General features: G+C 35.1%; 1 protein-coding gene and 1 non-coding gene across 2 annotated transcripts; one reads left to right on the top strand and one right to left on the bottom strand.

Annotated features, from left to right (window-relative positions):
- Window positions 1–11,766: 11,766 nt before the first annotated feature.
- MACC1 (MET transcriptional regulator MACC1) lies at window positions 11,767–42,629 on the bottom strand. The gene is made up of 4 exons (XM_049785978.1): window positions 42,515–42,629; window positions 39,686–41,685; window positions 35,554–35,742; window positions 11,767–11,979 (listed from the first exon to the last, which is right to left on the bottom strand). Exons 1-4 carry the CDS (start codon window positions 42,627–42,629, stop codon window positions 11,767–11,769), a joined length of 2,517 nt encoding a protein of 838 aa, XP_049641935.1.
- LOC126026367 (small nucleolar RNA SNORA51) lies at window positions 22,393–22,524 on the top strand. Its single transcript, XR_007501659.1, has one exon. It is a non-coding gene; the product is annotated as a small nucleolar RNA SNORA51 (small nucleolar RNA).
- Window positions 42,630–72,089: the final 29,460 nt, after the last annotated feature.

A 72,089-nucleotide genomic window follows, 5' to 3' on the forward strand; every position in this document is an offset into this window, starting at 1 on the left:
CAGCCACACTATTTGATTTTGACAGTTTTCTCAGCCAGTCATCCTGGAAACTATTCCTCCATCCCTCTCTTCCAGTCATATAAATAGATGAGGAGTAACTACTAGAGAATTGCATCTGTTTGAATGAGAAAGAGCAAGAAGGACATACAGACCTCAACCTAGTTCCCCTCTGTTCACCTATGTCAACATATTGCTTTGACAAGATTTGAGTTGACCTGTAATATCAGCAATTTTATAATGGTATTAGTAATGGTATTAAGCATTAGTTTTAGGTGGAGAACTTCCATTTGCTTCTAGATTGATTTAATGCAAGTTTAGAAAAGCAGTCTCTCTCTCTCTCTCTCTCTCTCTCTCTCTCTCTCTCTCTCTCTCTCTCTGCCTAATCTTAGAAAAATTCAAAAGATAAACATCTTGAATTACATTTGAGGTAGAAAGGTTACCTGGCTGGGGGGCCGGGTAGGTGGCGCTGGAGGTAAGGTGTCTGCCTTGCAAGCGCTAGCCAAGGAAGGACCACGGTTCGATCCCCCGGCGTCCCATATGGTCCCCCCAAGCCAGGGGCGATTTCTGAGCACATAGCCAGGAGTAACCCCTGAGCATCAAACGGGTGTGGCCCAAAAACCAAAAAAAAAAAAAAAAAAAAAAAAAAGAAAGGTTACCTGGTACAGGAAATAGGCCTGAGGTTCATCTGACATTATATTGTTCATATTACAATAGCTGTGAGTCTCCCCATTATTCAGCTCCTATTTCTAGGGGGAAGACATTAGTTTTAGCTGGCAAACATTATGACCTGGATGGACTTTCAAGGAGATAACAAACCAGCAAAGTAATTGCCCAAAGGAGTACAGATAATGGGCATTGCTGATTGGGTCACTGATGAGCACAAAAACTAAATTGGCCCAATCAGAGGACATTTTCTTGTTCAGTTTTCAGAAAATACTCTGTATTATTAGTTATAGGTATCTTAGAAAAGTGCGACAAAGGTTTTGCACTGAGACCTGACCTGATGCATTTGTGAGAGGCAGGTAAAATCTTTGTCTAATTCATTTTTTTATTCTGTGTAGCCTGAAGTAATAAATAAATTAATAAATAAATAAATAAATGAAAATGTCAGACTGAGGACAATGAACATCTGTGTGTATCATGCTTTTGTATCTATTTGGTGGCCTCTCTTTCATTTCATTCATTCTACTTTGCTGATAATGATAAATTGGAGGAAAAGTTGAGGCAAAACTTTCTCAATGACAGCTGATTTGAAGATAGGAAGGAAGAGAATTTAGGATATAGGAGCTAGAGAGCAGCAACTGTCCCCAATCCCCAAGTTTGCTGGGTCTGTGATTGAAACAGGCCTGTGTCCACTTTCCAAGATTATAGTGCTTACTGTAAATTTTCAAATTGTCCACTGATTTGTGACCTAGTCTCCGTAGAACAGTTTGATTTAGCTATGGCACCTTATGAAATCATTGCATTCTGAAATTTAAACTCCGGTAAAACGTGAGGCTTCAGAATTTGGATGCCATAATAGCTTGGCTGCTCTTTGCAGTGCAAGCATGAAACTTTCACTGAATATAAGCTAAGGCAAAGTGAAGGGAGTAATGATTTGAACTTTTCAAGCCCTAAAACTTGGGCTATCTATAGAGTGTTCAGTTGTAAGATAATAGACTCTCCTTAAACAAATTTGAAAGAGGTTTTCTAATCCTCTCTGCAGAAAAAAAAAAAACCTAAATGACAGTCAGAGCAATCTACTGATGTGTTTGTCTAGCTCAGTGGTTCTCAAATAGTGGGGTGCACCCCCCAGGGGGGCTCGAGGCTCTGAAAAGGGGGGCGCATTTGACCTCAGCAAATACTGTTGTATTAAGCCCTGTGTTTATGTCTCTGTATGTCTCTGGAGCTGAGAGTTGTGTTCTACTTAAAACCCTGCTTCGAAAAACTATGCATTGCAAAACGTGCTCATGGCAGCCATTAATCCAGGCATCACCTCTGATTAAAAATCAGCTCAAATTATTTTATATAGTTTTGTTTTGCAGGTTAAAGTTTTTTTTTTAATAAAGATATATGTACAGTTGCACGGGAGCGGGAAAAAATGGTTTCTTCTTCCCAGGGTGCATGACAGAAAATAATTGAGAAGCACTGGTCTAGCTGAACATTCTTAGCAGTTTAAAAGATAGTCCTAAGTAGAAGGAATATGGGGGGCATTGGTGGTAGGAATGTTGCACTGGTGAAGGGGGGTGTTCTTTTTGTGACTGAAACCCAACTACAGCCAAGTTTGTAATCACAGTGCTTAAGTAAAGATATTATTTAATTTTTTTTAATTTTTTCTTGAGAAAACCGAAGAACAGTTGATTTGTGTGTTTTGACTGATATGATAAGGGAAATATAAAAAGATATTTTCCATTAAAAAAGGCTAGTATTGGGGCCAGAGTAGTAGCCAGCTGTAGGGCGTTTGACCTGCAAGAGGCTAATCTCGTGTGGACTTCTGTTCGATCCCTATGGTCACCCAAGCCAGGAGCCATTACTGACCAGTAGTAACCCCTGAGCACCGGGTATGGCCCCAAAACAAAACAAAACAAAACAAGGCTAGTATGAAAAGAAGAAACAAGGTTTTCACTGTGCCAAAGTAGTTTCAATTAATTAAACAACAATTTATCTCTTTCCTATTTCCTCTTCATGTTTGTCTTGCCTTTTTTTTTTTTTTTATACCATGAAATAAGTGGTAGAGATGCACATGGAAGATATAGTTTCTCTCAATAAAAGTAGGGATTTTTTACTCTAGGATGAAGTTTTCTACTATGCTTAGAAGCAGTTTGGTTTTACTATGATATTCTTTACCTAACATGTACAACATTAATGTTACACCAAATTTGCTAAGTTGAAATTATATTTTAAAAACAATCTGGTAGAACCTGACCAGATTTACTATTATCAGGTACTAATTTCTAAATACTCATGTGTATATTACATATTATGTAAAATATGTAATTTACAATATTTTATTTATTTTTTAACTTTATTTATTGATTGATTGGTTTTGGGGCCACACTGGATTGACTGGTTTTGGCTCTGCACCCAGAAATCACCTTTGGCAGGCTGGGAGACCATATGGGATGCCTGGAATTGAACCGTGTCCCTCTGGGGTCAGCAGCATGCAAGACAAAAGCCCTACAGCTGTGTTATCTCTCAAGCCCCTATTTTTTATAAAATTTTTCAAAAATAGGAAGAGTGGAAAAATCTCTAATAACAGAGAAGGGAAGTCCTGCATCCTCTTCAGAACAACATTTATAAAGGAAATATGCCTTATTACATTTATGTTCAGCCCAAATCTCTTCTTGAAGTTATTACTTTTTAGAAAGGTAGAACCATCCATTGAAGGAGAACCTCTGGCTCCTTGCCAATATATATCCCTATAAGCACTTTATAATTCTATAATCAAAATTAAAATTATGTATAAATGGATTAATTAGGAGAAGTTAAAATAGAGGACCAGAGAGATTGTAAAGGGCTTAAGGCAGTTGCAATCTTTGATTACTATCTGACTGGTTCCCTGAGTCCTCACCATCAGGTTTGGAACCAAAACTAAAACAAAATAATTATTTCTATGGGGAATAATAAACTTAATAAGAAGCTTAACCAATGAAGATCTAGTAAAAACACATTCTCTCTGTGTATATATATATAAATAGGGAAGTGTCTCAATGACTATATTCTAAAAAATCAATTTATTAGTTAATAAGGTTGCCTCCAATTAAAACACTTTATTCAAATATTTACAATTTAAATAAAATATATAAGCATAATTAGTTTAATTAGTTTCAACATTAAAATGATTATGTTAGGACTTTTGGAAAATTCATTATGAATTTCACCTTATATAAAAGCTATTACATAGTGCAATTTTCTTTTTCTTTTTTATTATTTTTATTTTATTTATTTATTATTATTTATTATTTTTATTATTACAACTACTCCTCTGATAAAATGGCATAACACGTTTGAAAGATATTTTAAATCTAAAAGTAAGTAGGTCTAGTTTAAAAAAGAATCTTTGGGCCCGGAGAGATAGCACAGCGGTGTTTGCCTTGCAAGCAGCCGATCCAGGACCAAAGGTGGTTGGTTCGAATCCCAGTGTCCCATATGGTCCCCCGTGCTTGCCAGGAGCTATTTCTGAGCAGACAGCCAGTAGTAACCCCTGAGCACTGCCAGGTGTGCCCTTCCCCCCAAAAAAAGAATCTTTTCTTTGTTGTTTGTTTGTTTGTTTGGGAACCACATCTGGCAAAGTTGAAGGGTTACTTCTGGCTCTGCACTGAGAAACCATTCTTGGCAGTGCTCAGGAAATTATAAGGGGTGTTGAGGACTTCATGTGGGTCAAATATATGCAAGGCAAGCACTCTAACCACCACACTATCTCTCTGGCTCCAGATCTTTTATTTCTGTAGAGATGAATGAGACTGTAATGGAATGTTTCTCAAAGTGGGGTTCTTAGAGTAATACCTTCTGTATCACCCAGATACAGAATGAAGATTCAAGTACCACCACAGAGTTGCTTGCAGACTTTGGAGTTCTCAAGTAGGGCCTTGTCTTTATATTCCAGAGCTCTAAAATGCTGCCCAGGCATCTAGGTGGTTTTTGCTCTCGGTAAGGTTAGAAATCTCTGAAGATTAGGGAACTAGTCTACGACTGCTTTCACTTTTTTCATCCATGATGCCTTTTACCTGAGAAATTTTTAAGTGATCCCAGATTTATAGGCATAAATAACAAGTATACAGATCAAATATTTACAGCCACAAAGTAATTTATTTTAAATTAGAAAACATTTGCATCTCCTACATGGAGTTATAGATTTCCCAATATGTGACCAAGACCCTATGTTTTAAGAAGTGAGGAGCCACTGAAGAGAGACTGGAGACCTGTGGGGATCCAACTATTTCCACAGCTTCTAAATTACTATTCACTGTGATGGTTTGAATTATTTTAGATAGTTTAGAGTTTCCCAATAGTCCAGAGTGCATATTGCTTAACCAATTTCATTAGATATAATGAATGAGATAATTTACACAAGTACTTAGCATGCCTGCTTTGCTTCTCACATAGGAGTTAAGGTAAGTGGAATTCAAATTATTGGTCTTACTTCATATTCTGTTCCCTCACAGCAAAATAAATAAATGTTTAGTTAGACACACACACATATATATAAGCATAAAATATCACATGCATCATATACCCATAGATACTTTTTATAGAAAGGTAAGTTTAGAGCTTATACAGTTAAAGACTTTTTTAAATAATGTCTTTATTTAAGCATCATGATTACAAACATTTTGTAGTGGGGTTTCAGTTATTGAAAAGAACACCCCCTTTCACCAGTGCAACATTCCCACCATCAATGGCCCCTTCTCCTTCCTCCCCCAACCCGGCCTGTATTCAAGACAGGCATTCTATTTCTCTCACTCACACAATTGTTATGATAGTTGTTAGTGTAGTTATTTCTCTAATTGCACTTACCACTCTTTGTGGTGAGCTTCATATTATGGGCCAGTCTTCCAGCCTTCATCTCTATTGTTTCTGGGTATTATTACAATAATGTATTTTAATTTTCTTAAATCCCACAGATTACTGACTTATTTTACTCAGCTTAATAGTTTCCGTGTCCATCCATGTATAAAAAAACTGTATGTTGGCTATTATGTGGTGCCTATCTTTATTGCTGTAGTGCTCACTGGATATTTTATTTGATACTTCTTTATATACTGTTGTGGTGTTTCACCTTCTTTTTCCCCTTCATCTCTCAAACTGAGGATGAGAGCCTCTAGAAGGACTCCGCCCATTTTCGGCATATTTTATTTTTACCCCATTTTATTACTTTTCTCTTCTTCAAACAAAACCACATAATTTGAACTATCTAGTCCTGCCTCCCAATTAGACCAAACAACTGTAAGAGCACTAAGTAATAAGCTAAGCACAGAGGATACCACTCATCCTAGCAGCCCCCTGGGTGAGGGTGGAGGATATGGGAAGCAGGATGGGAACAGAGGTGGAGTGAGGACAATTCGGTGATGGGAATTCCCCTGATTCAATGTTAATATGTACCTAACCTATTACTGTGAACGATATGTAAGCCACTATGATTAAAATAAAAATTATATTTAAAAAAACTTTATGACTACATTTTCTTGATGGCTGCATAGTATTCCATTGTGTATATGTACCACAGCTTTTTTAGCCATTTATCTTTTGAAGGGAATCTGGGTTGTTTCCAGATTCTGGCTATTGTAAAGAGCACTGAAATGAATATAGGTGTGTATAAGGCATATTTGTTTTGTGTTTTTGTGTTCCTAGAGTATATCTCTGTGTGATATTGCTGGACCATATGGTAGCTCAATTTCCAATGTTTTAAAAATCTCCATATTGTTTTTCATAAAGGCTAAACTAGATGATATTTTCACCAGCAGTGAATAAGATTTCCTACTATTGAACTGAAATATATTAGACCAACTAACAGGTCAAAAGTCTCTTAAGAAAAAATGACTAAAGGTTGTAAACCACAACTTTCAACTCCAAATTAATCTTGCAGATGATCTCATTTTATTTTTATTTTATTCATAATTATTACAACAGCAGTTCTGGAGTTCTGAAGTTTTCAGCAGTTAAACCATTCTGTAACTTTCTTTTTTGACATGACAAATTATATTCCAATGCTAATCTCTTCATCCTTACACCATTTATATATAGATTGAAACTACTATTCAGAATTGAAAAGCTATCAGGCTTATGACTTCCTGGATAATGCACACGTAGGTATATGTAAAAAATACCAGTGTACAATATACACACAAACCCCACATATTATTGTGATAATCAGCAAACACATTACAGTGAACAATGGATACATAAGAGAATCTGGACATGTACAAATCCAAATTTTTAGTGTGTGCATACTTTCTAATGAAGAAAAACTACATGTTGAAAAATCACAACCCTATAGAATAGCACTGGGGAGGAAACATATTAAAAAGGTGCCCTTATAAAGTATATGTGTGTGTATATATATATATATATATACATTGAAGATCAGATATATTTTAATTAGAAACACTTTCAATTTAAAACATATTTCTAGAAATATCTTTTCATTCTTTTTCCATTATATTGTCCCAAATAGTTCTGTCATTATAACAACAAGATAATTTACAGACTCAAAATATAAAAAAATTTTAGTTGTGAAAGAGCATTTTACAATGTTGAATGTACTTTTATATCATATTAATTTTTTTTATTAGAAGTGACATATATTAACCCAATGTCATCATTTCATGCAATGCATTTTGCTCCTCCTAGAACAGTAGGTCTCCCTAAATTTAAAACTTTATATGGAATTTTCTGTAGTTTAGGACATGAAAGTGTACTCTCTCCTTCATTTGTATGGACAGTTAATAACCACTATTGTATACACATCCTAACTTGGCTTCATTTAAAGTCTGAAAAAAACGAAGGAACCAGGGCTCACATAAAATATTGTTACATTATTTGAGCTAAGGAGGGCTGCCCTATCTCACCACCTAATGGTATGATACAATTGGGAAACATGTCATCCTGTGCCCTTAGATAAACCAAAATTACTATTTACAGAAGACTGACTTAGACAAACATGGTCTGGACAGAACCTATTGAGGGATCAACAAGGAAGTCCCATCCTAGACCTCGGCCTAGAATTTGTACAAAAATCAACATCACTAATTCCATAGAATTTTGACTTTGACAACCGCGACCATGCAGAAATTCTGGAATCATGCTGAAAGACTATACTCTAGGCTCTGTCCTAGGATCTGAACAAAAACCAAGACCACTAATTACATAAGATTGGTCACAACAAAGGTGATGGAACAGAACCCTTAGAATGATAAGGAAAAAAATCTCTCCTATCCTTCACCCTATATCCTATGCAAATAACAAGAGCTCCAGCTACCAAGGCCGGATGCCATCACCCACATCTGAGTGGAAAGTTTCCCAGCAGGACAAAATGACCTTGGGATGCGTAAATGAGTGAGTACAGAGCCTGTAGTTGTTCCTATGGCAGTATGCTTCAATGGTGGTGAAACCCTGCATCTCTTAGGCCAAGGGAATTCCCGTTCTCATTTCCCCAATATTTACTATGCCTATGCAAAACAAAAAACAAAAAAGGAAGAAACACAACCCTTTTTTTAAGAAGTTGCTGGTCTGTTTTCTTTATTTCATTATTTTCTTTCAGTTTAGTTTTTTTTGTTGTTGCTGTTTTTTTTTTACAGTAGCAGATGGTTTTTGGTTTTGTTTTATTCTTTTTTATGTTCTTTTTGTACTTTTGTTGTTACTCCATTATTGTTTTTTGTTTTTGAGCTGTTTGTTAACTTTTTCCCCATCCTTCTTCCAAATAGATACTTATAACATCTAGATCAACTCCTCCTAATTTTTCTCTGGTTTGTTTGCCCTTACACCCTCCATGGTACCAGAGCAAGACAGTCATATTTTCAGTAGGTGGAAATAAAATATGATCAGACTTGAATACCAAATCCAAAGTCAACAACAACAGGATCAATACCCAATCTACAACAAGCTGTACAAGTGGGAAACAGTTACTCTAGCATTAAGGGGAGCAACGGAAAAAGATGGGGGATGCATGATGGGAACAGGGACAGTGGGAGGACAACACTGGTGGTGGAAATGTCCCTCATTCATTGTCACTATTGCCTTAAATATTACTGCGAAAGATTTGAAATTCACTTTTACCACAATAAAAATGTAAAAAAATATTGTTACATTACAAAGTAAGCAATAAACTAAAATTTTATCCTAATCCATCATTACAGGAAAAAATGGGAACTTTAAAAAAATCATCCATGCTTTCCCACTTCTGAAATGCTTTAAAAAGGCTTTGATAAATGGGTTTTGTTGCTTTTAATGATGTCAAATAGAAATTTAAGGACCTTTCTAATTTTCTTTATTTGCTTTCCAAAATCATTATTTCAAAATTAAACGTTGCTAATTATGGAAACTCATTAAGCAAGATTAATCCAAAAGTCAGAATTAGTAACAATTTATAATAATATAAATCATGTATAAAAATGATCTTTGAAAATGAGTTTAAAATTTCTCTAGATAAATTTGCCCAAAATATTCAGAAAATACCGTTGTGCACATTAATATTTAAATCAATTGCTTTATCCTTAAGTTGTATTGATTGCTTCTCATTTAAAAAAAACTCTTATATTTTCAATTACATCAGTGTTAATCTAAACTGATTTATTTAATCTTAGCCTAATTACCTAACAAGACTTTTTAGTCTTCCTAGAACATGGATCCTGGAAAAACCCAGTTATTCATTTCTTTAGTATCCCTTCCCGAAAATTTTCTGGTTTGCTGACATGCTAATCGAGTTCCAAGAATGGCCTAGGGAAAGCAAAATCACCACTGAAAAAATAATTGTGTCTTGGATGTACAAATTGTTTATTTTTTTTCCTCTCCCTGAATATATTTTTCAACTAAAATAATTCTGTCCTTGAATGTGTGTACAGAACTCCGTAGGCAGGCTCTGTTCTCTTATCATCAAATATAAATATGGAAAGCCTTAAAGATTGTTCTGGAACCCTAATTCAAATTACCTTTGCCAACATCCAAATACCCCAAGGCGGATGTATTAAAAGCTCTAAGATGATTTTGCTTTTACTTTTTAGCCAAATGGACATGTTTTATTCAGGATCCCTTAACAAAATCCTTATTCAGCTCAACCCGATTACTTTCAAGGGTGTGTCTTCTTTTTTCCAATTTTTCATCCTGTCTTCTTACTGGCTCCCACCCATCTTGAATCTCTTCCTGAAATTTCTCCTTCCCACAACTTGCTCCAGTGCAGAAATCCCTCTTATTACCTTCCCCGGCAGACCTGAAGTTAATAACTGATTTACTGCCAAGTTCATTATTCCCTTGCAGGAAAAACTTTCTGTCCAATGCCCAACACATATTATACCATGTTGGATAGATGTTGTGGCCACCTTTGTAAGTTGTTTCTATAGATTATATTTATACTGAGCTGCGTAATTTTTAATTATTATTATTGCCTAGTTCTGTCTTTAGTTATTCACATCCTGATCAGGACCATGCTGCCTTTTTTTTAACCATTTATTAACAAAAATCACTTAATAGGTATGCAGTCTCTGAATTAACTAAGACAATAACTGAGTGTCCAAAACACAAAAACACTGGAAGCCATTAGAGGATTGACATTTTGGGTAATTGCAAGTCATCACTTTAAAACTCTGAGGTGTTTACATTTAATGTGAAACAAGTTTTTATATAATCTTTGTCTTCAAAAGCTTTCTAAGCACTCTTCTGTACACACAGAAATATATGCACTCATGAGAACACACCTGCCCACTCTCATGCGTGTCTAAAAACCCATATGCGAAAAACAAGGGCCGGAGAGTATAGCATGGAGGTAAAGCATTTGCCTTGCATGCAGAAGGGCAGTGGTTCGAATCCCGGCATCCCATATGGTCCCCTGAGCCTGCCAGGAGCGAAGCCAGATAACCCCTGAACACCGCTGGTTGTGACTCAAAAATTAAAAAAAAAAAGCACAAAACAGATGTGCCTTTGCATTAGAATTTGAGCACACACAGGTATCCATATGTTTGTGGTTAATAATGCAGTATAAAAAGTAATGAACCATGTAACTTAAAAAAATAATCCTTATTATTAACAATTTTGGATAATTAAAGAACATTTTGGTTTTATGCCCTTAAAGGAGAAGTCCAGGTTTAATAGTCTCACAAAATGCCAAAGAAAAGTGATGAATGAATACTGCAGTCCAGGGCCTGGAGAGATAGCACAGCGGCGTTTGCTTTGCAAGCAGCCGATCCAGGACCAAAGGTGGTTGGTTCGAATCCCGGTGTCCCATATGGCCCCCAGTGCCTGCCAGGAGCTATTTCTGAGCAGACAGCCAGGAGTAACCCCTGAGCACCGCCGGGTGTGACCCAAAAACCAAAAAAGAAAGAAAGAATACTGCAGTCCATATAGATAAATAGAGGACACCGATTCTGCTGTCAAATTATGTATTTATTTTGTCACTTTTTCAATAAATAGTGGAGTACAACAATGAGCTTCAGTCAAAATTTTAGAAAGAATCATCTTCCTACATGTTTATACACATATTTAAAATTTACTATTATGCTATAGAGAGTGTGTTTTTTTGTAATATAACCAGATCTTTCCAGCAGAACTCTTATTTTAAATTAGTATTGAGTTTTATTTCCTTACACACAAAACATAAATAATGCTGGTAAACACCAGTAAGGCAAAAAAATTGATATAAAAAATATAAAATCTGCTCAAACATGTGCATTGACTTCTCCAATGTCCCTACTTGTTTTTTTGGAAAAATTGAGGTTTTCACATTCCAATTCTCTATTTGATGTGTTTGATATATATCTTATATGATAAGTTAACCTAACAGCCCTTTTTCTTAAGTTAAGAAAATGAAAAGCCATAAGAGAGAGCATTGCTCTCAATAATATAGCAATCAAGTATTTCATATGAAATATTTCTGATTTCTGATTATAAAACCCATCTTTACATTTTAGATTAGTACATAGTTTCATGGGGAATTTTTTCAACCACACAAAATATAACATACTTTTCTGAGATTCTTTCACATACTTATATACATATCTACACACACACACACACACACACTCACTTTGTATTCCTCATATAATCTCAGTCCTTCCCAAAACACTTCCATCATTTTTTTTATTTTTCCTCAGAAAAGGAGAATGCACTTGCTCTCAAAACTTCGAAAGAATTGACAAGTATTAAGGCTCCAGTTAATTCTCGCCATTGTTTAGTCACAGGGTTTTTCATTCTGTCCAAAGTTGATTGAAGGTCTTGTAGCATCTCTCTGTAGCTATTTTCGTAATGAGTGCTCCAAGTATAGAGGAAATCATAGGCAGGTTTCCACATCATCTACCAAAAATGGATAAATAAATAAAAAGAAAATTAGATTTAAGTAGTGTAAAAGAGGGGATAGAGAGATAGCCCAGTGGTAGTGAGTTTGCCTTGCATGCAGCCTATCCAGGACGGACAGTAGTTTGAATCCTAACATCCTATATGGTCACTGGTGCCTGCCAGGAGCCATTTCTGAGTGCTGAACAAGGAGTAACCCCTGAGCACCATCAAGTGTAATACATAAACCAAAAACCAAAAAGAAAACAAACATAAAAAGTAGTGTAGAAGAGAAACAGAGAGAAAAATAGATGCTTCAATAAAAGGGTAGGAAACCATTATAAGTAAACAGAATATCAGTTATACATAAACTTTTACTGATATTCTAGATAATATGTTTTAATAATTATTATATCTCTGTTCTCCTAATCCTGAAGATTTTTGACAAGTGGGAGATTTCCTTTTCTAGAGCTGCCATCTATACATTGCCATACTATTAATGAAAAAAGTTTCTTGCACAATTTTTGTTAACAGGGTAAATTTTATTCTGAGAAACTGTTATGATCGAAGAGGTAACCTCTTTATAAGTATCCATGGTGAACATTATGACTTTATTTATGAGGAACCTATAGATTATATTTAGGACTTTAAGTTTTCTGAGCAATTAAGGAAACAGAAAAAGGCAGCTTTATGATCAAGTCAAAAAGAAAGCAAAGATATATTTCTCTAATTAATAAAATAACTTAATAACACATTTATGACCAAAATAAAGCTCAAAATTCAAATCTTCATTATACTTTTGCTATGCACCTAAATCATACCAGTGACATCATTGTTTCCATGGAAATAAATGTACGTCAATGAGGAACTTCACATTCAAGCCTGTATGTGATGGTAACCAAGGCAACAAGGCTCAGTGAGCACAGAGACAAAGCTGACAGACCAAATAAGATAAACTGTGGAATACACATAACTTAAAATGAATTTTCTCAGGAAAAATAAGAAAATAATCCTGCACCTATTATTGTAACATTAGAATATAAACTTTTTACTTGCTACTTGAGTTCACTAAACTAATTTATTCATGGCTCTATTTGCTTGCAAAATGCAGTAACACAGGCTGTGAGCTGAATATTATGCTAAGTTGTTCTCTTAAAATAGAGTGTACATTAACAGTAATATGATATAAAGTAGAGCCTTGGGATATAATATTTTCAGTCTCTTCTCATATTTCCATAGATAACTGAAATTAAAATAATTAAAGACCTAAAGGAGTTTCATTATGCTTCAATTCAATCTGCGTAGGTTAGATATCAGTATTAGAAAATAATTGGAGTATGGAATATAGCGGGTAAGGTGCTTGTCTTGTATGTGGCTGACCTTGGTTCGATTGTAGGTATCCCATGCAGTCCTCTGTGCCCCAACAGTAGTGATCTCTGAGCACAGAGCCAGGAATAAGTTCTAAGCATTTGTGCGGTTGATTCAAAAACAAAAATTTCTGGATTCAATGTTTCCAAACTGACATTCATGAGAACCCACAATATATACCATCTAGCTTTATTTTCCTGACATTATTAAATTTTGAAGGAAAAAGGAAGATGACAATAAATAGAATGACACTGTATAGAGGTATACATGATACTGCAATGGAAAACATCCCATGTCTCTCTAAGTTTTCTACTTAACAACCTGATTCTATGGACTATATCCGCAGTCACAATAGAACATGAATTAAGTGTCCTCTGTATTTGGGAAGATACTCTCAATGAGAACAAAGCTTTTAAAGTGTAGGTGAACACAAAAAAAGAAATGAAAGAAAAGAAAGGTAAGGATAGAAAGAAAGAAAGAAAGAAAGAAAGAAAGAAAGAAAGAAAGAAAGAAAGAAAGAAAGAAAGAAAGAAAGAAAGAAAGAAGAGAAAGAAAGAAAGAAAGAAAGAAAGAAGGAAAGAAAGAAAGAAAGAAAGAAAAAGAAAGAAAGAAAGAAAGAAAGAAAGAAAGAAAGAAGGAAAGAAAGAAGGAAAGAAAGAAGGAAAGAAAGAAAGAAAGAAAGAAAGAAAGAAAGAAAGAAAGAAAGAAAGAAAGAAAGAAAGAAAGAAAGAGAAAGAGAGAAAGAAAGAGAAGGAAAGAGAAGGAAAGAGAAGGAAAGGAAGAAAGAAAGAAAGCAAAGGAAGGAAGGAAGAAAGAAAGCGAAGGAAGGAAGAAAGAGAAGGAAAGGAAGAAAGAAAGCGAAGGAAAGGAAGAAAGAAAGCGAAGGAAGGAAGGAAGAAAGAAAGTGAAGGAAAGGAAGGAAGGAAGGAAGGAAGGAAGGAAGGAAGGAAGGAAGGAAGGAAGGAAGGAAGGGAAGGAAGGGAAGGAAGGAGATGCTAAAGCATATTAATGGACTCAATACAACCTGCCACTCTTCAGATATAGATTATCATGAAATAAATCAATGTATTGAGCTTATCTTAAATTTTGTAAAAAAAAAAAATGTTGTGATCTGTATTTTATTTGGCATCCACTTAAAATTTCTTGCTGGTCAACTAGCTGGTACATTATTTTTTCAATTTTTGATGTAATCAAAACAATGGTGTTTATAATTAAAAGCTCCTAATGGTGTCTCTTCATATCTTAACAGAAAATTCTTTTACACATATTTTTATAATAAATAACAATTAATAACATGCTAAAACTAAGGTGGCAACATGGTACAACAGAATACAGAACTCTTAAGAAACACACATAATTTTTGTTTGTTCACTGTTGTGCGATTCAAATTTCATGCATAGAGGCAACCACTAACGCCTCACTCACTTTCCTGAGTAGAAAATTTCTGCATCACAAATCTAACTGCAGCATTGTAAAACTCTATGTATAGAAAAGCCCTGAGGCACACTCAGTTATGAAGCAGCCTCTGTGCTGTTGAAGCAAAAAATATCACAGGGTGATGCAGGAACTGGCAACTCAAAATTCAGAAGTTCAACAATTCATGTCCTTAAACAATTATAGAGAGGGCCACAATCTGCTCCCATTGGCAACCTTTACTGACAGCATAGCCAGTTGCTGAAATTTGGAATGTTTTGGTAAGTTCTGTATCCTAATTAAGACTCTGAAAAGGATCCCCTTTCACCTCCACTTCTAAATAAACTTTTCTACCTTCTAAAAATAAAGACTCTGAAAGTGTATTTAAAAGAGAGAAAAGGAAGGAAGGAAGGAAGGAAGGAAGGAAGGAAGGAAGGAAGGAAGGAAGGAAGGAAGGAAGGAAGGAAGGAAGGAAGGAAGGAAGGAAGGAAGGAAGAAAGAAAGAAAGAAAGAAAGAAAGAAAGAAAGAAAGAAAGAAAGAAAGAAAGAAAGAAAGAAAGAAAGAAAGAAAGAAAGAAAGAAAGAAAGAAAGAAAGAAAGAAAGAAAGAAAGAAAGAAAGAAAGAAAGAAAGAGGAAGGAAGGAAGGAAGGGAAGGAAGGAGGAAGGAAGGAAGGAAGGAAGGAAGGAAGGAAGGAAGAAAAGAAAGAAAGAAAGACAAAAAGAAAGACAAAAAGAAGGAAAAAGACTGGAGTTATATAGCACAGCGGTAGGGTGTTTGCCTTGCATGTGGCCAACCCTGGATGGACCCTGATTTGATTTCCGGCATCCCTATTGTTTCTCAAGCCTGTCAGGTGCGATTTCTGAGCACAGAGTCAGAAGTAACCCTGAGCGCCGCCAGGTGTGACACAAAAACAAAAACAAAAACAAAAAGACCTCAGGAATATGATTAGATTTTGATTAGTTAGGAATGCAAGGGAAAAGATGGACCTGCCAGAATTCATCGAAGATACCTTAAATTCTAAACCCTAAGATGGCTAGAAATTGGTATTTGAGGTTTTTTGTTTGTTTGTTTTGTTTTTTTGTTTTTTGTTTTTCGGGCCACACCTGTTTGATGCTCAGGGGTTATATGGGACACCGGGGGATAGAACTGAGGTCCTTCCTTGGCTAGCGCTTGCAAGGCAGACACCTTATGTCTAGCGCCACCTCGCTGGCCCAGTATTTGAGTTTTTTTTTGTGTGTGTGTGTGTGTGTGTGTGTGTGTGTGTGTGTGTGAAAAGTGATAAGATAATTTTAACCATGGTAACTGATAGTAAAATTTGAGGGTGTTTAGTGTTCCATTTCCCATTGCAGCAAACTAAACTTAAATATTGCTTTTTTCTTTTTCTTTTTTTCTCTACTTTTTTTTTTGTTGTTGTTTTGTTTGTTTGGGGCCATACCCAGCAATGCTCAGGGGTTACTCCTGGCTCTGTGCTCAGAAATCATTCCTGGCAGGCTTGAGGAACCATATGGTATGCTGGGAACCTGTGTTGGCTACGTGAAAAGACTTTATCTGCTGTGCTATCACTCCAGCCCTAAACCTGAACATTTCTTCAACACAAAATTGGAGTTGCTATATTTACACTCCATTTTTGGTAGTATCAATATAGATAACAGAAAAACATTATTGTTACAAATATGAAGGTATTAGAATTACATTTTTGCTAATTAGTTCGCTTAATTAATATTTAATAGTGTAGTACCTGTAATTCTAAGGAAGTTTGTTTATAGAATGGAATGAAATGCTGAATATATCCAAGATTTTTACTTTTTAGAAGAGAAATACTTTCATAAGCAGTAACCCTTATAAAAATTGACAGAATCTGGTAATTAGTTTAAAAATGCCAAATAAGTTTTATATTTTAATCCAACAAGAGATAAAAACTGAAAGTTCTATTGCTTGAGAAGCACCATAACACACTGGTAAGAATAATGGATGTTGGTATCAGAATAACACATTCTGATTTCACATTTGAGTTCTAGATTCTGTTGGGTGGGTTAATTTGAGCAAATTAACTAAGTTCTATGAACTTAGGATTTTGAATGTATAAATAAGACTTATTTACAAATTTTAGTTCCAAAGTATTATGAAATATCTAGTATACAACTTGCAATTGACACATTTTAATAGGACATCAAGGAAAATGAGTATTTTTAGAGTGAGGTAAAAATTAAGTATTTAATAGTGAATTAATATATGAATTAATATATAGAGAAATTAATATATATAGTGAATTAATATATGAATTAATATATATAGAAATTAATATTTCTATATGTGAAATTACATATAGAAAACAGGAAAAGATTCAGCATCACTCGTGAAAACATGATGATGAAAAGCATGAGATTAGAAGAGAATAATGAATAAATATGTATTTTTCAAAAAAGTCTGTAGTTATGAGCTACAAATATTAAACAAGAGCAATAAATTGAATGGAGAAAAGCTGAATCCCAAGTGATGTAAAATGAAGCAAAAGCCAAGGATGAACAGAATCCAAGAGAGTATAACTATTGGGTTTGCTGTCCTAAGTTCTTACCAGTTCCCTTTAGGGCAATCATGCACATCGTTTCCAAAACCATGCTCAGAAACATTACATAAAGAAATTAAAGCCATTTATGATGTAAGGAGAACATTGAAATTGGCAGTTATAAATTAATGTTGTTACCCTGCAAAGAAGCAACTATTAGATATTTATAAGCATTCTACTTTTTATTTTCTCTGCCTTAACATCAGGATAGATAGAAACTTTTAAGAGTAAAGAGAGAACAGTCATAACTGGCCATTAATTTGCCTTGGTGAAGTCAGTTTTATGAAGCGTTGTGGAAGGTACAGTTAATGTATAAGAAGTGCCAAGCTCAAGGAAACAAGAGAATAAATGGGTCACACTTTTGAAATGTAAAAGTTAAAGGGAGAAAAATCTAGAAAGAGACGTGCACAATAAATGTATGTTACAAATAGAGGGGAAAAACCCTCAAAATGTAAGCAGTGATTTTTTTGAGGATAAAAGTAGAAACATTACACCAGGTACTCAAGAAGACAGGTTAACTTACTTAAGATAAAGAATATAATATTAAAATCATAATCAAATTAGTATAGATCAATAAAGGGACATTTATCCATAAAACTTGAAAAGCAATAGAATCAAATGCTCATGTACTTGAAGCACTAATTTAAAATAAAACACTAACGTTTAAGGACTTTGCTTTTCCGTATGATGCAAGTTTCTGCCAAGCATAATAGATATAACTTTCTCTTTTTGAAATTTGTCAAAAATAAAAACCAGGCAAAATATCAGCTTTTATCAATACACTAAAGAGTTTAATCAATTATTTCTTATCCTTTGTGATATACCAATATAACACTTGAGCTCATGCAAAATGATACTTAATTTCAAAATAATTTGGCATTACTGAATCATTCTAGTTCTTCACTAAGTGAATGAAAATATTTATAAAAGCAAGAGCAAAAAAAGGAAAAATGCATGAGTTGACCTTAGATCTTTAAAAATTTGATTCAATAATACATATTAAGATCCCAGAGGATTCTATATTGTATAATAGATGAAATAGATCAGCTAATTATCCCTGAAAATGTTCCAGTGAATAACATGAGCAGAATAAAAAACATAATCTCTGGATTGACCTAAATGATGTCCGCCAAATGCTGGAAATGAGTGACAAAATTAGGTTTCTGTTGTCTTATAACTATTTGGAGGTTTAAAAATAGTTCATCCATTCTTGCTCAGTGTTATGCTTGAAGGGAAGCTATGCAGATATTTTCACAAATGTTTGGACAAATCAAAAGAAAAGCATGGTTATGAGGGTTGGTTTTTTTTTTGTTGTTGTTGTTCAAGGATTCTTTAACCACAAAACAAATTTCTCTTCATCTTCTAATCTCTGTCACAAATATTTGACACGCAAACATCTTCCTTAACCCTCTAATTTGGGATCTTTCAGTGTTAGCTTCATTGTATTTTTCATTAATCTTTGACTAGGAAGCAAAGGACTCAGAAAGGCAGAGAATTGTTCACTTCTTGCTCATATGCTTTCATCTCTGACTATAAAGGGCAGCCACTCCAATAAGGATTTAATTTATCAATATTGAATAGTTTTCCAAACTTCCAGCACTAGTGTAGAAGAAATATGTCTTTTCTTTATCTTCTAGGTATTAGAGGAAAAGGCAAAGACAAAGGAACACAGTAAAAGTAACAAATGGGATGCCAAATAAATTGAAATTGGAATGAGTTTAAAAAAATACACGTCCAAATTTAGAGTGCTTTATTCCCAGAAGCCAATAAGACTCATTAGATAATGTACTAGATAATGAAATGCAATGCGAATAAAAGCAATTCACTTTTGAAAATAGCATTCCAATGTCTTATTGTAGCTAAAAAGTATGAAGAGCATGAAGAATGCCATTGGTTTAACTACCTTTGGATAATTACATTTTGCCACATTAAAGCATTAATAATCCACCTACTTTCTGCATAAAATTATAGGAGCTATTTTGTGACTTTCAATACAATTAACTGAAAAAGCAATAAAGCAAATTTGCCTTACTAATGATTAATACAAGTCTTCTATTGTTAGAAATTCATTTAAAATAAGCTTTATATCTTCTGTGATTGTTCAGAACATGAATATAGCTGAAATTGAGGTCACACTTGTCTGAAAACACAGTTGTCAGAAAACAATGTAATTTGAGTAAATTTTTTGGAAGGGGATTGTATATGGTGAAAAATCTTAAAATTCTATAAGAAATATCTCTTGGTGGTAAACCAGCCACTTATGACAGTCTAACATCATAGGAAAACATGCAAGCTGTGCATTTTTTACCAATCATTTTTAAGACAGCCTTTTCTGCTTCTTTGCCATTTACTCCTAGACAACTACAAAAACCACATATTGGTATACAAATAAAAATGTCAAGGTGAAAAGAAATTGTGTTTTCCAATTAAATGTTTCAGTGGTTTAATTAAAGAAAAATGAGAGAAAATAGAGTTATAGATGAAAGCCCTAGAATTATGGGCCAGAGTGATAGTACATTGCGCAGTGTACTTGTCCTGCATGTGGCCAACAGGGGTTTTATCCCCAGAATCCTATATCCAAAACATTACCGGAGTAATTTCTGAGTGTAGAATAATTCTTGATTCAGGAGTAATCCCTGAGTTACTTTGGGTCTAACTCCAAAACAAAACAAAACAAAATCACAAAACAAAAAGTGCTTCTGGAATTAGAAAAGCACATTGTGCATCTGACTTTATTCTAGTGGTTTATAGCTTAAAACCTTGAGTAAAACATAAATCTTTACTGGGTTCTTATTTTTTCCATTTGTAATTGTGGGTGGAGAGGTATACCATAAGTAATGCCATAAAGTATAGCCAACTGCATAATGTAACTAACATAAAAGACTTTGGCATATACTAGGTGCTTGGTCAATTCAACTGGAGCTTACTCTTGATATAGGGTTAAAAAAACCATGGTATTGCATATAAGAAAAATAATTCAGTTCACATTCCTAGCTACAAGGCCATTTAATTAAATTATTTTCACCAATTTATTTTATTTCTTTTTTATTTTTCTGAGGATTATTGCCATTTTACTTATGTTAGTCCTTCCAATCTATTGGCAAGGTATGTGTCTCCATGTTCTTGTGTTCTCTTTATTTCTTGAAACAGGGTTTTGTTATTTTTTTTTTCGTGTAGGTCCTTCCCCTCTTTAATTTATTTGACTCCATGATATTTGAGTTTGTGTGACACTAATGTGAATAGGATTGTTTTTTTTAATGTCCATTTCTTCTCTATCATTATTGGTGTACAGGAAGGCCACTGATTTTTGCATGTTAATTTTGTAGCCTTCTACATTCATATATGAACCTATTGTTTCTAGAAGCTTTTCGGTAGAGTCTTTAGGATTTTTTAAATATAGTATCATGTCATCTGCAAACAGTCAGAGCTTAACATCTTGCTTTCCTCTCTGGATGCCCTTGTTATCTTTTTCTTGCCTAACCACTATGAAAAGAACTTCCAGTACTATGTTGAATAGGGGTTGTGAGTGAAGGCAACCTTGTCTCTCACCAGATTTTAGAGGGAAAAAACTTTTAGCTTATCTCCATTGAGAAAAATAGTTTCTAATGGCTTGTGGTAGATAGCCTTGACTATCTTGAGAAAAGTTTCTTTCATTTCCATCATGATGAGGGTTTTTATCAAGAATGGGTGTTGGACATTATCGAATATTTTCTCTTTATCTATGGATATGATCATATAGTTTTTAATTTCTTTTTATTGATATGGTGTATTATGTTGATTGATTTACATATGTTAAATCATCCTTGCATCCCTGTAATGAAACCTACTTGGTAGTCCTGTATGACCTTCTTGATGAGGTGTTGGATCCTATTTGCCAAACTTTTGTTGAGGATCTTTGCATCTGTGTTTATCAGGGACATTGATGTGAAGTTTTCTTTTTTTTGGGGGGGGGGTTCGGGGCACACCCATTTGATGCTCAGGGGTTACTCCTGGCTAAGCACTCAGAAATTGCCCCTGGCTTGGGGGGACCATATGGAAAGCCAGGGGATGGAACTGCAGTCCTGATCCTTGGCTAGTGCTTGCAAGGCAGAAACCTTACCTCTAGCGCCACCTCGCCAGCCCTGAAGTTTTCTTTTTTGCAGCATGTCTGTCTGGTTTTGTATCAGGGTTATGTTAGCTTCATAAAAACTATTTGGGAGTGTTCCTGATTCTTCAATTTCATAAAAGAGCATGAAAACTATTGGTAGTAGTTCCTCTAGAAAGGTTTGAAAGAATTCATTAGTGAATCCATCTGGGTCTGAGCTTTTGTTTTGGGAAAGATTTTTGATTACACTTTTAATTTCCTCAGTAGTGATGGAATACATTTTCACTGATTTATTTTAATGTGGAAAATGTTTAATAAATATTGGCCTAAATCTTAGAAATAGGAGTAAACCTCAATAAATGAAATCCAGTCAAATATTACTATCTCCAAATTCATTTTAAAATATATCTATGATATTTACTAAAGTGATATGATTTGTATTTGTCCCAAGGCAGCAATCAACATAAAATATAGATTTAAACAATACTGTAGAGAAAGCACAGCACACAAGATTCCATCCCTACACTCAACTTGGTGCTGGAACTCCACAAGGAATGATCCCTGCATACAGAGTCAGAAAGTAGGCAAGTGTTGAGTACTATTGATTGTGGCCCAAAACAAAGAATACAGATTCTATTCTAAGATAATAGGAAGACAATGAACTTTACTATGTTGTTTTTTCTTTATTCCATCATTTTAATGAATGGCTATATTTTTAAAATGAACACTTGTAACAACAAACGTTATTGAATAAGCTGAAAAAGTTTTGACAGGTTGTGATATCTCTAACACAAATAATGTCACTTATAATGTATTCTATCACTTCCTAATTGGTAATAAAATACTTCGTTTCTTTTTTTTAATAAAAAAAAAAACTTCACCCTTAAGAATGAAGTACTGAGGAAGGGAAGAAGGACACTTGGGATATTGGTCATGGAAATATTGCACTGGTGAAGGAATATATATATTAAAAAATAAAAAAAAAAGCAAAGAAAAGATAAGGCCTCCCAATTCTTACCACAGGCTGTGTTCTTTACACTGACTGTATAAAAGAAAAGGTAAAGTAAATGCACCCCATATACACCTCAACACAGGCCCTTTGCCTGGTCTGTATTGTGAATTGGGGGACAAAAAAAAAAAACAAAAAAAAAACAAAGAATGAAGTACTGAAGTTTGGACTGAACCTTGGCAGATAAATGAAAATATGACAGCCATATATGTAGAACCTATAATCTGTTATGTGGGCCAGAAAACCTGGAGCTCAGATATTTTATCTATTGAAAAGAATATATTTTCCAAGGAAAATAAAATTTTATAGTGACAGTAAGGAAAAGCTGACCATTCAAGATTTTTCTCCATTTTTTTTCATGTAATATCATTTTCAGAAGACCTAAAATCACTACTGGTTTACCTTTCCTACATTATTTCTTTTTTGTTTGTTTGTTTGTTTGTTTTCTGGGCCACACCCAATGATCCTCAGGGTTTACTCCTGGCTCCGCACTCAGAAATCACTCCTGGCTTGGGGGCCATATAAAATGCCTAGGGATTGAACCTCAGTATGTTCTATGCTAGTGAAGGCAAGGCAGACATCTTATCACTCGTGCCACCACATAGGCCCCCTCCAACAGTATTTCTAAAATTACACACCCAAATCACTAAAAATGGCTTATTTTGTTCCTTTCTACAAATCTCTCTATATTATACAGTTGCCATACTTACCCTCCTCTTTTTATCAAAATAGTAGCTAATATGCATGTAGCACTACTAAAAAAACATTGCCTCAAGTATTTCATTTTGTTATTTCATTTAAATCCTATAACATTTGATGAAAATGTATTTTATTTGCCTCACTTTTTATGAAATGAAAAAAATAATTTCTATGAAAGCAACTCAAGGTATTAGAATCAATATATCGTTGAATTGCTTGAAAAGAATACAAAGAATCTTAACTTCTAATCCTCTGGTAGGCATTTAAATGTCTTCTTCAATTCCAAAGTATGTATCTCTCACTATATAATTCAATAATTATTAAAATGAACTCTTCTCTCTAGCACAGATAGTCTCCTTGGTTTCTAGAAGTCTGTGGTCTCCAGCCTGAATACCAAATTCTCTTGTTAATCCTCTTCAGTTACTCAAATGTTACCTATCTTCTTTAGGCCAGTAGGTGTCCCTCCCTGGTTGTTCTTGAACATTTTTCTATTTCATTTTCCAATTGATTCTGAGCTATAGGACAATGTGGATGAGACTATATAAAACAAATCTCAATTAAATCCTCCTTCTGTCAGTCAATATTATATAATTAGGAATACATTACCAATCTCATGTAATCACAACTAGCTTACACAAATGCTTTAGACTCAGCATATAAGGATCTGGTATTTATGACGACAGTTACATTGAAGTTGCAATCTCTTAAAGTTAGTTAAAATGTTTAGTATTGAAGAAAACTGTTAAATTTCAGTGAAGAATACCAAGACTAGTATCATCATTATTTATATGCCTTCTGTTTATTTTAAAATATAATAATTTAAATTTTAAATGTATTGCAGTTCTCAAGTCAGATGTACTTTTGACTTTAAAAAAGAAAAAAGTCACATGTTTTCATTCTGTTTGCGCTTTACTGCAATGCCTAATGATGCACCAAAGTGGAGAACTGTTAGTCCCAAAAGATGTTTAATATGAAGATAAATTAAATACTGAAACCAAAGCTAGAAAGAAAAGATGCTAAAATACTAAACAAATAGGGTGAATTTCACATAGAATTATCATTTAGTTATTAAAAATACTAACATAATTAGATATTTAAAGCTTCCCTTCTGTGTTAATTTAATATAGCTCTAGAATAAAGTGTTCTGAACACCCGTAGAACCAGCTAGAAAATAAGAAAAATAAAGGTTATTAGAAGAAAGAACACAAAATATGGAAAGAACATCTTATTCTTATTGTTAGGTTGGTGGCTAATGGAAGAGAGTTATTAGAAAATTATTGTTGTTTGTGATAATAGTTCCTAAAAAACTAAGTGAGACTATCCAATTTAGGCCTAAGAATACTTTCAGAAACCCTCTGTACTATCTTTAAAAATTTTTTTTTCTTTCTTTTATTGGGGGGAACATTTTAGGTCACACCCGGAGGCATTCAGGTGTGTTCTTGGCTCTAAGCTCAAATCACTCCTGGCATGTTCTGGGAACCATATGGGATTCTGGGATTGAACCTGAGTTTGTCCCAGGTTGGCCACATGCAAGGCAAAAACCCTGTTGCAGTGCTATAAATCCAGCTCAAAATATCCAGATTTTCTAATCTATTTTTCTTATACACATACATAATTTATTTTTTATTTTGGGATCATATCTGGCAGTACTCAAGGTTACTCCTGTCCCTGAGAGCAAAAATCACTCCTGGCTGAGTGCAGGGGACCACAGTATAACAAATAAATTAGTTTCTAGTATGCATCAAGTGATATTCCGATATCTTCAAAATGAAAGCCACCATAAAAGTAAGTTCTAGTAAAGTATGTGACCCAAAGAAGCCAACTTTCTAAAACATGAGTTTGCAAAGGAGTTGAGGTATGGTAAGGGAAGGAATCCTGAATTGATGGAAGGATCTGACACTCTTTTTGGGTATGGAGATGTTTGAGATGGAATTGCTGAATGCCTGAAAGAAACTCTTGTAGATCATGTTGAGTAAAAATGAATAAAAGAGTGCTCACTTCGGCAGCACATATGAAGGCCAAGTAAAGTTAACTCAACAAACTTACCAGTACTTCAATGGGAACTATGGGCCTGCTTTTGGTGGGCCTTAGTTTGAGGACCTCTGCCTGGGATTGAGAGGAGGAGTCAAGAGACAGAGGAGGGGCCGGAGAGATAGCATGGAAGTAAGGTGTTTGCCTTTCATGCAGAAGGACAGTGGTTCGAATCCCGGCATCCCATATGGTCCCCCATACCTGCCAATGGCAATTTCTGAGCATAGAGCCAGGAGTAACCCCTGAGTGCTGCCAGGTGTGACCCCCCCCCCAAAAAAAAAGAAGAAAGAAGAGTTGAATAGTATGATGCACATCCCACACATGAGCACTTCAGGCAGGAGATGAGATGAGTCAGCTGCTAAGTAGGACAGGCAATGGCTGCAAAAACACCTTGTTGGTTAATTAATGTCCTCTGCAGGCCCCAGGTGGCCTGCAGGCTAGAGTTTGAGAACTCTGTTCTAATGTGTACTAAGAAAAAAAGTGGGGAAAGATTCCCCTTTCTGCATGAAACTCACTCAACACCATTCTCTGCACACTCGAACAGAAAAGGCCCAACTCTGTAATTGAAATCAAATAATATGAACAACTAACTAAATACTCAGATTACAGGGCCATAAACTCTGTGTGTATGTATGTGTATGTGTGAAATATGTTTAGGACAAGCCCTCCTGCACTCTACCCACCCCTAAAAAAAACCCAGCAGCCCCACCTGCCAGCCCCATCTTCCTGGAAGAAAAAATGGACTCCTGCACTAAGATCTTAAAACAAATAATGGTCACTGATATTTCCCAGGTAGTCTGGTCCTAGATAACCACACTGAGACATTCTCAGATAGGGAGAAAATGACATATTAATCAATCAACCCTAGTGTGTCAACAAATACAGACCAGTAAGTCCTTAGATGATGATTTTAGTAACACCATGGAGAGATACCACAATCATTCCAAATTGAGCTGTATTAATTTAAGTGTTAGTAATTCCATTTGTCTTTGTGCTATAACAAGCAATATGAAGTAACTTTGTGCCTGCATGGAGAAGGCTGTGGTGATGAGTGAGAATTTGGGAACAATGGTGAAGGAAGGTCATACTGGTGATGGGAGTGGTATTTTCATATCCAAAGCCTGCAATGACTGTACTATGAACAATTTAGTAAATCAAGGTGTTAAAATGAAAATTTTAAAAAAGGAAAAAAGAAATGCACTACAGAAAACTGTACGCTCCCTAGTCCATTTTCAGTTCCCATCTTGCAAGCATCCAGAACTAATATCAGTACGTTTTAGTATTTTTGACTTGTAAATTGATCATATTTAAGACTCATCATTTTATAACAAGAAAAGAAAAATTAATTGTACAGATATTTTGTGGTGTTGGGTGGCTGAGTTTCATGCAGCTAAAATTAATGCATTGTTTAACATAGATTACCTAACAAAAACAGATCCTATAAATGATTTAAACTTGATTTATGTCTTTATACCACAGATCATATTTAAGCATTTAATAATATGGATCTGAAAGAAGACTTTTAGTCTCCATCATGATAAATTAAACATAGCTCCTGGGAAAAACACTCCCTGGGACTTTTCTTTCTGCTTCTTATTATTTATCAGCCTCAGGCATAGCCTTAGTCATTTATCATTTGGTATATGTAAAAGTAAATACTAGAAAAGTAGACTTATCGGTGGCTCTCCAACAATATTTGAGGAAGTCTATAAATAATCAAAATAAGAGAGAAATCAAATATTCACCAATATTGAATACATAGAACTTTATTAAGAAAAAAACTTTCAAATGGAACTTTTTGGTAAATATTTATTTTTAAATAAATTTTAGGTTTACAATAAAATAGAAATCGTATTTCCCATATACTCCCTATTACTCACAACATAGCTTTTATCCTCCAACATAAAACAGGGCTGTTATTCTATACTGCACCATAAATGGCATTTTTATTACAATTGATGACTCTTTACTGACATAATAGCAACCCAAAGTCCATAGTTTACCTAAAGGTTCACTCTCAGTATTCTATATCCTATGAACTCAGACAAATGTATGACATGAACCTATTAACTGTGTTACGTACAAGGTATTTTTGCTCTCCTAAAATTCTCTCTGCTGTGCCTAACCATCCTTCCTTACATTTACCCTATCTCTTTTGCAACCACTTATCTTTCTACCATGTTCATAGTTTTCCGTTTCCTGATTATCATATAGCTGGAACATATAGAACATGTTTATATTGGTATCTTTTGAATATTCTTATAAATTTGATAATAATTAGCACTTCTATTATTTGATATTGCAATAACTGAGAATATTCCATTGTTTGGCTGTACCACAACTAAGGTGTCATTAGTCTACTAAAGATAATCTTGGTTTCTTTCAACATTTGACAATGATGAATAATTTTTTATAATATAAGAGTAAAGTTTTTATGTGCTTAATGCTTTTAAATATATTAAGAAGATTTAGTGCATCCTATTTTATATATCAATATTTTTGTAAACATACCAAGTAGCAAGATACAAGATATATACAAGATACTGTGTAGAATGTGATATGCTTGTGAGAAATTGTCAAAATGCCTTCCACAAAGACTCACAATGTGCATACTTTCTAGTAACAAATGATAGTTCTGTTATCCTCATTCTCCACAGCATTTCATATTGTCTGCACTGGATTGAACATTCTAAAGGTGTGTTCTATTATCTCAATTAGGTAATTGTTCATAAATTAAATAAAATATCAGAGTAGCATTTCCTGTATAAGAATCTTTTCTCGGTTCCCGACTGTGAGAAATTGTAAGTGTTGCCTGTGCGTGTTTCTCCACTGTCCTGTCTCCTGAACCTCTTGGGAGTGGGCCAAAAAGGGCCCAGGAAAATAGCTCTCCCAGAGGCTCATCCAAGGGCTGGAATGCCAAGGAACTGTGCCCAACCATGAAAACTGGCTATCCGCAGTATTCTGCAGAAAGGAAAGAACTAACCAGACGGTATACACCGTGGGACCAATAAAAAAGCCCTAGTCTAGGGTTTGAAATACAACCTGCACAACAACCATGAACCCCACATCCAAAGGTCTAGCAGAGACAATTGTAATGGAATCTGGCTTCTGGAAGCACAAAGAAAGATGCTATCCTAAGTGCCATCCTAGGTACAGTGCAAAGACCAAGACCACCAACCACAGATGATGGATTAAAATGACACTGAGGGAACAGAACTCCTGTACCACAAACACTGACGTCATCATAAGTCCCAACTCTGAATCTGTACAGACACTGAGATCTCTAGACACAGAGGTCTGATTGTACCACCCAGAACAGAACAGAAGTCTCCCAAACACGACAAAAGACCACCGGGAGAGTAAATGATCCTGAACAGAGTCTATAGCTGACCCTATGACAATATATGCCAAGGACGGAGAAACCCATAACTCTCAGGCCAAGTGAATTCCTTTTTGAATGACCCCAATATTTACTGTGCCAGGGCAGGAGGGAAAAAAAAGCATAAAACATTGTTTACTTTTTATATATTATTTTTTACTTTCATTTATTATTATTAGTATTATTTTTTTTTTTACTTACCTAACTATTTTTGGTCGATTTCTCTGTTTGGGTGTGGTTATTGAAGCTGTTGTCCCCAGATATACCTATTTTTTTCTCTTCTTTTCTTTTCTTTCTTTATGGGCTATGTCATGTTTCTTATCTCAAGACCATGGCGGGTTTTTTTTTCTTATTTTGTGCATGTGTGGTGCTTACCATTATTGTTGGAGTCCTCACTGGATATTGGACACTTTTTTTTTTGTACTGATAAAATGTTTCATTTTCTTTTTTCTCCTTCACCCCTCAAATCGGTGATAAAAGCCTCTAGAAGGACTCTGCCCACTTTTGGAGTATTAGACTTTTACCCCAGTTTACTACTTTTCTCTTCTTCAAACCAAACCACGTAAATTTAACTAGCTAGGCCTGCCTCCCAGTTAGAGGGGAAAATTAGGGAGACACCTAGACCAATCAGATGCAAGACTACTATGTAGTAGGATAGGTACATAGGGGACCACATATTCTAGCAGCCCTGGGGGTGAGGGAAGAGGATACGGGAGATAGGACAAAAACGGAGGTGTAGGGAGGACAATTTGGTGATGGGAATCCCCCCTGATGTTATGTAAATATTTAACTAAAATATTATTGTCAACAACATGTAAACCACTATGATCAAAATAAAAATTATATTAAAAAAAAAAAAAGAAAGGAAAGTCAGGCTGGGAATATCTACGCCTGCCCAGTGGTTCCCGACTGTGAGAAACTGTAAGTGTTGCCTGTGCATGTTTTTCCACTGTCCTGTCTCCTGAAACTCTTGGAAATGGGCCGAAAAAAAAAATAGCTCTCCCAGAGGCTCCAGAAGAGCCATGTACTCTTTCTAACCAATGAACCCCACCACAACACACAGAAAAAATCACACTACAAGCTTGACAATGGGGAAACCTCACAGGCAAGCACCATGCACAGAGAATGAAAACAAAAGCGCGGATGACCTAAAAAATTCCAACAATCTGATTAACCTCTCAGATAAGGAGTTTAGAATAGAAATAAGGAAGATGTTTGTAGAACTCAAAGAAAGCATAGAAGATTGATCTGAACAGAACACTAAGACAGAAATCAGAAAACTCCAAACTGAAATAACAGATCTGAAAAACATGGTAGCTCAACTGAAAACCTCAGCCATCAGGGTAACAGCAGCTGAGGACAGAATTGGCGTGCTGGAGAATGAGATTCAGAAAAACTCAACACAGCAGAAGAAAATGGAAAAGAACCTTATGACAAATGATTAGGCAATGGAAAAAGTACTCAAGAAATGTGAACAGATGAAAATAGAAGTCTTTGATAAACTCAACAAAAACAACATAAGAATCATTGGAGTCCCAGAGGCCCAGGTAGGAGATCTCCAGGAAGGATAAACTGTCAAAAACATCATCAAAGAAATACTCCCAGAGTTAAAGACTACATGCAGTCAAATCCTGCATGCCCTAAGAGTACCAGCTAAAAGAGACCCAAAGAAAAACACCCCAAGACACATCCTCGTTACAATGACAAACCCCAGAGATAGAGACAGAATAATGAGCAGCAAGATCAAAAAAGAAAATTACATTCAAAGTAGCATCCCTAAGACTTACAGCAGACATGTCACAAGAAACTCAGGCCAGAAGACAGTGGTGGGATATTGTGACGACTGAATAAAATGAATGTCTCACCAAGAATACTGCATTCAGCCCGACTCACATTCAGGTTTGAAGGAAAGATACATACTTTCATGAATAAACAACAGCTCAGAAACTTCACAGATGAAAAACCAGCTTTAAAGGAAAAACTGACAGGTCTACTTTAAGACAAGAGAGACCAACAAATACAGCAAACTTATCTAAAAAGATGACATTAAATCCCAGGACAATCATCTCCCTCAATGTCAATGGACTAAATTCACCAATTAAAAAACACAAAGTGGCAAAATGGGTCAAAAAGATGAATCCAAACTTCTGCTGCCTACAAGAAACACATCTGAATAGTCAGAAAAAACATAGACTCAAAATCAAAGGCTGGAGGAAAATCATCCAATCAAACAACACCCTTAAAAAGCTGGGGTGGCCATATTAACATCTGATGACAGCAACTTTATACTCAGAAAAGTTTTAAGGGACAAAGATGGACACTCTGTATTAATCAACATATATGTGCAACAGGAAGAAATCAGACTACCAAACATATATGCACCCAATGAGAGACCAGCAAATTATCTAATACAATTACTGACAAATCTGAAAGAAGACATCAATAATAACATAATAATTGTTGGAGACCTCAACAATGGCCCTGTCAACACTTGATAGGTCAAACAGACTGAAACCCAACAAAATCATACTAGCCCTGAAAAGGGAAATGGAAGAAAGAGGACTAGTAGATATATATAGGACAATCTACCCCCCAAAACTGGATACACATTCTTCTCTTATGTACATGGGTCATTCTCCAAGATAGACTACATGCTGACACATAAAACATACCTTCATAAAATTAAGAGGATAGAAATCTTGCTGACCACAAGGCTCTGAAATTAGATGTGAACTACAAAGGCACACAGAAGAAAAACTTTAACAATTGGAAATTAAACAGCCTGCTACTGAACAACAAGTGGGTCCGAGATGAAATCAGAGGAAATCAAAACTTTCCTGGAAACAAATGATAATGAAGACACAAACTGCCAGGATCTATGGGACACAGCAAAAGCGGTTCTGAGAGGAAAATTTATAGCTCTGCAAACACACATCAGGAAGGAAGAAGGGGCCTATCTGAATAGCTTAATGAAACAGCTCATAGAATTAGAAAGTACTTACCAAAAGGACCCAAAAATATGGAGATAGAAGGAAATAACAAAGCTGAGACAGAAATCAACAAAGTGGAAACCCAAAAAAACAATCCGAAAGATCAACGAAAGAAGTTGGTTCTTTGAAAAAATAAACAAGATTGATAGACCATTGGCAAAACTCACAAAGAAAGAGAAACCCGATAACTCGTATAAGAAATGAAAAGGGGAAGATCACGACAGATATTGCAGAGATCCAAAGGGTAATCAGAGACTACTTTGAGAAACTTTATGCTACTAAATGAGAACCTAGAAGAAATGGATAAATTCTTATAACCTTCCACAGTTAAGTAAGGAGGATGAAGCATATATACACCCCCCATCACTATTGAGGAAATTGAAACAATAATCAAACATCTGCCCAAAAAGAAAAGCCCAGGTCCAGATGGATTTACTAATGAATTCTTTCAAAACTTTCAAGAGGAGCTACTACCAATCCTATCGAGGCTCTTCCATGAAATTGAAAAAACAGGAACACTCCCAAACAGCTTTTATGAAGCCAAACTCAACTTGATACCAAAATCAGACAGAGATGCTGCCAAAAAAGAAAATTACAGACCAATATCCCTGATGAATGCTGATGCAAAGATCTTAAACAAAATCCTGGAAAATAGGATCTGATTCAATGTATCATCAAGAAGATCATACACTACAACCAAGTAGGTTACATCCCAGGAATTCAAGGAGGGTTTAACATCTGTAAATCTATCAACATCATACACAACATCAACAAGAAAAATAAAAATCACATGATCATATCAATTGATACAGAGAAAGCATTTGATAAGGTCCAACACCCATTTTTGATCAAAACTCTCAGCAAGACGGGAATTGAAGGAACCTTTCTCAATCTAGTTGAAGCCACCTACCACAAGGCAATGGCAAATATTATCCTCAATGGAGAAAAACTAAAAGCCTTTCCTCTAAATTCTGGTACAAGCAAGGCTGCCCTCTCTCAACACTCCTTTTCAACATAGTACTGGAAGTGCTTGCTACAATGATCAGGCAAGAAAAAGATATCAAGGGAATCCAGATAGGAAAGGAAGAAGTCAAGCTCTCACTGTTTTCAGATGACATGATACTCTACTTAGAAAACCCTAAAGACTCTACCAAAAAGCTTCTAGAAACAATAGACTCATACAGCAAGGTGGAAGGCTACAAGATTAACACACAGAAATCAATGGCTTTTTATGCACCAATAATGATAGGGAATAGATGGACATAAAGAAGGCAATCCCATTCACATTAGTGCCACACAAACTCAAAAATCTTGAAGTCAACTTGACCAAAGACGTGAAGGACCTATACAAAGAAAATTATAAAGCCCTACTCCAAGAAATAAAGAGAGGACACACAAAAATGGAAACACATACCCTGCTCTTGGATTGGCAGGATTAACATAATTAAAATAGCAATACTCCTCAAAGCATTGTACAGATTTAATGAGATTTCTCTAAATATACCCATGACATTCTTCAAAGAAGTGCATCAAACACTTAGGAAGTTCATCTGGAACAATAAACACCTCAAATAGCTAAAGCACTCCTAGGGAAAAAAAAATGGGAGGCATTACTTCCCCAACTTTAAACTGTACTATAACACAATACTTATCAAAACAGCATGGCATTGTAATAAAGACAGACCCTTAGATCAGTGCAATAGGCTTGAGTTCTCAGACAATGTTCCCCAAACATACAATCACCGAATCTTTGCCAAAGGAGCAAGAAATCCTAAGTGGAGCAGGGAAAATCTCTTCAACAAGTGGTGCTGGCAGAACTGGTTAGCCACTTGCAAAAAAGTGAACATAGACCCCCCCAGTTAACATCATGTACAAAGGAAAAATCCAAATGGATTAAAGACCTTGATATCAGACCGGATACCATAAGGTATAGAGAACAACACATAGGTAAAACACTCTATGTCATTGAGACTAAAGGCATCTTCAAGGAGGAAACTGCACTTTCTAAATAAGTGGAAGCAGAGATAAACAGATGGGAATACATTGAGCTGAGAAGCTTCTGCACATCAAAAGAAAAAGTGCCCAGATCACAAGAGCCACCCACCATGTGGGAGAAACTATTCACCCAATACCCATCAGATAAGGGGCTAATATCCAAAATATACAGGGCACTGACAGAACTTTACAAGAAAAAAAAAATCTAATCCCATCAAAAATCAGGAGAAGAAATGAACAGACACTTTGATTAAAAAAAAAAAAAAAGAAATACAAATGGCCAAAAGGCACATGAAAAAATTCTCCACATCACTAATCATCAGGGAGATGCAAATCAAAACAACTATGAGGTATCACCTCACACCACAGAGATTTGCACACATCACAAAGAATGAGAACAATCAGTGCTGGCGGGGATGTGGAGAGAAAGGAACTCTTATCCACTGCTGGTGGGAATGCCGTCTAGTCCAACCTTTATGGTAAGCGATATGGAGATACCTCCAAAAACTGGAAATTTGAGCTCCCATTCGACCCAGCTATTCCACTCCTAGGAATATACCCTAGGAACACAATAATACAATACAAAAACCCCTTCCTCACACCTATATTTATTGCAACACTATTCACAATAGCCAGGCTCTGGAAACAACCAAGATGCCCTTCAACAGAAGAATGGCTAAAAAAACTGTGGTGCATATACACAATGGAATATTATGCAGCTGTCAGGAGAGATGAAGTCGTAAAATTTTTCTATACATGGATGTACATGGAGTCTATCATGCTGATTGAAATAAGTCAGAGGGAGAGAGATAGACACAAAATAGTCTCACTCATCTATGGGTTTTAAGAAAAATAAAAGTCATGTTTTGCAACAATCCTTAGAGACAATGAGGGGAGGGCTGGAACTTCCTGCTCACTTCATGAAGCTCACCAGAAAGAGTGGTGAGTGCAGTTATAAAAATAACTACATTGAGAACTACCATAATCATGTGAATGAATGAGGGAACTGGAAAGCCTGTCTAGAGTACAGGTGGTGGTGGGGTGGGATGGAGGGAGATTTGGGACATTGGTGATGGGAATATTGCACTGGTGAAGGGGGGGTGTTTTTTACATGACTGAAACCTAATCACAATCATATCTGTAATCAAGATGTTTAAAGAAAGAAAGAAAAAAAGAATCTTTTTTAATATAATATCATATTATATTATATATCATGATATCAGAAGATCATGAATGAACCAATCTATTCCCTTTTCTACTTATTCCACTTATTCCACCTACTTATTCCGCTAACCCTTTATAAAGCCCAGTTGGAGGGTAAAATTATTTGAGTATGAAAGTTCACCATCTCCCGAGTTTAATAGCAACTTCTGAATAAAATTACTTTTTTTGTTTTGAGTCAACCCTTATCTCTTTAGTTTTGGCCTCTGAATGGTGAGTAAACAGTTTGGATTTGGAAAAATGAAACAAAATAATTTTATCAAAGGAATATTTTCATTTTAAAAAAGATGGAGATTGGGCTAAGAAGCAAAGTGCATGCTTTGCATTTTTAAGACCTGGTGGCAAACAAAAATAAAACAGAGCTAAATTTTTATTTTTATGATAAATAAAAATGCCTAATATATTTTGTTATGTTTAATGGTATATATCATTTATAATAATAAAATTTCATTTGATTGGCAAATATTTGCCTTATTCTAAATACTGTCATTTTCGATTTGATTTTTTTATAGTTCATTATATAAAAAATGTGAAGTTCTGACTATTGTTATCTGACCCATGTATTTAGTCCTGCCTACTAACTTTATAGCTCCACAATTTAGTCAGTTCATTCAGCCAAATCTCATGTTATATGAAATCCACTCAGAGAACCATTTCAAAGTTCCTCAATGCCTTTGAAGAGTAAGATGTATAGATGCAAAATAATATCAAGGTTAGAAAGATAATGACTTAATTTAATGGATCTAGGACACTTCTTCAATTAATAATATGTGTATTATAGGCTTGATTTAGATAGTTAGCATGTTTCACTGCAGAGCTAGAGAAAAATATATCCTACCTCATCAGCAACAACTCCAGTCTTTCCTCGATGTGGAATTTCATATGCCTCCACTTGTTGCTTTGTGAGTTTGGCTAACTTTCCTGCCAGTTCTCTCCAGCCTTTTCCAAGCTTGACAGCTGAAGTTAGAATAACAGCCTCTTGGACGATATGTGTTACTACTCCCTGACAATCCATCTTTAGCAGAGCCTGAAGCGACAATGAAATGCAATAAAATCAATGTAAATAATTTAGATTCTTTTCTATACCTTAAAATTTACATTGCATCTAATTTGGATTTTTCATAAATTAATAAAGTTTATTGCATGTTCAAAAATTGACATCCTTTTCCACCACATTCATATTTATGATTTCTAAAATAAAAAATATTGGTTTGCTCTTTACATAAGCCAGTTTTCAATCATAGAAAACATATACTAAATTTAGGGAAAAGTAAAGGACTCACTCAGTAGCTAATCTATGCAGATAATATGTTTCGAAATATTCCTAGATAAAATAGGAAGTCTTAATATTTACTAGACACTTTCAAAGCTGTCCTAAGTTATTATCAGTACATAATTTATAAACCCAGATGTGTTTATTATAATAAAAATTATTTTTTAATAATAAAAATAATACACTTTCCTTTCCGAAAGGCAGGCTCAAGGATTTTTATAAGAAGCAAGAATACTGATTCTGGCATGCATTGATTTTTATTTTATCAAAATATGATTTGAAAAGACCCAGAATTATGTTGACTGCATAAAATAAAGTCATTCTGCCAATTCTGAACAAAGATACGAATATTAATGACTTGAGATATAAAGGAATCTTCTTTTGCAGTCAGTGTAATGATACTAGATATAAACTAGACATCAAAAAAAATAATGTATAACAATACAAACTCTTACTCATCTTATGCATCTTACTTATGCTTCTATTTTTTTGTCAAGTTCTATGCATGTTTCAAACACATCTCAAGTTTTCTTTTGTGCTCTAAGTCCATGTTTAAGACATGGCATTCTACCTTTTCTATGTATTTTATATAAAAGCAGCTACTGGGCCCGAGAGATAGTTCAAGGGAAGAAGTGCATGCTTTGCATTCTGGAAGGCTGGGTTCAGTCCTTGGCTATGCATGATGCTTGAGCACCTTCAGGAGTACCCCCAAATACAGAACTAAATGTTGCTCCTGAGCACCACCACTGTTGTCCCAAAAGAACAAAAATAATTAACTAAAGAAACACATATATATTTGTTAGTTCCTCATCATACAGTGAACCTTGAAATCTTTATCCATTAGTACAAAGTAATATATAAAAAAGAATTACTAAAGAGGGAAATTAGTAGAGTCGGATTATTGAAATGAGTGGACTCATTGGAAGTTCTATAATATAAGAAAAAGTAGTTAGAATAGCAGAGATCCAGTAGGTGCAATAGAGGTGTTTTTAGTAAACTGTGAAATGGGATTAGTAATGTTTGCGTAAGTTATTTTAAGAGAAAAATATACGTGGAATAGTAATATAGGAGTTTAAAATTCAGTTTACAAAAGATAAAATTTCAGAGAAATCATACACTATAATTGTTACCCTGGAATTATGATGTATGGTGAATCAGATAATAAAACTCTTTAGAGATTCTCAAGTGACAAATAGATAAGGTTAGGCAGTTTCAATGTCTACTCTAGAGATAAAAGGGAGACTGGAATCACAGTCTTTATGAGCTCTTCCAGGGACTTATTCTGAATTAACATACAATCCAAAAATTTTTTTTTTTGGGCCACACCCGTTTGACGCTCAGGGATTACTCCTGGCTATGCGCTCAGAAATTGCCCCTGGCTTGGGGGGGACCATATGGGACACCGGGGGATCGAACCGCGGTCCGTCCTACGCTAGCGCTTGCAAGGCAGATACCTTACCTTTAGCGCCACCTTCCCGGCCCCACAATCCAAAAATTTTAAGAGGTGACCTCTGTACAATGTGGTGCATTGTCTTTAGGTCAGACAAGCAAGTCTGAAATTCTTGCACACAGATTATTTAATGCCTCTCCTGGGGCACAAAAGAAATCTAGTCTTTAGAACAACCTTACCAACTCTACTCAGTTAGTTATAAACCACCACAGTGCAGCTATGATCAGATTTAAACAGTCACACAATTTAGCCATTTATTTATTTATTTACCATTAAAAAAATAAGAGGGCAATTTCATTCAAACCTTCATCAGTCTATGCTTGAACATAAGCTAGAAAGGGAATCAGATATTGCAAAATATTTTGCAATCTCAGTAATGAAGATCAGTTTTATCAGCCAAGTGAGGACTTTATAGACTAGAATAATTGAAAGTCTAACACACTATAATGAAAATGTATACTTAATAGTTAGATATTAGGGGACAGGAGTGATAGCACAGCAGTAGAGCATTTGCCTTGCATGCTACCAATCCAGAATGGAACCAGGTTCAATCTTTGGCATCCCATATGGTCCCCCTAGCCTGCCGGACATGATTTCTAAGCACAGAGCCAGGAGTGACCCCTGAGAGTGGCAGGGTGTGTCCCCCAAATAACAAAACAAAAACAATTGGATTTTAGTATGTTCAAAATGTATCTGCTTTCAGTCAATGTAGAATCATAAAAACTGAAGGTGAATAAATATTTCACATATACTTATTTATCTACTAAATAAAAATGATTAATGTCTCTCAAAAATGTCTTTCCTTATTTAGCACCCTGTCGACATATCTAATCTGCTTGTATAGTTCCACTTACCTCTTGCATGGCACTAGTTTTACACATACATATTTGTACATACATATTTACAAATGTCAACACACATAAACAAGTATTTTCCACATACAGTCAAATCTGTTGCAGCAAAGTTTAGAGTAGTTTAAAACAAGTGGCTTTGGAAGAATCTGAGAGATAGTACAAGGACACTTGTCTTGCATGAGACTGACCAGAATTATATCAAAGGCACCCTATATGTTTCGCAGAGCCTGACAGGAGTGATTCCTAAGGACAGAGGCAGAAGCATATCCTAAGAACTACTGGGTGTGCATTGCCAACTGCAAAAGGAGCAATTTTGACACTAAAAAGGATTCATCTGTTATCTTTAATATGAATCAATTGTGGGTGTATAGGAAAATTATCTAACTCTCAAAATTCTATTTCCTCTATTTGTAAAATGATGATACTAGTGATGCATACTTCACAAAGCCATTACAATGGCAAATGAGAACATTATTATTTATACATTCATATTTTAGCCATTTAAGATTGGTTCTTGAGTTATGTTACTTTTCTAACATATAGAATTTCTCTTTTAAAGGCGAAACAGTTCTCCACATTTTTTCTAATTCTCTCCCAACTCTTACTATGATGAATAAAAAAGTGATGTTGAGAAAGACCTATCAAAACAAGAATAAATTATTAAGAAGAAAATGAGCAATACTATTTTGGGAACAATGATGAGTTGCATGCGAAAAAAAACCATTGAATTTCTAAGGTAAAAGATTAATCACATTTTTTAACTATATTAAGTAACATGACAATGGCAATAGCCATGTTAGTTTTGTTTTTATCTTATTTGTATTTGTCTTCATGTTATTAAGTTTCCCTGAACTATTTAGAAATAAGGTAGGGGCCGGCGCAATAATGCAGCAGTAGGGCTTTTGCCTTGCACATGGCAGATGGAGGATGGACCTGGTTCAATCCAGCATCCCATATGGTCCCCCGAGCTAGGAGAGATTTCTGAATGCATAGCCAGGAGTAACCCCTGAGCACCACCAGGTGTGACTCCAAAAAAAAAAACAAAAACAAAAACAAAATATTTAAAAAAAGAAATAATCTAAATACACAAGCCTGAAAGATAAGAGATCTCTTAACTCTTCTGTGATAGCAGAAACAATTACTAAACATTCTTTGAAAGAAGATCCTGGGGAATCTAGTTTCTGAGAAAGCCACAATTTAATCACCAATCTAAGAAAATAAGTTTATTATGTTATAGGAAAAGCAGTACATTTTCAGTAAAACAGCTCTATTCACTTAATTTTGAGTACTGAAAATCTTTTAACCTCTCTCCTATGCTTTGGTGTCCATATTTATTGCCGGGTTAAAAACAGTTCTTAACGTAATTACATTATTGTGTCCAATTAGTACTCACCACAGTAAGTTCATAAAGAAACTTCCTGGTATTTCTATCTGCATGGCAATCTTCTTTTAACATTTTGACAACATGAGACACTTTTTCTGATTGTTTGTCTTCTTGTATTTGATTAAAATCTTCCAGGGCCAGATGTGAATATCCCAGCACATCAGCTAAAACTTTCCAATCAGATACTTTTTCTGACACCAAGGTCAATATAACTGAGTAGACATAAGTCAGTTTTTTAAAGGGCAAGGCAATTTGTTCAAGGAGATTCCTGGTTGTGAAGATATTATGTGACATAGAGATTACTTGTTTTTTGGTAATTATCTTGACATTTTTGCAATGTACTAGTCCAATCTTACCCCTCAATACTCCCACATACCATTCTTTCACTTTGGACTGTCCAATGGCTTTTACCTTTTCTTCTCCAAGAAGAGCCACCGTGTCCCCTTTGAAATACTCAAGTAGATAGTCTATCTTGCTTTGTCTTAATACTGTCTTCAGAGTGACTGCACAATGGGTGAAATTCAATATTTTGTCTTGAAATGTGGGATATTTCATATGCACAATGGGCAACAAAGGAGTTGACTTAACTTCCCTTTTTTGCAGAGCCTTTAGTGGACTAGAGAGCCTTTTTAAATTTGGGGCTGGATCAGGGGTAGTGACAAAAAACTCTGCTGCTGGCCTACCACTAGGGGAATCCACTTGAACTTTAAACACAAAGAAGTGTATTTCTCTGGAGTCAACTAAGGAAAATAAAAACTGTTGATGAACTACTTGGCCTGCCTGTAACTGATTTTGTTTAATTTCTTTCTTTTCTTCTGTATTGACTTCAAAATCAGGATCACAAGAGAAAAGAGAAAGAGTTAAATCTTGCGGCTTCTCAAGCAAGAAGGAATGTTTTCCCCAAAGATGAAACACAACTGGAGATGTGTTTTTTCTACCCTTCTGAACGTCAAAGATCGTAATCTTTCCAGGCATGTAACTATGTGCACAAATTGTGAAAACAGCAGTAAAACTGGGATGTATATATTTGGGTCCATAAATTCCAACTGAAGTGGTTTTGTGAATAAAATTCCAAATGCTTGCACGTGGTGTTTGAGTAGCTTTCACTTGTACAGCAATCACTAGAAACATCACCTGATATAAATCTTTGAGCTTTACTTGGATGGTATCTTTATAAAGGTAGCAATTATTTAACACTGTGAAAGGTCCTTCTTTATCCAAGCTGTATAAACACACCACTTCTGTCATGACTTGACTGAAAGGATCCTTTCTCACTTCAGCCCCGATTTTCATTTCCAGTAAAAGAGCTTCCATTGTGTTAAGGTTGCTCAGCATGATTTTCAAAAGTGGGCTAACGGTGCATGAAAGATCATGGTTAAACATTGATGGAGGATTAAGATAAGCCCTTAGAGATACCTCCTGGAATTCTCCCTCAGCTACATGACCTTGTGGCATATGAACAGTAATATCTGATTCAGGTAATTGTACTGACCCCCCTAGATGGTTTAATTTACAAACTGTCATTGTCTCTGCAACTTGTGTTTGTGCCCAACCAGGACTCTGATTGATTGTATTCAAGTCTAAGCAAGAGCGGGCCAGCTGGCGTTGACTTAACCAAGCCATTTTATAAGCTGTTCGATCATTTTGGAGCCACTCTAAATCTTGTTCAAGTATCTGGTCAGAAATATGGATATTTTGCAGAGCATATGCTGTGTCATCTAAAATATCCAAAAATTCTGAGACACTTTTTGATTTTCCAGATTTTCTTGAGGAAGGCTGCCTTAGTAGTTGATGCATATCAAGTTCATCACCGGAAGAATCAAAAGAATTTCCACTTTCTGTATCTCTAAAAAATAGATAAGGATCTTCCTTTAAGATTGACACATTATTTCTCTTTTTGTTGCTTCTTTGCTGAGTGATGTCATCCAAAAAAGGGTTAGAAGCAGACAATCCGCTCCAAAATGGATTTGTAGCTTTGGAACTGTTTTTGTCATGGCGTACGAAAGCATCTGGACAATTGAGAAGCAAACCTGAGCCTGAATATTGTTATTTTAAAAAAATGCAAAAAATAGATGAAATCACCTTTTATTTTTATTAAAGCTTAATATCGGACATTTTGTTTTCCTTTCACCTCTAGTCTACTACAACTTTAATACTAAATTTGGTCAAATTTTGTGTTGTGAGGAAAGGAAATTATCCTATCATTTCTTTGAAGTATGTAATATTATTTTACTTAAGGCAATGATTGATAGGAAAATAATAATTTAGAAAAAATAATGTAACACATTTCCATAAGCAATTACTAGATTATGCTCACATATTTCTTATTGTCCTGTTTCCCAGGTAGTAAAGAATAATTCTTAAATGACAGAAAAATTCAGTAATTATCCATACTAGCCAAAGCAATGAAATGTAAATCTCAACAGTTTTGACTTCACTTATTAAAAGTTTTCGGTTAATATTCAACAAGTGCAAAAGATAAAAATACATCATCTAACAAGTGAAATATTTTAATATGCAAAATTTTGTATTGAAATATCAAGAACACTGATTTTTTTTGTTTGTTTGTTTTTGTTTTTGGGCCATACTGTTGACTCTCAGGGATTACTCCTGGCTTTGCGCTGAGAAATTGCTCCTGGCTTGGGGGACCATATGGGACACCGGGAAATAGAACAGTGGTCTGTCCTAGGCTAGCACAGGCAAGGCAGATGATTTTCTACTTGCACAACTGCTCCAGGACCAAGAACACTGAATTTTTCAATGAGAAATTAGGCATATAATAAAATTTAAGACTGGAAAATTAGGTAAGCATCATATTTACAATAGTTAAAAATGTACCTGATACATTGCAATTTTTTAAGAATGTTGGGGCTTCCATATCAACCAAATTTCCTTCAGATCTGCTTTGTGAAATTTCTCCTGACCAAAGATGAGCCTTTTCAGTGGTTAACATTTTCCCACCTGTAAAGCAAGTAGAGTTATATAAGTTTATGTATATTTTGTAAACATAGACAGATTGCAAGAGGAAAAAATCTTACTGCATACAAAAATGAATTGGATGGTTGGATGGAACATCTACTTTTTTTGAATAAGATCAGAAGACAAATGTATCATATTAATTATATTTGAACAAACTAAAGTCAACAAAAATGTCCTTTGCTATATGACTGGAAAAATGCATTTAAGAATTTAAGTATTCAAACAGACAAATTGTAATTCAGAATAATATACTATTTAGATTATTTCACTGTTGAGATTTAATCTTGTTTACATATATTTTCTTAGTTTTATTTTATTTCAGAGTACCAAAAATGGGACAAAACTAACCTCCAAAGAAAGTAGGTGGTGGATGATTGATCAAAAAGTAATTACGAATATATAGTAAAACTATCTCATACAGTATATATCCAGGGATTCTACAGATGTCCACTGAGACCCAAGGTTCCCATCTTAGAGTTCGAATTTCTTATCATGCTAAACTTAACTCCTTTGTTTTCTAAACTACATATCCTATACATTCGACTTCTATTTTTGCTTTAATTTTCTTTAATGTTCTTGACATTTTATTTCTAAGTCTCTTGTCTTTCTTTTTTTTTTTTTTTTTTTTTTTTTTTTGTTTTTTGGGCCATACCCGGTAACGCTCAGGGGTTACTCCTGGCTATGTGCTCAGAAGTTGCTCCTGGCTTGGGGGACCATATGGGACACCGGGGGATCGAACCGTGGTCCGTCCAAGGCTAGCGCAGGCAAGGCAGGCACCTTACCTTTAGCGCCACCGCCCGGCCCCAGTCTCTTGTCTTTCAAAGAAATGCCTTTCTGGTATGTAAATGAGAGAACAAATTAAAAGAGAAGCAAAAGAAAAATTAGCAAAAGTAAAATTGTGAAAGAAAATAAAAGAAGAAAAGAAGAAAAGGAGCAGGGAATGTTCCTCAAATATAATCCAAAGTGAATTATTTTTTGGTCATTGTAGGTTTTTTGTATTATTGTTATGGTTTTCTTCCTTTTTCCTTTTCTTCTCTTAGATTGATATTTATACCCTACCGTTTTTTTGCTTGTTTGATTTTTGTCCCCCCCCCCCTTTTTTTTCTTTTCTTCAAACAGAACCACATAACTTGAACCTTCTTGTTCTGCCTCACAAATTGAGGGAGAAAAACAACGGGAGTACCAAGTCCTAACAGTCAGATGAACATTGAGTAGAAATAAAAATGATCAGACTTAAACACCAAATCCAAAGCCAACAACAACATAATTGATATCCAATCTACAACAAGCTAGACACAGAGGGGTCTACTTATACTAGCAGCCAGAGGGATGAAGGAGCAGGGATGGAAGGAGAACAACACTGGTGGTGGGAATGCCCCTGATTTAATGTCACTATGTACCTAAAATATTGCTGTGCAATATTTGTAATTCACTCCAGTCAAAATAAAAATTATTTTAAAATTAAAAAAAAAACAACTCAGAAGATGGCATATTCTAAATGATCAGATGGTAAAATACTAAATTTTCCCTTGAAAGGTGAAACTACATTGAAAGATTGGGTAAAAACCCAAATTATGCAATATGCAAGTTGTACAGAAACTTCAAACTTCAATTGTACAAATATTTTCCTGGAAGATATTCAAAATTCTGTGGTTGATTTTACTAAATCTGATGTACCAAACTAAAAGTAAAAAGGATGTCATCAGTAGCCAGCATTCACTTTGAAATAGAAAAATTAAGTTCATAGTCTTCAAAACAATAAGCAAAGCAAAATAAAATTTTAAAAGAAGTCTAAATGGAAAGATATTAATTCATCAAAATTGACAAAAGCATGGGCTATATTTTCCCCTGTGAACCACATCCAGCTATGCTCAGGAATTACTCCTGGCTCTGCACTCATCACTCCTCATAGGATGCTGGGGACCATATGGGATTCCAGAGAGAGAACCAGGGTTGGCTGTGTGCAAGGCAATCACTGCACCCATCACTGTATTCTCTCCAGCCCTAAAATAAATTAAAGGATAAAAACACATTTAAACACAAAACTATTTTAGGTACCTATCTAAAGTCTTGTGGAGAAAAAAAACATAAAGAAAAAAAGTATATCTAGGGTTCATTTGATTCCAACAACCCTGGTTATAAAACTAAGCTTAAATAATAGTAAAAACAATGTTTCTCTACACATAACTGGGTATGTTTTCTGAAGCAGTTATGATCTTGAAGAACCACAGCATCTCATAAACAAGCAGTCAGTTGGAATTACTTGTGGTAGTAGCATTCATCTTGTCACCTAAGCATATATCTTTATTATATTCCAAACATTGGTTCCAGTGGGACTGTAAACACCTAAAAGATTTAATCACACAGATTTAATTGGAGCCAATCCAGTATTTTCGACTCAGATGATCTACAACTTTTTGCAATGGTTCGTATTTCTAACAAAGAGACAAACAGATGTGTTACTCTATTTTAAAGGGTATGTATATGTATATAGTAATGCTCCTATCTCTTATTTATTTTTTCTTTTTTTCCACACTCAGCAGTACACAGGGCTAACTCCTGACTCTACAGTTATGAATTTCTACTAGAAATGTAGGGGGGATTGATTCTAGATCTGTTACATGCAAAACTAGTACCCTACTCGCTATATTTTCTCTCTAACCTGAGAATCTCCTTCTGAAAACCAGTCTTCCTTTCCCTGGTCAAATAGATTTCAACCTGCCCTTGTTTCTCTCTGTTCCCATATATACCAAACTGTCCTACTTCTATCAAAACCACAATCGTTTTGGTTATACACATAGACATACAGGCACAAATACAAGCATACATGTCACAAAATTTTTTGTCCTAAATCTGTGTTTTCCCTCTATGAATACAAGTTGAACAAAGGGAGATATACTAAAGAAAAAAGGCCTTTGCCAGAACTGCCTATTTACACAGGTGCAAATGGCTCCAGGCACATTTAGCATTTCTGGTGTTTCCTTCCAATTAAATGTCAGGCTTAAGAGTAATACTTGTTCAGATTGGTAATTTTGAAAATTGTCTCAAGAAGCATGAGTCAGTCTCAGTTGGAAGGAGCCACTTGGAAAAGAGGTTTCTTTCCCTACTTCGCTGGGATTTTTGTCAATATGCCTCTCACAGGGCACTTATTTGATCCTGCATGATCCATCCCCACCCCTCATATTTTACTCTTTGTTAATTATTTATACTAGGAGTTAAGTGGCTTGGAATTGACCAACTGTCCGATATGTTAAGAGAGCCAGAAAAAATATTGTTTAGGGACAAGAATAGTGGTTGAAAAGGAGTAATAAGATAAAAATACCATTTATATGGCACAGTTTTTAAAAGGTGTTACTTTAAAATGTATTCCTTTAAAATATAATGGCAGTCATTATATAAAATTGCTATTTTCAATATAAATCAGAGAGATCATTTTGCAGCATGTACTCTGATCTATTTTCTAGCAAATATTAAATCCTGAACTCTCCCAAACAAATGTTTTCATTATTGTATTTAATTTTTTGGCACATGTAATAAATATTAAAAGTACTCCCCTGTAGGCTACACCAATTTTTCATGACAACAAATGCTAAGTGGCTAAAATTTCAGTAGGTGAACTCACAGACTTCTTCACTCTCCATCAAAAAACAAATATCCCCAAATAACTATATGTTTCTTCATCAATACAACCAGTAACATAATCAGTTGTTGGTGGGGGTTACCTGTTGTAATTCTTTGTTTAATATCTTTATTTAAACACCTTTATTACAAATATGATTGCAGTTGGGTTTCAGTCATGTAAAGAATACCCCACCTTCAGCAGTGCAACATTCCCATCACCAGTGTCCCAAATCTCCCTCCTTCCCATTCCACCCCCCCCCCCCACCTGAATTTGAGACAGGCTTTCTACTTCTCTCATTCATTCACATTGTTTTGGTTGTAATTGTGATCATATGATTTATATGTGTGTATATATTGTGTTTGCATGATCTATTCTGTATATAATGTGTATATATAGTGCATATATAGCCTGTATATATACACACTATATATACATATATATAGATACTCTATCATATATCATTAAATCACTTAAAAGTTACATTTTGCTATTATGACCAAAGATTCCATAAATATCATTTAAAAGACCTGGGTGGGAAAATATTAAGCAGTCATTTTTCACCCAAAGGGGTATATAGTTTATAAAATTCCTCAGAGATAACAGTAGGGATCCTGGTACATTTAGCAGCATGAGTAATAGTCCACAATTTCTATTATGTCTCCAATCTTGGTGACACAAAACATCCATCAATATGTCATCTTACTAATAGCATAATGTTAATATATCTATCGGGCACTTACTTTTTTTTTTTTTTGGTTTTTCGGGCCACACCCATTCGATGCTCAGGGGTTATTCCTGGCTAAGCACTCACAGAAATTGCCCCTTGCTTGGGGGGACCATATGGGACGCTGGGGGATCGAACCGTGTCCTTCCTTGGCTAGTGCTTGCAAGGCAGACACCTTACCTCTAGCGCCACCTCGCCGCTCCTTGAGCACTTACTTTTATGCTTATTACCATTCTACCACTGACAGAACTGAAGACCAAGAAAATTCCAATAATTGCTGGAATACATCTCTTAGATTGCACAAATAAGAAACAGGAGCCATAGAACTTTTCTCAGCTTAGTGATCTTATCAAAATCTGTAAAAACAAACAAACAAAAAATATAAATATAAATATAATTACAAGACCTATTATTTAAATATGTCTAGTAATCTGCATAATTTTTTCATTTGTAACTTGTAACTATTCTATATGAGATATACAGATATCTATATATAGATATATAGATATATATATAGATAGATATAAGGAGTTACATTTCCAAATATTATAAGATGTTAAGTAAAAGATACAGCATCTGAACTTAGGTATACTTGACTCTAGAGAACAGAAGTTTGAGCTCTGTTATAATATGACTTACCAATGGGTCAGGCTTTTCTTAATTCGAGAATAACATTTGAGAATACACTTAGGCCTTCTTGCTCTTGGTGTGTGTCTAGTGCCATACTTTCTTTTTAATTTTTTTGAGGAGCTAATTAATCATCAAAAAAAGATAAGACTCATACTCATGAAAACTCAGGCTAAAAACTAAAATGTAGGCCTGAACAGAAAACTATTCTATCTCTGCATTTTGTGAAGGAGACAACATTGCCCTCAGAATGCAGTTGAGTTATCACTCCCACAAGAAGCAAATAGTTACTAAGCTTCTGAGAGATAGAACAAATACCTTTTGTTGTAGAAAACAGCTCATGTATTTTCAGTATTTACATACATTTTGCCCCCGGGTATATCTCCTAAGTTCAACTTTAAGTAATTTATGTTTTTAGAAAATTCAAAGAAAAACCGCTGAAAAAAACTTTCCTTGGCAGCTAGATAATTGTTGGATCTGACATTGACTGTGTAATAATTAAACTCAAGTCATTGTTTTTGGTATCCTCACAGCAAGAGGAGATTTCTGGCTTGTAGTTCAAAGAGGACAAAAGTCAAAGAGTGGTCCAGAAAGAGTGGAAAAATAATGAGATTTTAGTGTCACTAATAAAGTTAAACAGTAGGATATCTACACTCTTTTTTTTTTTTTTTTTTTTTTTTTGGTTTTTGGGTTACACCCAGCAGCGCTCAGGGGTTACTCCTGGCTCTATGCTCAGAAATCACTCCTGGCAGGCTCGGGGGACCATATGGGATGTCGAAATTCAAACCACCATCCTTCAGCATGCAAGGCATAAATGTGCTACCACCATGCTATCTCTCAGGCCCCATGTCCACACTCTTAGTAGGCTCAAAATAGACATTTGTTTTTATCAAAAGCTTCATACCCTCTTGAAAGACACTTTTATAATAAATGATTTTGTGAGATCTCATGTGTTGGTCCCTAGCTAGAGACTTCCTTCTTCATATATGTAAATGTATCTTTGTCAAAGAACAAATAATAGATTTTGCTTTAAAATTTTCCTCCTTGGTACCATGTCATAAAAACCTGGACAATTTTCTAAACATTTCTGTGAATTATATCCATAAAAATAATAAATTTATTTTTATTATTCCTATTATTAGCTACTATATTCTTCATAGTTCTACTTAATAATAAGTTTTCCAACTGGATTTACTCTAGAAGCTTCTCCTCTCATTCAGTTGTTTTGAAATTATGATCTTATTCCTCAAAGAAAAAATGACTGTCCTTGGTGGTATCTAAAACCTGGCTCCTATAGTTAATGCTCTTAGAAAGCTTCAAAAGAGGGCCAGAGAGATAGCACAGCGGTGTTTGCCTTGCAAAAAGCCAATCCAGGACCTAAGGTGGTTGGTTCGAATCCCAGTGTCCCATATGGTCCCCCGTGCCTGCCAGGAGCTATTTCTGAGCAGACAGCCAGGAGTAACCCCTGAGTAACCCCGGGTGTGGTCCAAAAACAAAAACAAAAACAAAAAAAGCTTCAAAAGAAAATTGCATTACTCATACCCACAATTTGGGTTCTTGACAACTGAGGCTCCAGCATTGCATAGGAGCAGATTTTGAAATTATTTCCATATAGGGTTCACTAAACCTAATGAAACAATACACATTTCTGAGCATTACTTTTCTCACCCAGAGTATAAAAATATTATCTACTTTAGATAGTTAATGTAGAGGTATGTGCATTTCAGCTCAAAACACTTTCTTTTGTTTTGGATTTTGCCATACCCAGTGTTAGTCACGAGTTACTTCTGGCTCTGCAGTCATATGGGATGGGGGACCATATGGGATGCCTGAAATCAAATCCTTGTCTATCCTGGATCAGCCTCACTGAGAAAGGAGAAGGCCCAACCCACTGTGCTCTGGCCCCAAAACAATGTTTTTTCCTAAGTTGTAAGCATCAAATGCCTTAAGTCACCAATTACTACTAATTTCTGCTTATAATTATATTTCTAGTTATTTTTATTTGTGTTTTTCTCTGTGTCAATTTTATTACTGGTTTTTGCAAGAGTAGTAAGTGGGTGCTGACAAAGATACAAAAAATTATTGGAAAAACAATGGCAGAAAAGCACTGAAGTTTAATTGCTATTTTAGTTTAATTGATTAGTCAATCTGACAATGCTTTTCACTTCTTTAAATAGGTCTTTTCTGACTATATTTTATGCCTATTTACAACAAATCTCCTTTATTCAATTGCCTTCATATTATAGGAGAATAAGTTAGAATATGTCCAATGTTATTTGCCAAGATAAAAAAAAAACACCTTCTGACATTCTGTATAATCTCAGCGTCTTTCTTGGTTAGAACTTTTGATATTGCTATTAGGTACTTATGTATAATCTAAGGATTTTTTATTCTTAATAGACAGTAAATGTAAACATTTGGCTGTTTATTAAATGAGGACAGAATGTTCATGCATTAACGCTTGCTAAGAGAAGGAACACGAAGGTAAATTTAATACAACCAGTAAAGTTAAAAATATACCTTGATATCAGACCTGATACCATAAGGCATATAGAACACGTCCGTAAAACATTCCATGCCATTGAGACTAAAGGCATCTTCAAAAAGGAAACTGCACTTTCCAAACAAGTGGAAGCAGAGATCAACAGATGGGAATATATTAAGCTGAGAACCTTCTGTACCTCAAAAGAAATAGTGCCCAGGATACAAGAGCCACCCACCGAGTGGGAGAAACTATTCACCCAATACCCATCAGATAAGGGGCTATTCTCCAAAATATACAAGGCACTGACAGAAATTTACAAGGAAAAAACATCTAATCCCATCAAAAAATGGGGAGAAGAAATGGACAGACACTTTGACAAAGAAGAAATACAAATGGCCAAAAGACACATGAAAAAATGCTCCACATCACTAATCATCAGGGAGATGCAAATCAAAACAACTATGAGGTATCACCTCACACCACAGAGATTGGCACACATCACAAAGAATGAGAACATCCAGTGTTGGCGGGGATGTGGAGAGAAAGGAACTCTTATCCACTGCTGGTGGGAATGCCATCTAGTTCAACCTTTCTGGAAAGCGATATGGAGATTTCTCCAAAAACTGGAAATCGAGCTCTCATACGATCCAGCTATACCACTCCTAGGAATATACCCTAGGAACACAAAAATATAATACAAAAATCTCTTTCTTACACCTGTATTCATTGCAGCACTATTTACCATAGCAAGACTCTGGAAACAACCAAGATACCCTTCAACAGACTAATGGCTAAAGAAACTGTGGTACATATACACAATGGAATATTACGCAGCTGTCAGGACAGATGAAGTCATGAAATTTTCCTATACATGGATGTACATGTAATCTATTATGCTGAGTGAAATAAGTCAGAGGGAGAGAGAGAGAGAGGCAGAATAGTCTCATTCATCTATGGGTTTTAAGAAAAATAAAAGTCATTTTTGCAACAATCCTTAGAGACAATGAGAGGAGGACTGGAACTTCCTGCTCACTTCATGAAGCTCACCACAAAGAGTGGTGAGTGCAGTTATAGAAATAACTACACTGAGAACTACCATAATCATATGAATGAATGAGGGAACTGGAAATCCTGTCTGGGGGGTGGGTGGGATGGAGGGAGTTTGGGGACATTGGTGGTGGGATTGTTGCACTGGTGAAGGGGGTGTTCTTTACATGACTGAAACCTAATCACAATCATATCTGTAATCAAGATGTTTAAATAAAGAAAAAAATATTCATTATGCCACATCAATATAGGAAGTAAGCTTTTCCCTTTAATATCAATTATCTTAATGTATAATTGTTAATGCTTAAGAAAATTTGAATTATTGTCAATTTTATAAACTAAGAACCATGTACAAAATATGAACTCTCTTTTATCAAAAGACAAACCTATAAATGTACATATATGAATGCTTTCTGTGTATACATATGAATAAATATTTATAGATAGGTCACAAAAATATATGAATGCAATTTAATTAAATAAGAAATACTTTGTCATTAATATTATTTTGCTAATAATGTTTGCTAAATTGTCATTAGTTACTATTTTGCTATTAGTATTTTAGCTTCCCTATTGTCTGAATACAGGAATCTAAATGACCATTTCTTAGGAGAGACAAATACTCAAAATTCAGTAATTTGAAGATACTATAAAGCAGTCTTGAAGGACTCACAAATTCAATATAAAATAGTATTTCTCAAATGTTCCTGTGCATCAAAATTAAACACAGACTTATACCAAATGAAACATGGCTATTCCAAGAGTCTGGGGTATAGTTTAGGTAGTGGTAAAATTATTTTTACAAAAGTAATTTTGGAGGAAAAAAATCACTTTGGAAATTCACATGCATAGTGAAGATTGAGAGCCACCAAATCTTATTCCTGAGCAGATGAGAATAGTTTTATTTCAATGTTCTGTTTTAGACAAACACTGTACTAGGGGTTAAATATATGCCAGTTAAAATGACTTTCTCTATAATGCAAAGTCTAAACCTAAACTTGTTTTTTTTAAATATCAAATCAAGAGAAATGGAAGCATTATTTTTTAAATCACAAGCTCTTTTCCTAATAATCTTATTATTTATTATTTATTAAAAAATAAAAAGGACGTAAAGAACACCCCCCCTTCACCAGTGCAACATTCCCACCTGTAATCATACAACTATAATCATGTTTGTAATCACAGTGTTTAAATAAAGATAAAAAAAATTGAAAAAAAAAACAATAAAAAGGATGGAACCATAAAATATTATGTTAAATGAAGTAAGCCATAAGAAGGATAAATACAGAATGATATCACTTACATGTGGTGTTTAGACTAATAACTCCATCAAGAAACACAATGGTCTAAGTGGTAGATACTCCAAAAACCAGAGGTGCCAGGGTATAGCGAAAAGAAGGAAACAAATCAAGTGGAAGAGGACAAGCACAAAGCCTTTACTCTCTTTTATACTACAAAGAAACCTGCAACCATGTAAACAGCTATTTAGATTGAACAGGTGTTCAATCAACCTTTCACTACAAAAGCCTATAATGTTCTAAAGATTTTTGTTTGTTCTGTTTTATCCACAAAAACAGGTGCAGAATATGATTGGAAGCTAGAGACTACCACTGCAGTGCTCACTATCACTTTAATGCCTTCATTTTATTATGTATAAAAATAACTTTTCAACTTCTTTGTCCACAGAGGTTCTTGGAGATATAGGTTGGATGCCCTAATTTTGCAGTTCAGTTATCTATTAGACTCTAATTACAGTGCTCATTAAAACAATGTCTTGACAAAATACTCCAATTGCCTATTTCCTTTAGATTACATTTACTACTAAAATCTAATTCTTGTGTCCATAGAGACCACTGAAATAGGCAACTGCACACCATAGACTTTTGTTACAAGTCCCGTTCATTGAGTATGTTTTTGCAAATTACTATGTTTTTGTTTGTCTGTTTTCCAATTTAAGATACCTTACTATATTATCATATTGCATACACTGTCAGATTCCTTTAAGTAAAGGAACCACAATGCACAAGACACAGTAGACAATACTACATGGGGTAGACTCCTTTTATAGTGCTCACTACCATATTACCTAGAACTCTAGACATGGGAATTATGTTTATCCTAAAATGCTCCATGCGCAATCTAATATCGAAAGTTCTCTTTAGCAAAGTCTATCCCCACCATTGAAGAAGTGCCTAGAAATTACGCTACAAACAGGAGAGGGTATAAAGACTTAGGATTCAAAAGCCCTCTACTTGATCAATGGCTTGCCCACATTTATATCATACTAGCTGCACCAAGCTATACATTGTTCCTTGAAGGACATTTTAACCTTCTACATCAATTACTACCAGTGAAGCATCTCTAGTCTATCACTCAAGATCCAGGAAGAAAGAGACACCACGAGAGGTACTTGGAATAAAGAATAATAGCGATAAAATATTTAGAAGTCTAAAAGAGTGAAAAGCAGCACTGAAGTTGTTAGGGACCATCAAAACCCTAATGAGGAAGAATTAGAAATGGAATTTGATTAGAGGAGAGGCAAAGCAGGGAGGCCAGGGCCTGCACAGCCAGCCCTCTAGGCAGAGAGAGAGAGAGAGAGAGAGAGAGAGAGAGAGAGAGAGAGAGAGAGAGAGAGAGAAAGAGAGAGAAAGAGAGAGAAAGAGAGAGAGAGACAGAGACAGAGAGACAGAGAGACAGAGACAGAGAGACAGAGACAGAGAGACAGAGAGAGACAGAGAGAGAGACAGAAAGAGAGACAGAGAGAGACAGAGAGGGAGAGAGACAGAGAGAAAGGGAGGGAGGGAGGGAAGGAGGGAAAGAGGAGAGAGGAGAGAGAGAGAACCAAGTTACAGATAGAGGCAAGAAGCCAGCCAGAGAAAGGACCAGAGAAAGCTGCATAAGTAGCCAAAAGCAGGATGAGCAGTCAATCCAGCAAACAATTTTTACAGCAATTTGGCAGTTACCATCCAGCAGGAGCAAAGTTACAGGGGGGCCCAGCACTTCAACCTGGCTTTCTATACCCCAGCCATATTGCCCTCCCCAGTGACAATTAGAAGGGATTCTGACATCTTTACACTCAAAGGAATGGATATCTGCAGAGAATGTGACTCTCTCCAGGCCAGGAAAACGAAAAAAGGAGTGTGGAATAGCATCCAAGAGTCTGGCTTGGCAATGCATTTCTGGGGTTGCTTGAGATATCCAGAAAGCCAACAAGAGCTCACACACTACAAATACATGAACCATAGGTGACATTCAAAGAAATAGGTAACTTGTTCTTTTTTATAACTCAAACCCAACTACAAGCATGTTTGTAATCATGGTGCTTAAATGAAGATATTAATTTAAAAAAAAAAGAAATAGAAAACTTGGAGAGTTTGGAAGAGGCATGTTGTGTGCTGGGCTGCAAATAAAAGTGAGTCTGTAGTCAGTAGTGGAATGATTAGGAGGGAACACAGGATGGAAGCCAAGGCTCTGAACAATTCCTATTATAGCAGGAGCAATGGCATTAGGAGATCAGGGAAAATCAAGCTTGTGCTAGTATCAAGGAGAAATTTGTGTGCTGGGCACCTGAACACCCAAGGTATGTTGGAGTCCAAAGTCTCTAATTTCTGAATGTAGACCCAGAAATTGGGTCTGCCAAGACCTCTTTTGGAAAGAACTAAGATTAATCTCCTGGCAATGAAAACTTGGAAAGGTAACTCATAGGGCTATCAGAAGTTCAAAATATAGGACAGTATACAGAAAGATAAAATTAAAGATTAAAGGCTAATACGTATACGGTCTGTTATGCATTTTTTCTGAAGTGCTCATCATGATTATGACCAAAATTAACTAATGAGATTTTGATATATCAATATTATTGTCTTATTAAAGGTAAATGTAAATAAGATGTAGTAGAAAATGACGTACAATGCATGTTATGTAATATAGAACTGTAAGAGTGATTTTATTCCAGCTTGTTTTAAAAAAATTATATTTTATCAATTTTATAAAGGCCCATTTAGCAGGCTAATGCATGTTACAAAATCTATATTTTCTTACTGTGTGAATTTATGGACATGTCCTACATAAACTATGTAATTTGTTAAAATTCTGAAAGTTGATGCTACTAAAGTGGTAATTATGCAAGAAATTTATACAATCAAGAAAAATGTATTACCCTATGATACAGTAAAGATTCCATTTAGTTCTTTGCCTTTCTCTCTTTGAAATTCCCCTGTATGTGCTCTAGATGAATAGGGAAAGCAATGTACTGGGAATTCTAAGTGTTGATGTTGCAGTCTCTGCAATTTATTTTGGAAAACTTTTCCTGGAAGAATTTAGTCAACATGTAAGAAGTTCAAGTATCCTGAATTCACTATCGTGGAAAGACTACCTATATATATCATACTTTAGGTACAACTGGCTACTAACTTTTAATTATCCTTGGCAAAGCACTGGATATAAATAAGAACTATTTTGAACTTTATAGATAAGCCAGTATGCAGCTAAGAATTGTAGCTCATAAGTCTGGTGAGCTGAAAAACATTCAACCAATCCCTACATAAATCTCCCAGCTACCAATAATGGTGTTAGATATAATAAAAATGGTGTCTTATTTTGAACTACTAAGTTTGAGGTCAGTTGTGATGTAGACCAAAGGAACATGTTTTTTTAATGATCAAAGACAGTGTCCACTACATCAACTATTTACATTGAACATAACCCAGTTATGCTTACTTGATAACTTAAATTACTAATCACAGTACACTTGGAACTTTAAACATAAAGGATTTTCAGAAATTCTGATTAAAATGAAAAATTATAACTATATCTGAGATAAAACCTGTTTGGCAATATGAAGCTAATACAAATTAAATGTATAGGGACTCTAGCTGAAGGTATGGTGAAGGATCCTAGAAATTTATGTTCACAATTTTGTGTTATTTTCTAGAAGATCCCTTTCCCCATGTTGTATATATTTTGCCCCATAAAATTGACTTTGTCCTTGAGAATAGGAATTACTAATCACAAACTGTTAGTTTTTCTCAGTAATATGTTTTTTTTTTTCAAAAAAACATTCATACAGAGTGGGGAACTAACTTTATAAAGCTCTTTTTGGGGGGTGATGTGATTCATGTCCCAAAGATCATGATGGCTGGTATGAGAATAAAAAGTTTTGTGGTTTTTGTTTTTGGCAACCTAATATTTATTTATTTTTTAATAATTTATTTATTTAAACACAGAGATTACAAACATAATTGTAGTTGGGTTTCACTCATAACAAGAACACCCGCCTTCATCTTGCAAACTTCCCATCACCAATGCCCCCCATCTTTTTCCTCCTCAACTCCGCCTGTATTTAAGCCAGGCTTTCTACATCCTCACTCACTGACATTGTTATGATAGTTCTCAGCATATTTATTTCTCTAACTGCACTCAGAACTCTTTGTGGTGAGCTTCATATCTTGAACCAATCCTTCCCTCTCAACTCTGGGAATTTCAATGTCTTTAATTTATTTCAATGTCTTTAATTATTCTTAGAACCCATACATGAGTGAGAATATTCTGTGTTTCTCTCTCTCCCTCTGACAAATTTCACTCAACATAATAGATTCCAGGTGCACCCATGAATAAATTTTATGACTTTATCTCTCTGATGACTGTATAATATTCCATTGTGTATATGTACCACAGTTTCTTTAGCCATTCATCTATTGAAGGGCATCTTGGTTGTTTCCAGAATCTAGCGATTGTAAATAGTGCTGTGATGAATATAGGTGTGAGGAGTGGATTTTTCTGTTGTATTTTTATGTTCCTAGGGCAGAGGTCGCGAACAAGTTAGACACAAAGAGCCAAAATTTTAAACTGTGAGAGTCTGAGAGCCACACCGCGCAGTGACCTGCCAAAGCAGACAAACACTCACACAAAAGCATCTAATTTTAACAATAATCTATTCAACATATATTGCATTTTGCCATTTTGAGTGAGGATAAAAATCCTGCAGTGATGGTGAGGGTGTGCTGCTGCGTCCTCCACACCAAGAACTAATGGCCAGATGTGACCCAACATGGGACACACGGGTCCCCCCACTCGCTGGACCGTGCAGTTGTTTCCGAGGGATGGGAGATGGGATGCTGCTGCCTGGGAACGGGACTCCGCGCTCGGAGATCTCTCCTCAGAGTTCCCTCCTTAGAAGCAGCAGAACAAAATCCAAACTCGGCAAAGAGCCACAGTATACAAAAGAATTATAAGAGGCAAAGAGCCTTTGGCTGAGAGTGGCATGCAGCTTCAGAGCCACGTGTTTGTTACCCCTGTCCTAGGGTATATCCCTAGGAGTGGTATAGCTGGGTCAAATGGTGTTGGCACAATTGGTCAGCCACTTGCAAAAAAAGAAGGCTCTTATAGTCCTCACCACCACATTGCATAGCACTACAGACGTGAAAACTATGCTTATCCTATAATGCTTCAGCTACTATCTAACCCTGAATGCTTCATTCAGCAAAGTTCACCCCTGTCATTGATGAAGTGCCTAGATATGGGAAAACCTCCCAACCCCAAGGCACCAGCATAAATTTTTCTTTTTCTTTCAGTTATTTTTTCTTTATTTTTTAATCTCCTATTCTTTTTTCTTTCTCTCTGCTAAATCTATATTCTTGCTATTTACTTATCTTTCCTTAATTCAATTATTTCTTAAGCGCTCAGATCCATCCAATGAGGGCCAGGCCTCCAATAACAACTTATGAATAGATCTCTATCTATATGTGAGCATGAGTTTATATCAAATGGACTCTTCTTTGTCAGCCAAACCTATATTGAAACAATTCATGCATACAGTGTATATAGCCCCTCTTGTATATTATATCTCCACTCAGAACTCTGTGGGGAGCTGAAGCCTAACAGTCTTTTAATAGTCTCTCAGGAGGCCTGGACAAGGAAGCATCCTGTCTTTACTAAGGTCAATCTAAAAGGTATGTCTCACATCAATAATTGAGGCATTGTGACAAGCCAAAGGGAACACTGACTCCAGTAACCTTGGGAGAAAACATATTTACTTGTCAAGACATATTCCCATGGGTTGGGAGAAGCAAGTTTTATTATTTATATATCCAGGTACTAGAGGGACTTACCTTAGGGAACCATTATTTATTATGTAGCTAGACAACTTGGGGAGTCTTGGGGAAAAACTTATGCTGTTATCTGTGTGACCAAGGCCTTGAGAAGTTGCTCAAAGTGCTTACTCTACACTTCTCTCGTTTGCCCCTCCCTGGCATGTATGATATATAATGATCTGTCCCCTTTGCAATAAACGGAAGCTATCTGGTTCTTACTGGTTTCCTATTTTCTTTTTCTCTGTCTTGTGTGTCCTTTGTATGTTTTAAACCCACATTCCCTCCGAGAAATTAAGGTATATTTGTGGTGTCCCTGCAAGGGCAGGGAGGCCTACAGAACTCCTATCCTCTTATCCCCTAATCCTTATCCATTATCTTTCACTATTTAACCCTCTTTACCCTCAGCTCTTAACACAGTAGGTACTGAGTCTGACCCCCTGCCCCAATAAGCTAACAGCCAGCTCCCAAAGCGAAAGGACACCCTCTCAGTCCCCAATCTTGCGCATTGGCAAGAATCTACAACCCGCTGTTGTAGTAGTATTCCCGCTGACCCATTTTATATGGCCCTTCTTCTCTACCTCACCCCCAACTGTGGACTGTTGCATGCTATCGGATTTAGCTCCAGAAGGACCTCCAGTCCGAGGACACTACCTGATCCCTTACTGCTCCAAACTAATTCTCAAACTCAACAAGACTATGGTGTGGGATAATAATATGCCCTGGACCTTCCTCCCCAAAGACTATCTCAAAAGAGTTCATGAGAATATCTATATTTTCCTTGTATGCTTAATACCTTAATAGTCATACCTTAGTATGTTTATTTTCAAAGGAATAGGTAGCCTCCTCCATCCTTTTATAGTTATTAATTTTTTAATTTTTTGTGACTGAAGTCACACCTGGTGATGCTCAGGGGTTACTCCTGGCTTTGCATTCAGAAATCGCTCCTGGCTTGGGGGACAATATGGGACGCTGGGGGATTGAACAGCAGTCCCTTCTAGGCTAGCATGTAAGGAAGATGCCTTACAGCTTGTGCCACTGCTCCAGCCCATTTATTATTTTTTTTTTTATCTTTTTCATTTATCTATATAATTTATATATATTATATATTTGTTAATGTCACCTGTTTTTGTTCTGTTGGGTATGAAATTCTAGAAGAAAAAAAAGTCCTGCTTGAAATAAAAGCTCAGGTCAAAAACAGGGCACAAAGATTCTATAGCCTGTCTTTCTTTCCCCCAAAGACACCAATAATGTAATATGGCACTGTTCCCTTTTGCATAGGCATACTAAAAAGGGGGGAATCTTATGTATAGAGACAAACTCTTATCTACTAGGAATAAGAGCCCTTATGTTTTATAATACAGGGGCACCTACCACCCTGAACATGTTTCATGAGGATCCAAATCCATATGATCGGATAGCGACCGTCCAACCCTGAACACCAGATCCCAAATGAAGATCCAACACACATCCCTGCAACAGCACCAGAAACCAAACTCCCCCCCCCCAGGGAATCCCTAATATTGCTCTTGCACCAACTTATGACAGGTTGATACAACAACCTGACAATGAGGAAATAGCAAACACTTGATTCAAGAGCAGGTTGCGCTATCTCATCACCTAGAGGTAAGATGAAATCAGAAATTAAATCATCCTTTGATCTGTGCAAAAACCAAGATCACTAATTACAGAAGACAGTCTTTGACAAGCATGACTGGGCAGAACTTTTCCTGTGATCAATAAGAAACATGCTATTTCTAGCCTATGCTTCGGCCTAAGATTTGTACAAAAACCAAGACCTCTAATCCCAGAGTTCTGAATTTGACAACTGTGACTGAGCAGACATCTGGAGCCAAAAGGAAAGAGTCTATCTTAGGCTTCAACCTGGGATCTGTGCAAAAACCAAGATCGCTAATTACAGAAGACTGATTACAACAAACATAATAGAACAATTCTTCTAGAACCATAACGAAATACTTTATCTAGACTTTGTACTATGACTCGTTGAAATACCAAAATCTATAGTTACAGAGGACTGATTTTGTCATCCACAACTGAGCAAGAAGTTTCCTGGCACCATAAAAAGTTCTTGGGATTCAATGATGAGCATGTATGGAGCCTGTAGTTGCTCCCATGACAGTAAGCTTCCAGGATGGAAAAACTCTATCTCCTAGGCCAATAGAATTTTATTTCTAACTTTCCCAATAATGATTGAACCTATGCCAAACAGACAAACAAAACACAGAGCCTTGCCATACCAGTCCTTCATTTCTTTTCTTTTTCCCCTTTTTTTCTTTTTCCTTTTATTTTTCTCTTTCTTTTGATTGTTTTGGTGATGAATTTTTGTTGCTGCTGAGTTTTTGTCATTGATTGCTTTTTGTTTTGTTTTGTTTTCTTTTTTCTTTCTTCTTTTGTAAATATACATATGTTTATACATATACATATATATCCTCTAGATTGATTCCTCCCAGCAGTTTTTTCTTTCTTTTCTTTTCTTTCTCCAACAGAACCACAGAATTGAATTGAATCATTTTGTTCTCCCTCATAACTTGAGGGGAACAAATAATGGATGTTACTAGGAGCAACCAGTTGTATTAACATTGACTTAAACACCAAAACCAAAGTCAATGACACCAGAATCAATACCCAATCTACAACAAGCTATACACAAAGGAAACCTGTTATACTAGCAGTTTATGAGGCTAAGGGGAGAGTTATGGGATGCATCTAGGAACAGGGGTGGAGGGAGGATAACACTGGTGGTGCGAATGACCTTAATTTATTGTCACAATGTACCATAAATATTACTGTGAGAAACTTGTAATTCACTTTGATCACAAAAAATTTATTAAAAAATCAAAATAAAATTAAGTATTATATCATGCTTTGGGTTTTATCTACACTGCTGGGAGAATTTAGTCTGAAATATTTGTTCATTTCAGTGCTTCATAAAGACTTAGATTTTGTTGGTTTATTGCTTAATATATTTAATTTTCTCCCCACCCTAACTCACAATACCTTGTCATTATTATGTTCTATTTTATCACGTGCATACTTTAAGATGAGGTATTTTAGTTAGAGTGAGGAACAGCAGTATATAAATACATAACTGTGTGTGGATATATGAATGTGTTTTATATGTAATATACAGTATTAATGTCAGAGAAAACAGATATTAAGGGTTGGAAAAATTAGCAATAACAATGCATTGGCTCCAGATTTAATTTTCTTATGCTTTGAGAACCATTTTTACAAATGAAATACTGTCGTAGCATAAAGATATGAAGTTTATAAATGAATCTGTGACAATTCTCTGCAGAGATACCAATCTGACCAAATTCCAGCTATACATACCAGTATATGCACTGACATCACCAGAAGTTTTTTGAAGTAAATGCAGGCACCCTCTCCCTGCCTTTTCATACTCCTGGGTGACCCAACCCCCTCCCCCAAATTACAAAGTGTATAAGTGAAAAAATCATTTAACTAAAAGATAAAGGAGCAAAAATAAAATACCATCATTTCACTGCTGTGGGGAAATCTGGAGTCAGATAATATCACTTATTTTTTTTATGGTAAACACTTAAAGACTATAGACCAATTTTACTAAACTTATTTTATTTCTTCATTTTATTTTTGTTTTGGGGTCACATCCAGCAGTGCTCAAGGGTTACTCCTAGCTCTGCACTCAGAAATCATTCATGGTAGGCTCAGCAAACCATATGGGGTGCTGGAAATATAACCTGAGTCCAACACAGATCAGCCATGTGCAAGGCAAATGTCCTACGGCTGTGCTATTACTCTGGACTGTAGACTTTTTTTTCATAAATATAGAAACTGGCACATTGAGTTGTGTGTTAAGTAAAGACCTTGTTTGCTGATGACCAGGTCAACACTAGATTCACAGTGCCCCTGAATTCCAGATTCATATTTAGTCATACATTTAAATCCATTATTTAATTGACATTAAAATTATTTTGTTCAAAAAGTTCAATGACTTGAAATTTAAGATTTTTCTTGCTTAAGACTTTTCTTCTACAAGACAGCAAACATTATTTTCCATCTTCTTTATTCTCTTCCCTGACCTATTCAGCATAGAGCTTTATTTTCTGCTTTTCAAATTTTTTATAACAATTTTTCTCTTTGCTTTTTTTTCCTATGCATCCACTTTGGTTTTACCCTCAGAGTAATTTTCTCCTTCATTTTTTCTTTTAAGTAGAGATAATGAAATTAATATTCTTAGTAGAATGTATGATAATATATTGAAATTCATGGTACTTCAATCCAAAGCATCATGATAAGTGAAGTTAAATATTTGTAGTTTTCTTTCCTGGTTATTTAAAAATGTTAATCTTAATGTTGATTTTTAGCTTTTTTGGTAAAAATAAAACCATGTTCTTATGAATATTCTATTAGTAAATTGAGGATCTGACTTTTTCAGTCCACTGAAAAATTAGTGTAAGTTTTACTTTTCAAACATTTTCAGACAAAAATGTAAAGAGTAAGATAAAATTTTATCAAGTTTTAACCATGTTTTCAGACCAATTTTAACTATATCATGGAAAGTTTTGTCATTTTTATTTGAGGTAAAAAATTTCAAAGTTATGAGTATTACTTGCTTTCACAAGGAAGAGAAACTTTCAATAAAGCAGCAACTATAAAGTCATGACTTTTAGCAGATATGCTCTCAGTTCTATAATTTAATTCTTATGATTACACTATAATGACATTTATATCAGTATATATTGGCAATACTATTTATAGAAATATATTTAATATAAATCATTTGTAAGCACTTCAAGGATAAAAAGAGTAATCTTAAAGGATAAGTGGAGTAACATTTACTCTAGTGACTCATCCAGGTAACAGTATAAGAGGAAGGTCTGAAATTTGGATGTTAATGAAGAAATGTCAAAACAGGTGGCAAATGAGGCCATCACAAGTGGTTAATAAGGGCACCAAATAGCTGAGTCACGAAGGAGAAGGCTGGGAAGAAAAGCAAAGCATTGCCAACAAAAAATATTAATCAAAGCAATATGTACTCTCCTTGTAGAGGAGCTGGGAAAACATGGCACCAATTAAAATAATGCCTATATAACGTCCTGGGGACTTTTCCTAGCCAAAGGCAGCATGAAAGATCAAGAAAAGTAGTTCAAAATTTGATAGTTCAGGATATAAACAATGAACAAAAGGAGGATTGCTAAGGACTCCAATTTAATAGATGTGTGTCTTCAGTGGAGAAAGAGATAAAGGGAACAGTTGACCAACGTAAACATTTATCTCTTCTTCAGAGAAGTAAACATGCTATCCAGACTCCACCTTTGATTATTCAAACATGTCATAATAAGTTTCAAAGTCATTCCCAGGTTTTAGACTTCATTTTGTCTGTCATTTAGATCTTAGACATTATTTTTAAATTTTCCTTTTAATTTTACCCCTCTTTATGTTTTTTTCTTTTTCTCTTCTCTTTTTTTTTTTTGTACAGTGTTGGAGACTAAACCTAGGTTCTCAGATATGTAACCTATATGCAAGATTTTTGTGATGGTTACCAACTTATAAAACAAATTAATTACATATGTATACAAACAAATATATTATCCAAAAATCCATAAATGCAAACAACCCTGCACCCACTAAGATGTTTAGTATACAATACAATTTTCAAATGAGAAACATTTTTAGAACTAGTAATTGAAGATTAATAGGATTGAAAGTCATAACTAAATTCATGGAAAGAAAACTAAGTTCATAAGATTTACAAAGGAATGAATAAATTATGCATCTAAGAATTTATTTGTCTGATCTATTTTACTAAGCCTTATTCAGGCTGAGAAAGACAGATTTTTATAATATAAAACATAATAAGATAACAGCTCCTGATGTGAGCTGTCAGTAGAAGGAAAGAAGGTAATCATAGTAATTGGAGTTTACAGAAGGACTCTCATCATAGACACTTGTGCTTTTGAATGCCATCTTATTAATCCATATGACTCACTTGGGAGAAAAGTAAATATTGTTAGCTCCTTTTGCAGATAGGAAATTGAGACACAAGCAAAATATATGTTTCTGCAAGAAATCTGTGTCTAGAAGGAGTAATTGTTTCTGCTTACAAAGAATGTGTGAATGTAGTTCACTGCACAGAGTTAGCAGATTCTGCCTTCTGTCCAAAGCATAGCAAAAGCAGGCACCATACCAGTCAAAGTTTCAAGATGCTAAGGCAGATTCCATAAAACGGAACTGAATACCACTTAAGTATACTGCTGAAGGAGTTGGCTTCCTTATTCAATACATTGGATTTTTAGTATCCTTTGGGCATAAAGTCAAGTCCTGGGCTTAGTATCATATTACTTCCACTTGGATAATCACAAATCATCAAGAAGCAATCACACCAGAATCATGATCTGACTTAAGGATTTAAATGTGGGTATGAACTCCTAGGGATATACCCTAGGAACACAAAAATACAATACAAAAATTCCTCCCTTACACCTATATTCATTGCAGCGCTATTTCCAGACTCTGGAAACAACCAAGATGCCCTTCAACAGATGAATGACTAAAGAGATTTTTGTACATATACACAATGGAATATCATGCAGCTGTCAGGAGAGATGAAGTCATGAAATTTCCCTATACATGGATGTACATGAAATCTATTATGCTGAGTTAAATAAGTTAGAGGGAGAGAGATACAGAATAATCTCACTCATTGATGGGTTTTAAGAAAAATAAAAGACATTATTTTAATAATGCCCAGAGACAATAGAGATGAGGACTGGAAGGACTGGCTCATGATATGAAGCTCAGCACAGAGTGGTGACTACAGTTAGAGAATTAACTACACTGACAACTATGGTGACAATATCAATGAGTGAAAGAAGTAGATGCCTGTCTCAAATACAGGAAGGGGTGGGGCGAAGAGGAAGATGAGGGACATTGGTGAGGGGAAAGTTACACTGGTGAAGAGGGGCATTCTTTTTATGATTGAAACCCAACTACAATCATATCTGTAATCAAGATGCTTAAATAAAGATAAAAAAATAAATGAGCATATGAGTACAGTTGCTCAAATTACAAAAAAACACTCTAAAATGATTAGAATATTTGTTAACATGAAAATTATACATCAAAATAAATGAAAAGGAATTCAGAATTGAGTAAAAGAGAATTTAAAATTTAACCAAAAATAGTAGTCTAGAATCCCTTACCAATCCATACCTCCAGCTTGTAATAACAATTTTTGACATAAAAGTAATTGATTTTTGCTTTAAAAATATTTATAAAAATTTCATATAAAGGAAAATGTTATAAAAATGACCAGAGATAAAATTATAAATGACACATTTTCATAAAAGAAAAAGTTCTCATAAACAATTTTTAGGTCCTATGCAATTTAGCCAAATTCTGTAATTATTAACAAAAGATAAAATATAGTAAGTGTCTATACTATTTTACATGCATATATATGCTCAAAATTTACTAGAAATGAAAAGCTAGTGTTTTAAAAAATATCTGTCCTAGAAAAACTCACATACTATGCTTATGATGAAATGCTCATAAATAAAATAAAGTACTCATAAAACTCAGCAATTAAAAACAAACCATCCCACAAAAATAGAGATTAAAAACTGAACAGACACTCCTAAAAATTATACAAATGGTGAAAAAGAATAAGAAAAAAATTCATCATCACTAATTACAATGGAAATGAAAAAGTGAAAATGACAACGAAATGTCATTTTTCATAAGTAGGAACAACCTATATTTAAAAGGTCAGGAATAGCAATCACTGGCAGAGATGTTGAGCAAAAAGAACCCCAATTACTATTGGCTAGAACGTACTTTAGATCAAACACCATAGTAAAACATTAAAGAGGCCCTGCGATATAGTTCATTAGATAAGGCAATTGTATGCAGTTGACCAGAGTTCAATTCCTATACGCACTATGGGCCCTAAGCAGAGTCAGGAGTGATCCCTGAGCATAGAACCAAAAATATACCCTGAACACTACCAAAGAGTAGTGAGACCTCCCTACCTCAATTAAATAATAATAATAATAATAATAATAAATAAGAAAGAAAAATAGGATGAATTTTTCTCAAAAACCTTTAAAAATAAAATTTAAAATATAACACGATAATTTCCCTCCTTGGTATCTATCCTCAAAAAACTGGGGCCAAAAGAGTACATATATGTATATATATGTATGTATTTACATATATCTGAATTTTAAGAGGTCTCTACCAAGAAACCTCTGGCAGCTGCTTTCTCAAACAATTATTGGTCATAAAAATACATTCTATATATAATAGATCAAATTGTCAAATGGCAGCAAGTGCATTTAATTTTAGAGAATTACAGTTCTAGCAAACTGTCAACATTTCAAGACAAAAGCCATAAAACAATGTAATTACAATAATGGTGGAGTTGAATTAATGTCCCTTTTCTTGTGTGTGCTGAAGTCAGGAGAAATATTCTCATTTTTGTATGCGAGGTGTGGGATTTTATTGTTTATTGGGTGGGTATTTTTTGTTTTGGTTTTTGGTTTTTGGGCCACACCAGGTGGCGCTCAGGGGCTATTCCTTGCTCTGTGCTCAGAAATCACTCCTGGAAGGCTTCAGGGACCATATGGGATGTAAGGGTTTTATCAGTGTCAGTCAAGTGCAAGGCAAATGTCCCCTACTGTACTATAGCTCTAAACCCAAGAGAGGGTTTTGTTTGGGTTTTTTTGTTTGTTTGTTTGTTTTAGTTTTTAGGCCACACCCTGTGACACTCAGGTGTTATTCCTGGCTATGCGCTCAGAAATCCCTCCTGGTTTAGGGGACCATATGGGGACACTGGGGGGTCAAACCACTGTCTGTCCTAGGCTAGCGGGGCAAGACAGACACCTTACCGCTTGCGCCACCGCTCTGGTCCCAAGAGTTTATATTTTTATGTCTATCTTCTGCTTCTAGGCAAAGTGGACAGGTAGTCAGAACACTTGGCCAGCAACCATTCTAATATATTAATGTCTATTGAATAATTTTAGTATTATTTTGAAAGCAGAAAGGTGACTATCTCAAACAATCTATAAGTTGTTCATCTCCCTTTTCCAAAGTATTTATAGTAAAATATAATTTGATATAAATACCTTTATATTTTTTGATTATTAAAAAATAAAGTCTAGAAACTAGAGATATAGTTTGAAGGTGAACTGTCAATTGTCTTGCATGCATCATACTCTGATTCAACCACTGCAATAGCATAGGGTCTCCTGAGCATAACTCAGGAGTGTTCTCTGAACTCAGAACCAGGAATAATCCTAGGAAAGTTAGATTAGGGGACAAACTTCCTTCCCCCTTTATACACATATACTCACAGATACATGTAGTCTAAAGGGAGAAGAAATACTTTGTCTTTCAAATTGTTGACTTAAATATACAGATAACTTTGATGGGCAGGCTCAAAGAAAAGATGAAAAAGTCTATGGATATAATAAAACAAAAGGATACAAACATGTAGAAGTCAAATCATGAAATCAGAGAGAAAAGGAAGGCCCATCAACCTGTGTGTCCCATGATGTCATGAACAATTTATGAAATGAATTCCAGAGGTTGAGGTATCTGGGTTTAAATGCCAGTTAATACACTGGATTACTTAGAAGACGTAGGGAGAAGACTGTCTCTGAAACATGAGACATAAGATGTGGAAACAAGTGAGAACACGGCTTATTCAAGGAGCAGCAAAATCTTAGGAAGGATGTGCCATTACTATTTGTAAGGAAATAAAGTAGCCAAAGGATAAGACTGCAAAGATTCAGCATCCTGATTGGTCCTGAATTACCATATGGTATCTCAATTAGCTTGAAATTTTGCCAACAAATCCGAAGATACAGTGTCATTGAAATTAATGGAATAAGATTATCTCTGCTGAATTGCATTTTAGAAAGATAAATGCAAGCGCAGGTAGCAATGATCCGAAATTAGAAGTTATCAGGAGAATGGAAATAATTCAACCAGAATTCAACTCAGATCTCATCTGCTTCTGCTGGGCTCCTATTCATTATAAGCCATCCATTGACTTTTACATTGAACTTCTCTTTGGATTCAACTTTTGAATTTTAGCCTCCAAGGATTAAATGGGTTTATCTCTAATAAGTACAAAAAAGCCACTGATTTAAGGAATATTCTTGCGCTACTCTATCAACTCTTGTTATCGCTACAATACGTTCCTTCTAAATACAACAATACAGGTACTGTATTTAGGAGCTAAACTTTAAATTTAATTTATTTTAATCATTTGAAAATTTCAAAAATAAGGTGTTATGGGAAAGTGCAGTCCTAGGTAAAGTTATATCTTCAGTTACATTTTCTAAAGTTAAAAATACTCTGATCTGGAAATTCATATACTAAGTACATTTAGTACATTTTTGCATGTATATGTATATACAGGCTAAGAAAGGATCTAAACATTTTAAGGACAACTTGTGAAATGAATCAGAATGTAATTGTATTTTTCTTCTACTTTTCTTTTAAAAAATGTAGTCCTTGGGGATTTTTCCCAACAGTACTTGGTGAAAACTCCCACTTGGTTCTATCTATCTTCTGGTCACTTATCTATTCAAAGAAAAACATGTGTTTCCCTTAAGTTTTAAATTATGATTGGATTCAAAAATTATAATGCCCAATCCAATATTTTTATTTTCACACTAAACTACCAGTTTAAGGTCAATCTTTGGAGGAAAGGGCTGCACATCATTGTATAATTTTTCTCCATTATCTAACATGAGTCAGCTACAAAGACTTTGAAAGCTCAAGAACAGGAAGGTAATAACAAGTTAAACAGAAACATTTTACTCAACTTTTACAATTGAAACGCTGATTTTAATGTACATTATTTCTGACTCTGAAGTGGGGTGTGTATGGATACATATGTGTGCAGGTGAGCTATTGGGGAATTATAGAGGATTTGTAATAAAACTGCTTGTGTGTAAGCAATATCAGGGCCTGAGAAATGGCGCTAGAGGTAAGGCATCTGCCTTGCAAGTGCTAGCCTAGAATGGACCACAGTTCAATCCCCCAGCATCCCAGGAGTGAGTTCTGAGCACATAGCCAGGAGTAATCCCTGAGCGTCCATGGGTATGGCCCCCAAAATATATATATGTTTATATATAATTATATATACTATATATTAATTAATTATATTATATTATAATTAAATATATTGATTAATTAATATAATATATACTATATATCATATAGTATATATTATATATATTAATTAATATATTGATTAATTAATATAATATAATTATATATAATATATGATTTTATATATAATTTTTCTTCCAAATCTACTTCCACTGGCTTTGGCTTTCTAGGAAAGAAACACATCAAACTTTCCAGTAGTAAATATTGAAGCCATTTACTTTAAATGTGAACTATATAAAACAATAGCCCCTCTAATATCTATCCAGTGAATTTTCACCAAATTCTCTCAGTACTTTTCTTCACTTTATCTTTCTTTATAATATGGGACTTATTTAAAAAGATCAAGAGGGGCCGGAGAGATAGCACAGTGGTAAGGCATTTGCCTTGTATGCAGAAGGATATTGGTTCAAAATCCCTCATCCCATATGGTCCCCCGAGCCTGCCAGGGGCGATTTCTGAGTGTAGAGCCAGGAATAACGCCTGAGCATTGCTGGGTGTGACCCAAAAACCAAAAAAAAAAAGAAAAAGAAAAAATCATGAAAACATTTTCAATTAGAATTTTGTCTGATACCTCTATTTTTAGTATGTGCAATAAAATCTCAGAATTTTAGTCAAATTTAACACAATATTATTTTGCATAAATAATCACTGTAGCTGTTAAATATTACATAAATGTCACCAATAGGAGACCAATAGATAATAGATATGACAGTGATGGGAGGACATAATTTTGAGCACTTTGGTCAGTTACTTTGTACTTAATACCATAGATGTTTAGCACCGTTAAATCTATATAATCTGGTCCATTTTTTCTTCCCAGATATAGTGGAGCAGTATGGTTAGGGTAGAGAAGAAACCACTATGAAAATGATAGTTTGAACTGATTACTCTGGACAAGAACTAGACAGTTAATGGAAATAAAGTGATTTGCACAGTAACCTTTCATTAACAATAGTGCACATCAGAAAAAAGGAGACAAAGAGAGAGAATGAGAGAGACAGAGAAGGAGAATAATAGGAGTCAGAGCAGTGGCACAGTGGTAGAGAGTTTGCCTTGCATGCGGCTGACCTAGGATGGACCAGGTTCGATCCCCAGGTGTTCCATATGGTCCCCCAAGCCAGGAGCGATTTATGAGCGCATAGCCAGGAATAACCCCTGAGCATCGCCGGGTGTGGCCCTAAAACAAAAACAAACAAACAACAAACAAAACAAAAAGAGTGAAGGGAAAGAATAAAATGGCTGCCCCAAAGAGAGAAAACTTGGGGACACTGGTGGCCAGAAATATTCATCCGTGAATGGTTATGCATATTGTAAGACTGAAACTCAATCATGAACAATTTTGGAATCACTATTTAAATAAAAGAAAATAAAAATAAAAATTTTGTCACAAACCTATATTACCTGAATTATAATGATAAAAGCACTCCTAAAAGAACAATAAATAGTAGTCCAGAGAGACAGCATAGTGGTAGGGTGTTTGCCTTGTATGCAGTTGACCCAGGGCAGACTCGGGTTTGATTCCCATATGGTCCCCCGAGCCTGTCAAGAGCGATTTCTCAGCACAGATCCCTGAGTATCCTCTGAGTGCAGCTGGGTGTGGATCAAAAGACACACACACAAAAAAATGACATTCATGCCTATTGTGGTTAAAAAATGTATGGTCTTCTCATATGCAATGTGGGTAAGTGACTAAATATAGTAAGTAAAAAAAGGAAGAACACCAGACACCATAAGGGCATCAAATACTTATTACTGGAAAAGGTAAAAAAAAAGAAAAACTAAAAGTTGCCACTCTGCTTCTGAGGTGAGTATCTCAGTCTAGAAATTTGAAATATGCAGTTTCACTTACTTTTTTTTACTATATGCTTCCATATTACTTGTATTTTTATAAGTATTATATAATTAAGAATAATTATTCTCATTTTTTTAACTATCTTTCAAAATCTATCTTGAAATACAATAATGTCTCTATTCACTGTTCAATATTTTTAAACAATCTTATTTTTAAGTATTCTACTTGGGCAAAGTCTCTAGCCAATTTTTAATTGGCATGCTGATGTAGTTGTTTGTATATGAATTCTTGCACAAGTGAAATTTGCGTGTCTAATAATTGATTGACTCATTTATAACATAAGCCATTAGAAATATGAATAAAACATTGACAGAATTAACAAGACTATATTTTTCATTAAATAAGTTAACAGCTGTGTCAGAGAACTAATACAGGGATTAAAGCTCTTGCCTTGGAAACAGCTGACCCTGGTTCACTCACTGACTGTATATGGTCCCCTGAACAGTACCAGCAGTAAGTCCTGAACACAGAGCCAAAAATAAGTCCTGATATCACTGGAATATGAAAGAGAAAAAAAAAGTTAGGATAAATATGCTGTTGTTTCCTAAAGAAAACACAGAAAAATAGGTTTAATTATAGGCATAACATAAAAAAAAAATAACCTACATTCTTGATTCCTTGAAAAACAAAGCTTGATTCTTGATTCTGAAAAACAAAGTTTTTTTATGTGAGTATTCAGTGTTTCATTGGACTAGTTCAAGATGAAAATAACTCAGAGATCACAGACTAATCACTTTGCTAGAGTCTTCCATTTTTCAGTTAACAAAGGATAAAGGAAGATTCTCTTTAATCCCAGAGT

The sequence above is a fragment of the Suncus etruscus genome, chromosome 13, assembly GCF_024139225.1.
Source record: "Suncus etruscus isolate mSunEtr1 chromosome 13, mSunEtr1.pri.cur, whole genome shotgun sequence".
NCBI lineage: Eukaryota > Metazoa > Chordata > Mammalia > Eulipotyphla > Soricidae > Suncus > Suncus etruscus.

Excerpts from the sequence above, each read along its gene's own strand:
- MACC1 (XM_049785978.1), bottom strand. The coding sequence starts at position 42,629 with ATGTTAACCACTGAAAAGGCTCATCTTTGGTCAGGAGAAATTTCACAA. Across the intron at positions 35,743-39,685 it reads TTCTTTATGAACTTACTGTG|GCTCTGCTAAAGATGGATTG; the intron begins GTGAGTACTAAT and ends TTGTCGCTTCAG. Across the intron at positions 11,980-35,553 it reads CTGGAGTTGTTGCTGATGAG|ATGATGTGGAAACCTGCCTA; the intron begins GTAGGATATATT and ends CATTTTTGGTAG.